The sequence below is a fragment of the Rutilus rutilus genome (assembly GCF_951802725.1).
Source record: "Rutilus rutilus genome assembly, contig: SCAFFOLD_59, whole genome shotgun sequence".
In the NCBI taxonomy this organism is placed as follows: domain Eukaryota; kingdom Metazoa; phylum Chordata; class Actinopteri; order Cypriniformes; family Leuciscidae; genus Rutilus; species Rutilus rutilus.
The window spans coordinates 2,191-74,279 of NW_028175471.1; the positions used below are offsets into that span (position 1 = coordinate 2,191).

A 72,089-nucleotide genomic window follows, 5' to 3' on the forward strand; every position below is an offset into this window, starting at 1 on the left:
ATAATTTATTTAAACAAGATAAAGTAAATATATTTACTTTGTATACAAATCGTGTATTTCATAAAGATAATTCCTGTTTTTTTTCTGTCTTACTTGACTAGACCTGTAAAAGACGTCAGTGGAAGTCTATTCACAGCCTTGACTAGACGTGTAAAGGACGTCAGTGGACATCTTCACAACCTCTTAAAAACTACTTGGGCAATTAAATTAATTATTGCAGTATTAACCATGCAAGGATTAAATTTCACAAGGATTTCATAGAGGGTCATGATGGACTATAAATGCACGTGTAAAAAACGTCGCCAGGTGACGTCCTCTCACCCGATACACTATATATTGAACTACACTAGCTAAAAGTCAAAATAACAATTATACATGCAACCCCAGAGAACTGTAGACATGTACAGATGTATCTGAATGCATCTTTAGGAAATGTTCTGTGTTACATATTTTTACCGATTTATGCCATCCTACCGCGACTATTTTTGGCCAGGGACATGACGATGCCGTCGGAACAATGTTTGCTGGGTAGTCACGACTGTTTCCCGAAACTGTATTGTGCAAAGTGGTCGTTCAACCACATTGGTTTATGACGTCACGCACGTGGTGGAGTAATAACTACTTTTAATGAATCTGTTTGAGATTGAATTAACGCTAGATGTTTTGCTATAAATTACAGACATGACATCTGAGGACTATTTCTCATTTTTCTCAGTTATTTTGCTTTATTTCCAGATTCAATCATAGACTCGTTCTTACATAGTAGAACACGTTCGCACCTGCACACTCAAAAACGGTGCTTTACATCTCTTGACAAACTAGACGTAAATGACATTTGTATGCATTCTAAATAAAAGACAAAGGTTGTACTGAATGTCAGCTTGCTTATTTTGCTCAAGATAAGCATTTATTAAGTCCACATGTCATGCAAACTAGACACTACCCTTACGAAAAAAAAGTATACTTCAAGTTCATTTTATGAAGTATACTTGAGTAATGTTCAAGTATATTTTTTAGTATACTTATGTAGTAAGTATACTAATGTCAATATGTACTAGTAGTAAACTTGTAACTGTACTATTTTAATACCGCTTGGGACTAAATTGGCCCACTTGAAGTATATAAAAGTATATGTTTAAGTGTACTATAAGTGTAACAGTAGTAAACTTTAAGTGCACAACTAGTTCATAATTATGTTTCTCATTTGTACTGCAAGTGAACTTATGAGTATACTAGTAGTTTACTATTTTAATACTTGTAGCAACTTTGAAGTATACTCTCAGTAAACTACTAGTTTAGTGGTTTTATACTACAAGTTTTCTTTTAATGTACTCTCAGTAAACTACTAGTTTAGTAGGTTTATACTACAAGCTTTCTTTTAATGTACTCTCAGTAAACTACTAGTTTAGTAGTTTTATACTACAAGTTTTCTTTAAGTGAACTTAACATCATGCTTATAGTTTACCATTTATATATTATTTTTACTCTTTTACACTATGTAACTTTTGGCCTTCTTGAAGTTAAAAAACAAAACTGCATACATTTTGCGGAAGAACATTATTTTGGTTGTTCTTCAGCTCTGCGTAAATGTGCAGATGAATACAGTATGGTTATCATACTGTTCATAAAATATTCACTACAAGTTTTACGGAATATAACCAAATTAGATGGAAAGAATCTCAAGCTGACTAGCTAAAGACGTTACTGTAGTTATACCCATTAATAGACACGTTACTTCCTTGAAAATAAATTCCAGCACAGCGCTACAACAATCATAATGAAATGACCCTTCACAATAGATAATGCTTTACAATTAACTCTGTTAAAGAGCTACATATTGCAACTTATCTGTTCAATAAAAATGTCGTTTTGTTACGAGATCTGTTGCAACCTCTTTTTGCAAGCAGAAATTCTCTGTTTAGTGTTTTTTTAAAACAGGCGATTCCCCGCAGGTTCAAGATTTAGTGTGCTCCATGTCAACCTTTCTCGCTCATTGTGATAACTAACCTATGGCAGTCCCACATGCGTCAAAGTAGCCAGAGCAACTTTTCTCTATTTACGGATGTGACGAGACACGCACGTACGAGGGACATGTTCGCAATTTCATGCAAAAATCATCCCGCTCAGTCTAAAATATAAACACTTATAATGGGCTTACCATAGTGAATCAGGGTAAGGCAAAAACACGTTTTGGAAGAAGAATTGGTGTATTGATACATTTTGAACAAAAAAGTTACATAGTGCACCTTTAAATAATATTCCTTCTAAAACTGTGGGTTTCCACATCGTATTTCCCGCATGAGAAGACTTTCTTTATCAGTGGAAATGGTGTAGTCTCAAAACTAAAGGTGATTGGTGCAGGGATGGGCTGTTTTTGTCGGTCAACCTGGAAGTTAGCATCACCTTGGTTTCCTCAACAAAAACCCAATAGGATTTTTCCTGAAAGTTTGAGTTATATAGTTTGCAAGAGCGTCATAATAAACACAACAAGGCTGTGTAAGCAGACTATAGTGAATAGAAGAGTTTACCGGTTCAGCTGATGATGTTTAATGTCCCAGACAACCTCTGTAGTCACATTTAACAACTTGTTAGTAACCACCTTTTACAAGGCAAGTAAACAGTTTTAAAAAAAATCGTAAGAGGGTATTACTGATGTATTTTATATTGTAGAAGAAAGTGTGAAAATATTTTGAGCCTGTGCTTTGAGCTTCACCACAGACCTTATTTCAGGCATTTAACCAAAACCCATTAAAAAAAAAAAAGATTGACTTCAGGACGATGCTAAAATACAAACTCGTTTCATTGTTTGTGTACACAGAGTTTACTAAAAATAAAGGTTTTGAACAACTGTTGTTGTTTCCAGCCGCCGACATTTTGACAGTCGAAAATAGTGGATCTCCGAATGTGAATGAACTGACTCTGAATTTTAGTATTGCTTCTTATATGAGCATCCTTTTTCAAATACAAGGTCAATATTGATTTTCACTAACAACAAAACAACAAATTATCCGTGAATTTATATGGAACCAAGCTTTAGGAGCTTTCCATCTTTACTCTCCTCCCTGTTACTTTGCATTCAGAGATTGACTATTTTTGACTGTCAAAATGCCGGCGGACACAGCTACAGTGAGTTGTTCAAAATCTTTCTTTTTAGTAAACTCTGTGTACACAAACAATGTTCTCAATGCTCGAGTTCATGTGTAGAGCCCCTGGTGATACTTAGAGCAAAGTTTCATGTTGTGTCGAGCCTTCTTAGTGTTTTAAAAATAACGATTTTTGATGCTATCATAGAAGTGCCCCAAGCACTCCCATTTCAAAAGGCAATCTGACCCAAAACGAAAATACGGTCAAACTTAAAAGTGGCGTTTCATTTCTGATTATTCTTTTAAACGAAAGTTTGCCTCGGGTAGATTAACAAAAAGACCCTAAGTTGCATTTTGGCGAGAATTACCCTTTAAAGGAACCGTATGTAAGAAATGTATTTCAATTAATCATAAAATGGCCCTGATATGTCACTAGACATTAAGAAATCATGTTCATTTCAAATACTTATATCACTGACAACAGTAGTCCGGCCAGGATATTGTCATTTAAAAGTGAAGTTGCAGCCCTCAACTGATGTTGATGTTGTCATGTTGTGTTTTGGCCTGAAGCGCCACCCTCCACCTATCTACTAATCACAAAGTCAATAGTGTTTCGTCATCCGGGTTGCCAGCTCTGCTCTAGTTACCACAGCTGCAGCTACAAACTTTTAACAAAACATTTTTTTTGCGATACATAATTACTTTGCAAAACATCTCTCATGAAGCATAAACATAATTAACAGAAAAAAAACTTACTGTGTAGGACTCGTCACTTGCCATTGGAAAGCTCCTTGTAGTAGCCTACGTTCCTGCTGGATCCTGCACCCTAACTGGCAACCTCGAGTCAGGGGGGAGGGGGAGGGGATACACCGCTCTACAGTAATTTGAAAGTGATTGCAGTACCAGTTTTGGCCACAATCTTACATACGGTTCCTTTAAAACAGGCAGAATGCTAGATCTAAAGAGTCATATAGCTGACAAAAATTTCACACTTTTATTTCACAAATTTCGAAAGCGCTGGCAAGTAACCATGGTATAACAGGGATAATCCACGGCTAGTATGCATTACATGATTTTAATGCACTTTGCATCGGGTGGGGTTTTGCTTCCAAGTCATTTACTAAAATTGTGTAATGAACACCTAGCTGTGAATTATCCCTTAAAGGTGCAGTATGTAATATTGACAGCTAGTGGTTGAAATGGGTACTGCAGTCCAAATAAAAAAAAATGGAGATAGTTGTTTCCCCGCCCCCTCCTCCTCAGACTCAACGCAGGTTGATTGATTGAGGACACACAACAGGAGCGAGCGCAACTGACAATGGAAGACATGGAGACTTACACACTTGTAAGTGGATGAGTTAAAGGTAGGGTAGGTAGGAATTGTCTAAAAAACTTCTTTTCCAAATTTGTTTAAACTTTATTTATATATCAATACATAATTAAAATGTAAGTACTCTGAAAAAGAAAGTATAAAAATCGAGTGTCTGTAGACCTCTCACGACTGTTTTAAAGACAGCTCATTATTTCCATTCACTCCACCCCCTCCCTTCTGGGCTCCTTCCAAAGCCACGCCCCCAAAACACATGAACGTGCGACTCCGACCGCTGAGCTGGAAGACGCATTATTTACCTGAGACGAGCGGAGAGGAATGAGCACAGTGCATGTAGTGACATCATGTCCGAATCACATGTAATAAAAAAATCTAACTTTATCATTATGAATATAAACAAATAAGATGTATTTTAGTACTCACTATCAAGCTAGCATATTGATATTGGTAAAGTTTAAAATATATATTTTTTGATTCGCTAACGAGGTAGTTATATCTATAAGGCAAAGCTAAAAACAGGTTGCATTGATACACGTTTTTCCATTACCATCAGTTACATTGTGATGAAGATGAATTTCGTGTAAGATTCATAACATATATGGTGTTCTGCATGTAGGGGTGGGAGATATTGACAAAAATGAATATCTCGATATTTTTTCCCAATATCTCGATATCGATATTCAGGCGATATTTTTGCCATCCTTCAAAGAAATGTGTGCAAACTGGCAAAGAAGGTCCAGTTGGTCTTTTGACTTGCTGCATTTGACCTATTATTGTAGGCTTTAGAAAAATAAAAAACAATAAAGGATCCGAGCTAACTAAACAGAATCTGAGGTAGCCCCTACTTTTTCCACTCACTAAAAAAGAAAAGAAAAACGGAACTAGGTATCTCTTGCAACAGTGATTATTAAATCAAACAACAATATTGTTGATGATCAAAAAGTAAAAAAATATATATATATTTTAAAAACGCTATAAATCCATCCATTTTTTCCCCAAAACGCTATAAATCCATCTTTTTTATTTTTTCAAAAATGTATGGTTTGTCTTTTTAAAAAAGTCTTGCATTTATGAGGAAAAACAATATTACGTGACAGTTCTCCATTATGGACGCGAGCGCTCTGAAAGCGCACTAAAAGACTTTCAAACTTTCACAGAGACCTCAAAACAGAAAGCACAAAGCCTTTCTTTAAAACGAATTTAGTTTTGTTTTAATTGTATCTTAATTTTAATATTTTTTTCATTAACCAATTTCCTGGATTTATTACATAAAAGTAAATATATCAATCACAACATAAGGTGCTTGAACTGGAGATTATATCATCACCTCGCCTCACAGGCCTAAAAAATGTGAAATATATTTACAGAAATCTGGTTCTAAACAAAACCATCCAAAAATAAAATAAAACTATGTAATAAATGTGCATTTCTCCGGTGCGTTCACTACTGCGAAGATCGCGAGTCAATAGCCTATTGTCAATTTCATCTTTGCAGCCGACACAGAAATTAATAAACAATTAAAATGTCTTATTGCAATATTTTACATATTCATAATCATTACTTTTGCTGGTTCTTTGAGGCAGCTTTTTAGGTTTATGGCGTTTTGGAAAAGAGCTCTTCAGGTAGGCTACAAACACCGTTTCACCAAGGCACAGCAGCCCTTCAGCACATAAGAAAAAAAAGAGAAAAAGCACAGACTTACTAATTACGAAACTTTGATGTGGTTGAACATGTGAAACAGTCACAAATTCCTCTGCAACTCAAACCTTCTCAGTACGAGTTATGAAGGAAGAGAACAGCATTACAGTTTTCAGCGCGTCCTCCTCTGATTGCGGTGTTGTGACTGGAAAAGTGCGTGCAGAAGCACATGCAAAATGTAGGTTTGTAAAATGTCCTTTTGTCTTCCTTTTTTAGCCTTGTTTGCTGGTAATGTGAATTTTGATTGCTCTTTCTCTGCCATTGTTTTGCTCCTAGGTTCCGTGCCTTTTGAATTCCTCAAATCAAACGTGCGCGCGCAAGTGGGCAGATCCCGTGGCAAAAGGGTGGTTGATATGGTTGCGAGAGAGAGTGACAGTTGCCTAAGCCAATCCTTTGTTTCGTCCCGAATGGAAATAATGAGCTGTGTTTAACACAGATTAAACGGTCTAGAGTCACGCGATTTTTATACTCTTTTTTTTCAGAGTACTTACATTTTAATTATGTATTGATATATATAGAAAGTTTAAACAAATTTGGAAAAAAGTATTTTATAAAATTCCTACCTACCCTGCCTTTAATTTATCCGTGTTTTTATATGCTCCCGGACAGTCTAAATTAGGAAATGCCGGACAGTCTGTTTGAAGAGCGACCAGACCCTGAGAGGACAAAGGACCTCTCTGGAAATTAACATTTGAACTAGCCCTCGTGCATTATCGAGATGAAAGTCTCACCTCAGAGTCATCCTAATCTACATTTCATTCCCTCTTCCCTCACCCCCTCTCTTTCAGGCTCAGATCACCTGAATTCGCCCAAGAAAATGTATAGTTTAATGTGAATGATTATCACAGAGTATTTTTCATGTTTGGTATCATTTAAAATGTCACAGTGCAACTGGTACAAATGTCTCATTTCCAAATAAGTAAAACAAAAGGTAATAAGGTTTTTAAGAGTTTAAAGCTACACTGTGTAACTTTTTTAGTTGATTCTTAGCAAAAAACACTTAGTTCTTTCAAAAATATATGTGCTCATTAATGTATATTTACTTCTTTCAAGTAATAAAGTATTCTTGTAAGTTTATAATCTACCATTAAAAGTACATACGGGTGAGGGGTTTGAATGCCGGTCGCCATGTTGTCCCTCCATCTTGAAACTACATTAGCCAAAGAGGGACATACAAGCTTCGCCTTTCGCGTTTCTACACGCAGTGGCACAGTGACGAATGTGAGAGGGAGATTACTCGCGACTGCCGGCAGATTTGAAATAATACGGCTGCCGTAGGAGTTAAAACGCCTTTGGAATGGGAGGAGCTAGAAAGTAATATTCAGTTGGTAGTCATATACAATTTCACCGCTAGATGGGAGTAAATCCCACACAGTGTAGCTTTAAAGATAACTGACATACAAAGAAAGGTGATCTCCTGGCAAATGGTCACACACCCCCAAAAGGTGCAACCTCTGAATGCAAATTTCTTTTGTTAGTACATGTTTCCATGTGAAAGAGATTTGTCTATATAATGAAATGCAGCCGGTGATTCGGGGCCTTTTCTGTACTTCAGATTATCCCGTGAGGCTGAGAGCGGCCAAAACTCTCAGCCTCATGTATTTCTTATTGTTGGGTTTGCATCTCTTCTCATTTTCCAGAGTATTTGATGTTTTGTATCGATTATCTTTGAATTGATTATGAAATTGGCATAATACACTTACCTGACATAATAAATTGTTACATTTGATTATTCTAACTGACTTTGGCATTATTTGCATTAAAGAGTTAAAAAGAATAGTCAAACATTGGCTCACATTTAATGATGCACAGATATCATTAAACCTTTTCATTTATGGAGTCAGATGAAATAACGAGAGAATACATATTCATATTTCATTTAATCAAAAAATACTTTGTCTCGAGAAAAGGACAGTAACACGTAAAGACCTTCCACGCTGGTCGGATGCCGGTTTTTGGCCGATCGAGCGTGAGTTTACAATACGATTGGGTAAATTGGCAGTAGGCAGGTTCACACAGACCAAAACAAAAACCTACAAGAAAAGCACATTTCAAAGTAATATAACTGGCTGTAGCATTGTTTTTCAGAGAAACAAGTATGTGAACTTATCACGTTTCCTAAATAATTGCAAACACATGATGTTATTTTTATACTATAGTACAGTCAAAAAATAACATACAGCAGCTTTAATGGGGTGGTATAATGCCCCTTTTCACAAGATGTAAAATACATCTCTGATGTCCCCAGGCTGTATGTGAAGTTTTAGCTCAAAATACCAGAGGTGGGACCAAGTCATTGTTTTGCAAGTCACAAGTCAGTTTCGAGTCTTTGCATTCAAGTCTCGAGTCAAGTCCCGAGTCAAGACAGACAAGTCTTGCGTGTGACAAAATAAGGAAAAGGCAGTGAAAAAAAAAAACTATTTTATTGGTTACAGAGAAATAGAAATAACTGCTACACATTTTGTATGTGTGTGAGAAAGAATGTGTCTATGAGTGTATCTAAGCCATTATTTGGAACCTAAAATTAACCGAATAAGAAAAAACTAACTTTAGTTTTAAAACTTAACAAAATTTAAATTAATCGTGATTTGCTATACATTAAGTTTAAAATATTGAGTCCCTGGTTAAATTATTTTGTTAACGTGACAGTAATTGTAGAACATTCCTATTTCCATGGCAAAGTGTGTGTCACGTGACACTTTTTGGGGCCTGTCATTTTTACAAAACGTAAATCCATCCATTTCTCCCGAAAGACATGTAAGTGAGTGGCTGGTGAACAGGGAGAAGACTTTATAGTTCCCTATAGGCTAAAATGTGTGTTTGTTGTAAAAAACAAACAAACAAAAAAAAACATTATTTGATTGAAAACTGTCTGAACGCGTGATAAATGACAACTGACAAGCGCTGCTGAACAGTGTAAACACTCTGGCTCAGTGCCAAAAGTGCGAAAGCAGTAATCAGCACTGTGATCATGCGGCAATGATAGTGTTATACTGCAGTGATTACAACTCTGATCTGTGGTTTTAGAAGGTAGGTCAAGTCTCTCCAAGTCACAGGGCTCAAGTCCGAGTTGAGTCGCAAGCCATCTTTGATTATGTCAAGTCGACTCGCATGACACACCCCTGCAAAATACCTCACAGATTATTTTTACAGCATGTTAAAATTGTTCCTTTTTGAGGGTGAGCAAAAACGTGTCGTTTTGTGTGTGTCCCTTTAAATGCAAATGAGCTGTTGCTCCTGGCACAGAGGGCGGAGCTTCAAGAGCTTGTGAGTGTTAGCAGCTCTGATTACCTCATGCAGACAAGCACTAAAATGTCAGAAACTGTTCGGACAATAATGGAGAGACTCAAGAAGAAGAAGTGACAACATGTAGAATGCAACAGGACATTAGTTGATGTTGCTGATGTGGAGTTAACTATCTTCAAGTATTTGAGTAGCATATTCTGTCATGATAATCTATAAATCGCTTGTGTGGGAACTGTTGTAAGATGCCTACAGAGCGACACTGCATGTGAAAAGACGAATGCGACAGCTTGAGCAGACTCTCAAATGTGCTCTACTGCAAAAACTCTTTCAAAACTCTTCTCAACATGGACTACATGTTCCCGGGGATTTATGTAAATTTTAGGGTTAGTGATGTCACTATCCCGGGAGGAATCTCGTGCAGTCCCTATCAGCCGTTTGTTGTAGTCGGTAGTCCTTAAAAAAACCGTTTTCTTTAAAAGCAAATATCTTCCTTTGTTTTGAACTTTGAGCATTGTAACTTTGCAGACGTTGTTTATGCTCAAACAGCAACATTACACACTAACTAAAGTTAGAAAAGTGAAATCATAATCAACCACCGCTTAAGGCGTAAAGGCTCTGTGTGTCTTCTTGTATTACAGGGGGTGGTCAGAGGTATATGACATCACATCACTAAAACTATTTACAGTTTTTTACAATCACTATGACAGTTTTTTCAATACATTTAACAAGTTTCCTAAACTCTTAACGCACCAACACACCTAAAACACACAATTGGCAAAACGGTTAATTTCATGCTCAAAATCACACATTGTAAACTAAACTCCAAAACTAATTTTCAAAATACAATAATACACTAACACAATACACTATGTCTAACAAAACACTGCAAACATGTTTCAAAATCAAATAATTATTCAAAACACGAACACATGTTCTCTTCCAACAGGAACATTTAGTCAATCATAACACAATGACAAAAAAAAAAACACTATCATCAGCTGAAATTACAGAAACTGCATTATTTTATGTGTCAGGTATGCCCTTATACAACAGACAGTATATCATAGATTGTGTTTTGCACTGCAGTTTTTTTGTTGTTTTTTGATGTTGCTCTACATTTTTGTTTTGTTTGTAATGCATGCATTTTGTTTGTTTTTTTGTTTTTTTTTGCAGAAGAAATTCAATACAACAAAATAAATGACCCTTCTTAGAGTAGCTTTATAGAATGTATGGTTTATGAAAAAAAGAAGACAGAGACAGAATTGCTGCAGTAACGGCTTTATTTGCAACAGGACATTTCTGCAAGATAACAAAAATATGCAATATAGCTGCCATTTACAGTATTACTGTATGTGAAAATACAAAATATACAAACAGAAAAAGCCATCTTCTAATCTGCGCGGCCTTCTGCGTTTGTCCACGTTCTCATCCACATCACACCTGATATCTTCCCTGGCAAGGCATCTTGGGAAGAATCTTTTGGCTTGCCATATCCACCCCTGGCAGTGTTCAGCTGTGATGTCTTGGTATGCAGCATCTTTTGCATACAGGAGGGACATTTGGTCCTGTGGACTATGGTCAAAAACCTTTCATCTCCAGGCTGAGAAAACTCCTCATGGGGTTGAGGAAAGGGAAGTAAGGGGCAAGGAAAATGGACATCATCCTCTGATGCGTCAAACCAAGCTGTGACTGCACGGGAATGGTGGAATGCCACATTGTCCCATATTTGCATAACTTCAATCAGCTGTTTCTCAGTAGCAATGGAATAAATTACAGGGGATATATTTGTGTTTCAATTCACAATATAAACAGCTGTTTACCTTGACTTTAGCCTGTAACGGTGGTGACCGCCCTAGCACAAAAAGTCTTTCAAAGAAATAATATATTCTTTCTGTTCGGGCGCCAGCCAGGAATTTCCTGACAAAGATGGTATTTTTCCCCGGATAGCAAAAAACCACCGGTTACAATATTTACAAAAAAATATATTTGTCAGCGACAACTGTTAGCAAAAAAAAAAATATTTTCCAATGTCCCAAAAACAACACACAAAACAACCTTCAAGAGCAAAAAAATAAATAATAAAAACACAAAAAAAACAACAACAAAAAAAACTGTTCAACAATGTAATTCAAGGGTGAAAAGAAAAAGAAAAAAGAAAAAATCCCTGTAGCAATCGCCACGTCACCTGTGTCACGTTTCCAATAGGCAGATTCGCGTCCAGGACCATTCATAAATTGTACAAAAAAGAAAAAAAACATAGAATAAACATTCTGTTAATTAGTTCAAAGTTACTAACATCAACAAACTTAAAAGGTACAATAATCAATAAACAATCACAGTAATATAAGCATATCAAAAGTGCGTGCGTGAATGTTTTGCGAGTGCGTGCGTGAATGAATGAGTGTGTAATGGCGGCGCACAGGTACTGACCAAGTTTGTTGTTTATGAAGGGATCTAGGGGGTGTTGTTGTCAGGCACCGTTTCGGCGGATTAAGCAGCCCATACTTGTCTTCAGCTTTATTAAAACCAGATGATCAGGATGTGCAACGCAGTGAAGTTGAGTGAACTCCACGACGCACCAGACATCACTCGCAGGAAACCTCAGCTCACAAGCGGCCGTCTCTCCCCTTCATACGGTAATACTAATCCAAACAATCACTCCCTCAGCTTCAAACCTTCGGATGACGCGCCCTCTCTCAGGTACGAACCCACATTTATATCCTCCTTGCCTCCGCCGTTAATTGAAAAGCGCCTCCCCATACACGCAAAGTGAAAGTAAAAAATAAAAGTAAACAAAACGAAGATGTGGCGTAAAGCTCCTTTTTTTTTCTTAATCGCCACACTCTCCCTCCCTGGAAGAAAACAACCCACGGTTGTTAAAAAAAACATGTATTAGAAACCTAAGAATTCTTCATCATCCGAGGGTTCTTGAAATAGCTCATACAGTTGTTTTTTTTCCAGAGACTCCAATTCTTCCGCTGTTGGAAAACACATTTTTAAGTTACAGACATGTGCTGTACGTACATCTTCTCCTGTATCTTCCAGAGCTATTTGATAGTTCAGTGGACCCAACTGTTTCAGGATACGGTACGGTCCTTTCCATTTTGGTGCCAACTTTGCACTAAAGTGGTGTTTTGCACTTGATTGTGGAAAGTTTCGCAGCCAAACTCTGTCTTTATGTTTGAAAGTTGACTCTCTTCTCTTTTTATTTTATAGTTCCTCAGTTGTCTCATTTTGGCTTTTTCACTATTTTCTTTAGCTTGCATTTGCAGCTGATGGAGGTGATGGACCACCTCGTAAGAAGCAGTGTCTGGAGATAAGTTAGGGCCACGAAGTATTTTATCCATTGGTCCTTGGAGCTTTCTGCCAAGCTGGAGTTCTGCAGGAGATAGTCCAGTGGTCTCTTGGATGGCGGAATTCAGGGCGAATCGAAACTCGGGCAAGAACTGATCCCACTTCTTGTGATTGTCGTCTACGTAGGCTGCCATCATAGTTTTGAGGGTACGATTCACTCTTTCTGTCATGTTGGTTTGTGGATGGTAGGTTGTAGTTAGTTTGGATGTAACGCTCCAATTCTCACACTGCTCTCTGAACACAACTGAGACAAACTGAACACCCCTGTCTGAGAGAATGAAATCCGGAACGCCCCATCGAGTCAGGATCTCTTTTCTGAAGATGGAAGCAACACTTTGTGCAGTGGCCTGACGGATGGGGAATAACTCAACCCAGCGCGAATAATAATCAACAAACACTAGCAGGTATTCATTTTGATTTGAACTCCGTGGTAAGGGACCCATGATGTCAACTCCTAGCATTTGGTTTGGGTGTGTGGTGGTAATTTGCTGCAATTTTCCAGCAGGTTTTTGATTATCATTTTTCAAAGTTTGACATTTTATACAGGTTTTGACATGACGTTTCACATCAGACCACATGCCAGGCCAAAATGCTACTTCCTGGAGTCGCTTGTACGTTTTGTAGATTCCTCCATGGCCACTAAAAGGACTGGAGTGATAGTGCTGCAGCAGAGAGGGCCGAAGACTACTGGGAACATACACACGGTAGTGCAACTGGTTATTTGGGAGGTATGTTTTATGATATAATTTGTCCTCAACAACTTCGTATTGTTCTACCAGACTTAAACTGTTTTCTGCAACTGCTTGTAATAACTTCGTAACTTCAGTGTCTTTGTGTTGTTCCTCCCACAAGACAACATCTGACAATGGAAGCTCCGGGTCCTTGTGGCTGGTGTACAGACTGCAACTTGAGGTTTGAGAAGTCCTGGATAGAGCATCTGGTGCTACATTGAGTTTCCTTTTTCTGTACTCTATGATAAAATCAAATTTCTGCAGTCGCAGTACCCAACGGATGAGACGACTGGTGGTTTTGGTGGAACCCATGACCCAGTGTAGGGCGGAATGGTCTGTGACAACGGTGAAAAGTTTGTGTTCCAGGTAATGTTGCCATTTTTCTAAAGCCCACACTACTGCCAGACATTCCTTTTCAGTTGCTGTATAATTTAATTCAGCTCCTGTAAAGGATCTGCTTGCATATGCAATCACTTCCTCCCTGCTAGTATCTTTCCGTTGGGCCAGAATTGCACCCAGACCCGTGTCACTGGCGTCAGTGTAAACGGTGAAGGGGAGTGCAAGATCTGGATGGCCAAGGATGGGTGATGAGGTGAGGCAAGACTTTAATTGTTCGAATGCTTGTTGGCACTGTACTGTCCACTGAAATCGTTGTCCTTTCTTTTTCAGTGAGTTGAGGGGTTCGGCTATTCTTGAAAAGTTCGGGACAAACCGATGGTACCAGCCCGCTAATCCAAGGAACCTTTGAACCTCCTTCAGGTTTTTTGGCACAGGGTAGACGTGAATGGCCTCTGTCTTACCTGGGTCTGCTGAAATGCCTTGAATGCTGACAACATGTCCCAGAAAGGTGATTTCTTGCAGACAGAACTTGCTCTTCTTCAAATTAATAGTTAGCCCAGCCGTTTCCAACCTGTGAAGAACCGTCTGAAGGTCATGGAAGTGCTGGTTGATCGAAGGTGAGTAAATGATTATATCGTCTATATAGACAAGGCATATTTTTCTTCTTAACTCCCCCAGGACTGTTTCCATAAGTCTCTGAAAAGTGGCGGGAGCATTTTTGAGACCAAAAGGCATAACATTAAACTGATACAGCCCTGCAGGTGTGATAAAGGCAGTCTTGGCTTTGCTATCGGGGCTCATTATCACCTGCCAATAGCCACTGTTGAGATCAATAGTGGTGAAAATGGCAGCTCCAGAGAGTGACTCCAGGATTTCTGTAATGTTGGGGAAAGGGTAAGCATCACTTTCTGTGACCGAATTAACTTTTCTGTAATCCACACAGAATCTAAGTTTTCCATCCTTTTTAGGAACCAAAACCACTGGTGAGGCCCAACCAGAGTGAGATGGTTCAACAATTCCTTCCATCAGCATTTCTTCAAGTTGCTCATCCATGGCAAGTTGTTTTAGAGGAGACATGCGATATGGTTTTTGTTTAATGGGTACTTGGCAAGTAGTATAAATGTGGTGTTGCAGAACATCAGTACGTCCCGTCCGGGGAGTACACACCTGAGGGTTGCTTTGCAGGATGTGGAGCAACTGTTGTTTACCATCTGGGGGTAAATGAGCTTCATCCACTGCCTTTTGAATTAACATTTCTTTATCCATACTGTCAAGGTGTTGAATTAGCAGTTGAGTAGATGGAGGTGGAATAGAACTTAGTAAAGACAGATTCTGTGTGATTTTCTTCTGTGGCAGGTTTCCTTGTGGTGGACTTACAATTGGTACACTGGCATTGCCTGGTTGAAAGGGATACTCTTTTTCAAGAGAAAACTTGAAAGAATATTTTTGGTCTATGACATTAAGCTGCATCCCACTGAAGAAGATAAAATCCAAACCTAGGACTACAGCATAGGCGAGAGCTTGTGACATCAGAACAGCAGCAGGTATAGTGAAAGCTTGGTCATGGAGTTGTAGGGTGGTATTCATCCATCCTAATGGAATCTCTGCTTTTCCATTTGCCAAGTAGAGAGGTCCACGGGACCATGGGTGGAGCTGAGTGGATGATGGAAACAGCTTCATGAGACTTTCATGAATAAGAGTGAAACTTGCACCAGTATCCACGATGGCTTTTCCAGTCCAGGCAGCAATACTGATGGGAACAACCAATTGCTGAGGTACTGACATTGGTGCATTAGGGCCTGTGGGTATTGTGGTTGTCTTGATGGTCGATGGAGGCTTCTGCATTCTCGTGGCAGTAACAGAGTTGTTCGAAGTCTGACCCCTTGTCTGAGGAGAGGAATATGGATGCTGCGGGGACTGTGGAGGTATATAGTGTGGACACTTCCCTGGCGGATGCTGTCCTCTGCATCTCCAACATTGAACGGGGGCATTCTCAACAGGTCGGTTCGGTGAGGGTTTTTGTGATGTGGGGGGATGCTTTGGACCCAGTCGAACTTCATATCGAAGCTGTTGTTCATGATCTTTTTCCAGTTGGTGTCCTAACTTAACCAACTCCTCCACAGTACTCACTCGACTACGCAATTGGCTGGCCAGGTAAGGCTTGATGTTATTCAGTATCATCTTTACAATTTCACCTTCCGTTAGATCAGCCTTCCATCTTCTACAAAGTGCTCTGTAGGAAAAAGCAAAGTCTCTTATAGATTCTTTCTCACCCTGGATCTTTGTTCTAACCCGTTCAGCCAGTTCATCCTCATAATCTTCAGATAAGAATGCAGAAAGAAAAGCTGCCTCAAACTCACTCCATGTGGTTATGCTGGAACGTCTGACCTCCCACCAGTCACGTGCAGTCCCATGTAGGACAGTACGGAAGGTGACCAAGATATCCACATCAATGAGGGGATGAAGAGCCAAGAAATCCTGACACTTAGTTAGGTACAGTAGGGGGTCTGCATCATCTGATGGCCTTCCAAAAGTGGGAAAAGTTAACCTGATATGGTCACTTTTTATTACAGATGACGGTTGAAGAGTTGCAGAAGTTGAAGACTCAGATGGCAGAGTTGAAGTAATGGGGGTGCTGGAAACTGGTGGTGCCACGTTTTGTTCCTCAATCTGTTTTTTGAGTCCTTGAAACTCTTTCTCCATCTCATCTTTCAATTCCTTTACACATGTGGAGAACTTGTTAATTTGAGTGACACATTGCTGAAGTTCTGTGGTAAGGTGATCGTGATTCGTTTGAAATGCGTTGAACAGCTTTGAGGTCCTGCTGAACTTCTGACTGAAGTTGGTCCACCATAAAACGCATTTCCGACACCATATTAGATTCCACCTTTTTCAGTTCATCTGTAATCATTTGCTTCACAGCTTTAGTCAACTTGTCTGTTTCAGATTCCTCCTGTTGTTTGGTGGTGGTCAACAGAGTGAAGACTTGACTCTTGTTATCCTCCATTTTTGCAGTAAGGTCAGCAAATTGACTTGTGTGGTGAGAAGAAGTGACTTTCATTTCTTGGGTAAGATCATTCACATTTTTTTCTTGTCTTTTCATGAAGTCAAATGTAATATCCCAGTTCCCTTGTACCTGAGCAGTAACCTGTTGAATTTCCCTTCCAGGAGTTGGTAGAACGTTTGGCAGGTCGTGTTGTGCAACTGAAGACGGAGTTTCTCCTTCGGATGATGTGCAAAGCTGCATGTTATCCATTAGGGGTGCCCAGGTGAGAGTTTGCACGGGAGTGCTGCCAGCTAGAACAGGAGGAAACCTTGGAAAAAGGGTTACAGGATGCATGGGACTGAATGGAATAGGGGTGTTATACACTGCAGAGACACCAGGTGGAGGTACTTGAGGTATCAGAGGTCGCACTGCTGGTGGCCATACTGGAGTTGCAATGTCTGGAGGTGACTCCATTTCTACAAAAGTAGATGGGGAAAGAGGGGTTGCCGCCATATTTGTTGTGTTCACGAGTGTGATTGAAGTGTTGCAGTGTTGGCAGAAAATCAGTAAATGTAAAATGTAAATCAGGAATAGTGTTTGTGTCAATTTTTCTCACACCATAGTTCACAGTTTTCACAAAACCACACAAAGTAATGTTTCACAAAATACTTTTCCCCAGTACAAGTAATTATCCCCTAGTTAGACCACTTAAACACAGTTTTCTGTCAAAACACGTCACAGGATTTGAGGGATTGAGTTTTCAATCTTTTTAACTTTTAAAATGTTAAAGATTTTGTAGCAGGTTCACACAAAGAAAACAAGAGGTTCTCCTTTTAAGGTACACACAACCTCAATCCGGAAATGTCTTTTAGGTTGCAATAATCCCCAGCAAAAAAAATAAATAAAAATTTTTCACAAAAATACAATGTTCATGTTCATGTCCCTGTTCGGGCGCCACTCTGTAACGGTGGTGACCGCCCTAGCACAAAAAGTCTTTCAAAGAAATAATATATTCTTTCTGTTCGGGCGCCAGCCAGGAATTTCCTGACAAAGATGGTATTTTTCCCCGGATGGCAAAAAACCACCGGTTACAATATTTACAAAAAAATATATTTGTCAGCGACAACTGTTAGCAAGAATTTTTTTATTTTCCAATGTCCCAAAAACAACACACAAAACAACCTTCAAGAGCAAAAAATTATAATAAAAACACAAAAAACAACAACAACAAAAAACTGTTCAACAATGTAATTCAAGGGTGAAACGAAAAAAAAAATCCCTGTAGCAATCGCCGCGTCACCTGTGTCACGTTTCCAATAGGCAGATTCGCGTCCAGGACCATTCATAAATTGTACAAAAAAGAAAAAAAACATAGAATAAACATTCTGTTAATTAGTTCAAAGTTACTAAAATCAACAAACTTAAAAGGTACAATAATCAATAAACAATCACAGTAATATAAGCATATCAAAAGTGCGTGCGTGAATGTTTTGCGAGTGCGTGCGTGAATGAATGAGTGTGTAATGGCGGCGCACAGGTACTGACCAAGTTTGTTGTTTATGAAGGGATCTAGGGGGTGTTGTTGTCAGGCACCGTTTCGGCGGATTAAGCAGCCCATACTTGTCTTCAGCTTTATTAAAACCAGATGATCAGGATGTGCAACGCAGTGAAGTTGAGTGAACTCCACGACGCACCAGACATCACTCGCAGGAAACCTCAGCTCACAAGCGGCCGTCTCTCCCCTTCATACGGTAATACTAATCCTTCGGATGACGCGCCCTCTCTCAGGTACGAACCCACATTTATATCCTCCTTGCCTCCGCCGTTAATTGAAAAGCGCCTCCCCATACACGCAAAGTGAAAGTAAAAAATAAAAGTAAACAAAACGAAGATGTGGCGTAAAGCTCCTTTTTTTTTCTTAATCGCCACAAGCCTGTAAGGTTAGGTTTAGAACATGGTGTTATCTGTTCTGACATACATTGTTAAAGCATTGGTAAATTTGGCAGTAAAAATCCATTGTTTTGGTCTTGTTTGAGCTTAAATGTGTTAATAGTATAGCTTACACAGACGGATGTAGTGCTAACTGTGTTAAGAGTTTTGGAAAATTGTTAAAAGTATTGAAAAATCTGTCATAGCAATCGTAAAAAACTGTAAACCAACTAGCAGAATAAGACACCTTTAGAAACTTTGGGTTTCAGTTCCTTTTTTAAATTATTTTTACACAACATCCATGTCTCATAAGCCAGCATTCAGTTAAAAAAAGTTGCAGACTTTTGCACCAGTCACATTGAGCACAGAAGCTCCCCTGGCTGCATTCAATAGATGTGTCATGGTTAGTTGGTTAGTATAGTTATCGTTTTTTTGATGAGCATTGAAAAAAAGTTATCAAAAAGTACACAAGAATACACAATAAGCAATGAATGAGTGTGCAAATGTTAACATTTATCAATACAATCAAACAAACATTCATACATTGCCTTTCCTTGTTTGATATGACCCTATAAACATTATTATTGAATTTGAGTTTATCTGCATATTTTTGTTTAATGGTTTCCATCCTCTTTGAACGACTGACAACAAACATAAGCACAGAATGAACAAAGATTGGTAATATCTCGTCCTGTAGTGCTGCTGGGAGATCGTCAAGAGTACGTCACGTCACTAAGTGTTTAAGAGATCTCTGTCACATGTCTGTCTTGTCTTGTTCTGCACTTGGGTGTTTGTTATGTTGTGCCATGTGCTTGTGTCTTTGTTAGCCCCGCCCTACTTGTTATCTGATTATTGTTTGAGTTCTCCCACCTGTTCCCCCTGATTAGTTTCCCTTTATTAGTTCCCTCTTGTTTGCAGTCTGTGTGGATCGTTGTCTTTGTTTCCCCCCGTGTTATGTCTTGAGGTTTTGTCTGCCTTGTTTTTCCCCCACGAGGGAGTTTTGGTTTTCAGTCTGTTTTGTTTGTAATTCATTAAAATTTCCTTTTGCACTTGATTCCTCGCTTCACCTTTTTGACTTCCCATGACAGAACGATCCACCCAGTATGAGGAGTCAGCAAGAGGATTCATGCCCTCACCTGGAGAGTATCATGAAACTCAGCGGGTTGGTTTCCCTCCGACAGCAGGGGACCAGGGTGAAGGATTTCGCCCGGAAATTCAGCGCGGCTGCAGAGGGACTCGGGCTTGGGGATATAGTCCTCAAAGACATATTTAATCTTTGTTTGGATGTTCCCTTGCCTCAGTGGGAGATGAAGGGGCTGGAGATTTTAGATTTCCCGGGTTTCGCTAAGTATCTCCACCATCGTGCTCGGTGGGATACATGGGACCCGCCTGCATCCCCGCTGCCCAGCCCAGAGAATGCATCGCCGCTGCCCAGCCCAGAGAATGCATCGCCGCTGCCCAGCCCAGAGAATGCATCGCCGCTGCCCAGCCCAGAGAATGCATCGCCGCTGCCCAGCCCAGAGAATGCATCGCCGCTGCCCAGCCCAGAGAATGCATCGCCGCTGCCCAGCCCAGAGAATGCATCGCCGCTGCCCAGCCCAGAGAACGCATCGCCGCTGCCCAGCCCAGAGAACGCATCGCTGCTGCCCAGCCCAGAGAACGCATCGCCGCTGCCCAGCCCAGAGAACGCATCGCTGCTGCCCAGCCCAGAGCTCCAGCCACCATTAACTCCGTCCAGACCTGAACCTGCACCTCACCATCGAAGACGGCGAAGGAGGAGGAAGACCTCCGGCCTCTCCAATGTCCCGGAGGATTCCGTTGCGGAGGAGCCAGAGACTGTTCACGTCACGTCTGCCCAGCCAGAGACTGTTCACGTCACGTCTGCCCAGCCAGAGACTGTTCAAGTCACGTCTGCCCAGCCCGAGACTGTTCACCTCACGTCTGCCCAGCCCGAGACTGTTCACGTCACGTCTGCCCAGCCCGAGACTGTTCACGTCACGTCTGCCCAGCCCGAGACTGTTCACGTCACGTCTGCCCAGCCAGAGACTGTTCATGTCACGTCTGCCCAGCCAGAGACTGTTCACGTCACGTCTGCCCAGCCAGAGACTGTTCACGTCACGTCTGCCCAGCCCGAGACTGTTCACGTCACGTCTGCCCAGTCAGAGACTGTTCACGTCACGTCTGCCCAGTCAGAGACTGTTCACGTCACGTCTGCCCAGTCAGAGACTGTTCCAGTCACGTCTGCCCAGTCAGAGACTGTTCATGTCAAGTCTGCCGAGCCGGTGTCTTCGGACAGGATGGCCGCCGCCGAGGGTGTTCCCGTCACATCTGCTGAGCCTGTGTCTTCGGACAAGATGGCCATTGCTGAACCTGTTTACGTTACGCCTGTCGAGCCTGTGTCTTCGGACAGGATGGCCGCCGCCGAGAGTGTTCCCGTCACGTCTGCCAAGCCTATGTCTTCGGACAAGAAGGTCACCACTGAACCTGTTCACGTTACGCCTGTCGAGCCTGTGTCTTCGGACAAGAAGGTCACTACCAAGACTGGGTCTTCGGACAAGATGGCCGCCGTCGAGCCTGTGTCTGAGCCGGTGGTGTCTGTTCCTGAGCCGGTGATGTCTGTTCCTGTTCCTGAGTCGGAGCCAGTGTCTGTTCCTGAGCCAGAGCCAGTGTATGTCCCGGAGCCCGTGTCTGTCCCTGAGTCGGAGCCCGTGTCTGTTCCTGAGCCTGAGCCCTCAGTGACCGCGACACTGGCCATTATGGCCACAGCCATGTGGTGTGTGTGGGCTACACACACACTTGAGCCGATGGTGTCTGTTCCTGAGCCGGTGGTGTCCGTTCCTGAGCCGGTGATATCTGTTCCTGTTCCTGAGCCGGAGCCCGTGTCTGTTCCTGAGCCAGAGCCAGTGTCAGTCCCTGAGTCGGAGCCCGTGTCTGTCCCTGAGCCGGAGCCCGTGTCTGTCCCTGAGCCAGAGCCAGTGTCTGTTCCTGAGCCAGAGCCAGTGTCAGTCCCTGAGTCGGAGCCCGTGTCTGTCCCTGAGCCGGAGCCCGTGTCTGTCCCTGAGCCAGAGCCAGTGTCTGTTCCTGAGCCGGAGCCCGTGTCTGTCCCTGAGCCGGAGCCCGTGTCTGTCCCTGAGCCAGAGCCAGTGTCTGTTCCTGAGCCGGAGCCCGTGTCTGTTCCTGAGCCGGAGCCCGTGTCTGTCCCTGAGCCGGAGCCCGTGTCTGTCCCTGAGCCGGAGCCCGTGTCTGTCCCTGAGCCAGAGCCCGTGTCTGTCCCTGAGCCGGAGCCCGTGTCTGTCCCTGAGCCGGAGCCCGTGTCTGTCCTTGAGCCGGAGCCCGTGTCTGTTCCTGAACAGGAGCCAGTGTCTGTTCCAGTGTCTGTTCCAGTGTCTGTTCCAGTGTCTGTTCCAGTGTCTGTTCCAGTGCCTATTCCAGTGCCTGAGCCGGTGGTGCCTATTCCAGTGCCTGAGCCGGTGGTGCCAGTTCCAGGGCCTGAGCCGGTGGTGCCAGTCCCAGTGCCTGAGCCGGTGGTGTTTGTTCCAGTGCCTGAGCCGGTGGTGTTGGTTCCAGTTCCTGCGCCCTGGCCGCCCGAGGGGTCTTCACCGCCCTGGCCGCCCGAGGGGTCTTCACCGCCCTGGCCGCCCGAGGGGTCTTCACCGCCGTGGCCGCCCGAGGGGTCTTCACCGCCGTGGCCACCCGAGGGGTCTTCACCGCCCTGGCCGCCCGAGGGGTCTTCACCGCCCTGGCCGCCCGAGGGGTCTTCACCGCCGTGGCCGCCCGAGGGCTCTTCACCACCGTGGCCGCCCGAGGGGTCTTCTCCACCCTGGCCGCCCGAGGGAAAGTCTCCGTACTGGCCACCCGAGGGGAAGTCTCCGCCCTGGCCGCCTGATGGACTGTTTGTGTCTTCCGTCCCGCCCTGTTCTGTCCCTCCCGTCCCGCCCTGGTCTGTTCCTCCCGTCCCGCCCTGGTCAGTTTCTCCAGTCCCGCCCTGTTCTGTCCCTCCCGTCCCGCCCTGGTCTGTCCCTCCCGTCCCGCCCTGGCCTGTCCCTCCGTCCCGCCCTGGTCTGTCCCCCCCGTTCTAGTGGAGTGTCTGGAAGCCACTCCTTTAGGAGGGGGTTATGTCACATGTCTGTCTTGTCTTGTTCTGCACTTGGGTGTTTGTTATGTTGTGCCATGTGCTTGTGTCTTTGTTAGCCCCGCCCTACTTGTTATCTGATTATTGTTTGAGTTCTCCCACCTGTTCCCCCTGATTAGTTTCCCTTTATTAGTTCCCTCTTGTTTGCAGTCTGTGTGGATCGTTGTCTTTGTTTCCCCCCGTGTTATGTCTTGAGGTTTTGTCTGCCTTGTTTTTCCCCCACGAGGGAGTTTTGGTTTTCAGTCTGTTTTGTTTGTAATTCATTAAAATTTCCTTTTGCACTTGATTCCTCGCTTCACCTTTTTGACTTCCCATGACAATCTCGCATAAAGGAAGACATTTTCAAGAACTTCTGCTTTTCTTTGACTGCACTGCTCTGAGGTAAGCCTTGTCTCTTGTGAATTTATAAATATAGCTGCAAGCACCCATTATCGGGGCAAAGTGCAAGAAGACGATAAGACATGCCAACATGGCTGGGAGTGTCAGACCAAATGCAACTATGAGCAATTAAAGACATTTTTAAGATGATCTTAGTCAAAATGGGTGAAAAAATCATATGTACAGTCACTAATAATGTGATTTCATGGTTTGTCACTTTTGACCAATAAGTGGCGCAGTTACGAAATTGATGTGGTGTGGTCAGAGTGAGGAGACATGGCGCTTTTCCACTACATAGTACCAGCTCGCCTCGACTCGACTCGCCTCGACTCGACTCGCCTTTGTTTGGTTTTCCACTGTGTAAAAGTTGTACCTGTACCTGCTTCCAGGTACTTTTTTTCGTATCACCTCCGGCGAGGTTCTAAGCGAGCTAAGGCGAGCTGAGGCGATACTAAAATGTGACATGAAAACACGGCAGACTGCTGATTGGTCAGAGAGATAGCGCCAACGATTTCAATAGGAGCCTACACACATTCTGTGCTTGGCCCCTAAGAACGTTCAGTTATAAGTCACTTATAAGTTATTGGTTAATGATTAACTTATAAATTACAAAACATGATTATACATTCATAACTGATTAATAAGTGATATGCTAACATTTTATGAATGTTTTGTTAATTCAGTCTTGTCATTTATAAATAATAAGTTAATGAACTAATCACTTACAAAACATGAATATGCATTCATAATTGATTAATAAGTGGTAACATTTTATGAATGTTTTGTCAATTCAGTTATAAGTCATTTATAAATGATTAGTTAATGATGAGCGAATTATTTACAAAACATGGCTATAACACGTTTTCGTGTGATGAATAGTTTACACTTTAGATTAGGGGATGCAGAAAGTGTTGTAAATGACTTGTATAGATATACAGATCATTTGAAACAGATCAGAAAGATCTCCAAATGATCTGTAACACATTTACAAGTGATGAATAATTTACACTTTAGATTAGGGTATGCAGAAAGCTTTGTAAATGATTTATTAATACGTTCACACATCATCTATAACAGGTGTTGAACACTTTGTAGTGTGTACTGCAGTGTACATGTTGACTGGTTGACTGTGCACATGATGTGAGCATCAGTTGAAGGTAAAGCCGGTTCTGAGTAAATCGATAACATAACACTTATAAATAATTTATGAACGTAGTTATTTTGTAAATGATTAGTTCATCATTAACTAATAATTTATAAATGACTGATAAATGAATTAATAAACAATCAAAACATTTTAGCATATCACTTCATCTCTAATAACTACAAGTGACTTATAACTGAACGTTATTAACATAAAATGTTAGCTCGCCGCTTATTACCCATGTTAGGGGTTAACAGTTTAGGACCCAAGGACCAGATGTTTGAAAGAAGAGTCAGAATTATAAAAAAAATTAAGAAAAGTTTTACTGAAGATAGTTTGCAGTTTCATCAGCAGAAGTCAGCTTCAAGACTCACACAGGAGTTTGTACAGTTACAGTTACAAAGATCACAGCAGTTATATCATTTCTAAGGTCTAAGCTACGTCATTGCTTACAGGTTGAATGATTCTCATTGGCTAAGAAATAGATAAACATAGTAATTTTCCACACATATACAGATAGATGGAAGCATATCTCCATCTGATTATGCAGCTGACACTCGGACCCTGAAGTCAGGCACGTCGTGACCTTCCTGGTCTCAGATTTGAGTTGCTGGGTGCCAGCATGTCTCGAACAACAACTCAGTCAATCTCCAACAATGCCAGTGGTTCCTTAACCTGTAACCAAGAAGACTAACACACACACCGACACACAGCTTTTCCCAGGTTAGATTTGGCCAGGCTCTAACTATACACAGGAGAGTCCTCTCAAAACATCAAGATAATGCGTTCTTTCTCAACGAGAGCTACACTTTAGTCTAAGTAAGGCTTTAACAAAGAAATGGTCCCTTAAACTATTGGCTTCAATGACCCCTATGTGTTTTAACATGTTGAAGACCTTTCTCAAACACAAAACATTTCCCTATTTAATTTCTTGAAGCCGGGCTAAATAAGCAAGCACTGCTACTGCATTCAGATATCAAATCCTGACATTAAAGAATACATGAAAAGAACATTTCAGTAATCACACTGGTAACTTCTATAATAAAGTAAAATCTCAAGAGAAGTCATTCAACTCATTTGATATGTAGAAGGAAAAATATTGATTAATACCTTGATTATAACCACTCATTACATATACATTGAAGCAGCAGGATTCAAATCCACCCCCTTCACTCAATTATGAACGAATAGTCATGTTTTGTAAATAAGTTCATCATTAACTCATAATTTACAAATGACTTATAACTGAATTAACAAAACAATCAATACATTTTAGCATATCACTTATTAATCATTTATGAACGTTTATTCATGTTTTGTAAATGATTAGTTCATCATTAACTAATAACTACAAGTGACTTATAACTGAACGTTATTAAGATCATGGGAGAGTCTGCAGTGACTGTTAACTTTCTTTAAATCTCTTTAGTTAAACACAGTAATAACACTCAAGCTGAAGGTACAATTCATTGCTCACAGTTGTGGACAGAGAAAAAAAAAATTGTTGTGTTTTTTTTTTTTTTTTTTGCACACAAGTATATTTAGGTTATTTCCTGTTTGTGTCAGAGCTCCAGTGATGTCTGTGTTCCAGAACATGTCCTTCTTCATCATCATCATCATCATCAGCAGCTCTGTGTTTCTACACACTCACTCAGGTTGGTCCATATTACACTCGTATTTATTTTTTATTTTAAACAATCACATTCAGCAGAACCACAACTGATATGATACACAAGAGATAAAATGCAGGCATGTGATTGGCAAAGGACAAAAAAATGTATCGAGCAAAGACCGTTAAAGCATATGAGAAGACTTTACAGTTTTTCTCAGTCGCTTTGGTGCATTTCTTAGATCAAAAGTGCAATTCTTGATACTACTTGTACAAATTCCAAATCATCTAGTCACTTGTGCACATCAATAAAGCAATTTCTTATTCCTTTGAACAAATTGCAATTGCTTTTGTACATATTGCAATTGATAATGTACAAGTGTCAGCTTTTTTCCACATTTTCAATTGCTCATGTCATGTTGATCAAAATATAGTAGATGGTTTGTTGAATAGTCTTACCCCTCAAAATATCTAGGCATTAGTTTCTTGCATAAGCCATTACATGCAAAATTGTTTAACTATTTGTCATAAACTGTCAAGCATAGTTTTACACATTTCTATTAGACCTTTTGTACAAAAACGATGATTTGATGACTCGTGCAGGTGAAATTGACCCTCACTCAAGGAATGTAAAGTGTTAGTTCAACCAACAATCAACCAGTTGTCAAAATTGCTCAAAGGTGCATCTTGTGCAGAGACAGCACTAGAACAGTGCTGCGGGCAAAGTTATGCCTTAGGGGGGTTTCCTGTGTTTCTTTCTAATTTAGTTTTTATTTTCCTTTGTGCCCCTTGTCTTTTTCTTACTGTAAATCATTTTGTTGTTTTCTTTCATAAAGTAGAACTAGTAAAAGCTGTGAAAAACTAAATCTCTTTTGTCTCTTTCAATCAATAACCCACATACAGTAATATGTAAATAGTACTTTTGAAATTGATATATCCCATAGAAGTGCAGCCTTGTGCATTTTCAATACAGTAACTGTCATCCAAACTGTAGCCTAAGTTTACATCTGGTAATAGTGTCAAAGTACACAGTTACATTGACAACATGCCTAAACATTTTGACGAGCTTGTTCCAAGAACAATGACTAAATGACTTATCATTCTGATGACACTGACATGATCATTGGCATGAATATTTACTTCTTAGAGATGTACTAAGGATTTTTAGTGACTGACTAGCTTTAGAAACATATCTATTGTATATTGCAGTTTGTACAAATTGTTCTGAGAAATGCACTTATTATTTTGCACATGTTAGGGATGATACGATATTGGAACGCACCAAAGCGACTGAGAAAAACTGTAAATACAGGGCACAAGTCATATGTCATAATTACTTTTATGGTGCTGTGTTGTCCTTTTTGGAGCTTGACTTTACTATATCAGTGTACTCTTTTGTTGTAAGCAAGAGCAGAGTGAAAATAATCTTTAAAATCTATATTTTATAGTATTTCACAATTGCTGAGACACATTTCTTGAAACCTTCACCCATATTCTCAAAACTTTAAACACAAAACCCCTGACTCTTCTGGCCAAATCAAACACTTGCCTCAAAACCATTTGATCTGTGCTCAAAATCAAACAATGCTTTCAAAACATAAACACAGCCAGTCAATATATAAACACTCATCAGCATTCATTAGACACTACATCAAAAAATTGAGAACACAGCATCCAGGGCATGTAGTTACAGAGAATTTTTTTTGTATTGCATATAGAAAATAATTTTGCAATAAATAAAAGTAAATAATTCACAACTCAGAACAGCAAATATATTGCATACTGTAAGTACTGCACGTAATACAGTATTGAATGTCTGTATTTTCAGTATAAAAATAAAGTAAGCCCAAAGAACAAAGACAACTCTAAATGAAAAGCGTATTACACAAAATATTGTGTCAATGAGAGACTCATTCTGCCTCAGCATCCCGTCTTTGTGCTGGGTCCGGCCAGAGGACTTTGTCCACATCACATGCAATGTTGTCCCTTTCTAGGCAACGGGGGAAGAACCCTCTCGCGTGCCGGATCCAGCCTTGACAACACTCCACACCTATGTCACCACAGGCCAATTCCATTGCCTAAAAAAAATTTACCCTTGTATATGAGTTACGGTCATAGACCTTCCATCGCCACGCAGAGAAAAACTCTTCTATTGGGTTGAGGAAAGGGTTGTATGGTGGAAGGCAAACATTCATGAATCGCTGGTTGATGTTGAACCACTCACGTATTCGGACACCACGGTGAAAGCTGACATTGTCCCAAACCACAACATAGACAGGATGCACTGCCTGCTGATGATCCTGCTGCTCACGTTCAAACAAAACATCCCGAAGACCACCCAGAAATGTAAGAAGATGGTCAGTGTTATATGGCCCCAGGGTTGCATGACGGTGGAGAACCCCCCCATTGCTTATGGTTGCACATAGGGTGACATTGCCACCACGCTGGCCAGGGACTTCCACAATGGCACGTTGGCCAATTATGTTCCAGCTTCTCCTTCTCCTCTTCGCCAGATTGAACCCTGCTTCATCTACAAAAATGTATTCATGGGGCCTTTCCATGGAATCCATTTCAAACACCCTCTATATATAAAAGAGATAAATAAATAGTTTAGTAAGTGTTACAGAAAGACATACTTCTGCAAAAGTGTATTTATATGCACTCCTGATTTACATACACTACAATATAGAGCAGTTACAGTAACAGTATAGAACAATAACTGTTGGCTAGAAACTTGTACTGTAAGCATCAGTGCTGAAAGTGTACACTTACTTGCACATACTGATATCGTAGATCTTTTACGCTTTCTGAATTGCGCTCAAAGGGTACTCTGTACACTTGCTTCATGCGTACCCTGTTGCGATGGAGGACACGGGAAATGGTAGAAAGGCTGACACTGTTGATTCCTTCAAAGTTTACATGGTCTTCTACAACTCTTTGCTGTATTTCACGCAGTCGGATGGCATTGTTTTGACGGACCATATCAACAATGAGAGCTTCTTGCTGTTCGGAGAAGGAGTCCTTCCACCCTCATTTGGTAATCTTGCAATTCTACAAAAGGGAAAATGCTCTTAATGTATACATACAGTAACAATAGTAATGGACATCACATTCATATGTAAAATGTATTGTAAAACTTTTTTTCTTTTTTCCCCAGTCCCCTGACAAACTGATGTACTGTATCAAATGTATACAGTAAACTTTCAGTCGCACAAATTAGAAAACCAATACATTTACCTGTTCTCTTCTCTGAATGTCCTGATTATGGTGGCCACAGAGAATCTGCTCAAATTGGGTTGTACTCTTTGTCCTGCTTCCCTCATTGTCATTCCATGAACAAGAACATGGTCTATCACAGTTGCCCGAATTTGATCTGAAATTACTATTCTTGGTCTTGCTCTTCGTTGTCCTTGTACTCTTCCTCCTCGTCCACCACCTCTTACACGAACTCTTCCTCCTCTGCCTCTCACATTGTTTCCATCCATTGTTGGAATCAACATTCAACGTACCTGGGTCCCCTGTGTACTCTGAACTGGTTTATATTCTAGACAACTGATTTGATCACATCATTAGAAACAAGTGTGAACAATTTTGAGTTGTTGTGTGTAAACGATGACAGCTGTGTTGTAGTTGTGTTTAACTTTTGCCACATGTATTTACCATTTTGCAACACAGTGAAAAATGTGTTTTAGTGAGTGAGAATGTGTTTAGAGTTTTGCAAAAAGAGTGGATGAGATTTGCAAACAGTGTCTTAACTACCTGAACTTGTTTAAGGTTTTGCCTACAGAGTGACTGATTCGACAAATGGGTTTAGGCCACTGAGCATTGGTTTCAGAGAATGGGGTTTAGTGTTTTAGCAATTGTGAAATACTGTAAGAAAATATAAATATTTGACCTCTCTAAGGTTTAAATTATAATGCTCTAATGTGTTTTTATGTTTCAGCTGATGGTGATATCTACTTTGCAGTGATGCCTGAGACAGTAACAGCTCTGACAGGCTCTTGTGTGCAGATTCCTTGTGCATTCACCATCTCCAATTTTGAGGACAAACGTAACAAGACAAAATATATTAATGGGATCTGGCTAAAAAATACATCACATTTTGCTGATGACGACAGTTGTATAGCTTTTAATAGCAGCAAAAACATCATAAGAGGATTTAGTGACATACAGATGACTGGAAAACTCAGTGAGAGGAACTGCACAACTGTCTTCTATAACATCATGATGAATCATTCAGATCTTTACTACTTCAGACTGGAAATGAAGCCAAATGTGTTCAGAGCAACGTTTAACCACGATGATTCAAAAAAGAATGTGAGGATCACTGTCAAAGGTAAACGTCATCTCTATTGTCTTTAACATACAGGTTCTTTCCTTCACTTGTAAGTCACTTGATAAATTTAATAAATGAATACATTTAAATGTAAATATTATTTGCATAATTAACTTACATCACTAAGAACAGCTTCTTAATGACGAGCTACAATCATTTATTTCTGTAGATTCACCACAACCTCCTGAACTTAAACCCACTGATCTGAAAGCAGTGATGGAGAACACAACAGTCAGTCTGAGCTGCTCTGCTGAAGCCCCCTGTCCCAAACAACCTCCTACAATATCCTGGTCCAACATCTCTGAATCTGCCCACATTACAACACAGTTACAGGAGAAACCTGATAAAACCCAGTCAGTGTTTTCACACATGACCTTCAAAGCTTCATACATGGATCACAGCAAGAACATCTCCTGCACTGCTACATATCCAAGAGAAACATCTAAAGACTCAACTGTGGAGACCACCGTGACGCTACAAGTCCTGTGTAAGTGATTAGACTGCTTACTTCCTTTAACATAGCCCTGTGTGTACTTAAACGCACAAAGTGCTGCTTAAACAGTATTTGGTGTTTAGCTTCCTAGAAATGTCTAATGCACAGGTGTTTTAATGCTTTTCCTATTTATGTGCTTGTGTTTCTGTCAAAGTTTCTCCAAAAGAAACTCGCATCACCGTCGATCCATCTGCTTCAGTCTCTGTTAACACTAATGTGACTTTGACCTGCAAAAGCAAAGCCAATCCATCAAGAGAAATGAACTTCACCTGGTACAAACGTGGACAGGAGATGCCAATAGCTCAGGGAAAGCAGATTACCTTCACTGGAACTCAAAATAATGCAGGATGGTATTCCTGCACTGCTCAGAATAAACTTGGAAAACAGTCATCATCAGAGATCCAGCTCACAGTTGAAGGTGAGTTAACACAGTCTACATGTAAAGAACAAGGTCATTTACAGATTTAAGGCAATGAAGATTATACTGAAATACAACATTCTGGTGGAATTACAAGTGTTTCACGTCCTATAGGACAAGATGGACACTTTATGCCTCTGATTGCTGGTTGTGTGGGAGGAATCGTGGCAGTTCTCACGCTCTCTGCTCTTGGGTTTTGTGCAAGGTAAAAATATTCACTTTCATTCTGAATTAAACAGTAGTTGTATTCCTGTTATGCCTTTTTTGAAACATCCTGTTTTAAGATGTACTCTGCATTTTTCTTGTTTAAGCATCAGTCAGTTAAAAACTGATTCACTTTTGACTTCTGACTTCCCTGGGGATATTTAATTTAATTAATCCAGCAACAATACAATTGATCAGCATTACCAAACGTGGACGTTTTCCACTAGAAATTAACATTGATGTATTATTTTAATTTAATACTGTGAAGCTGCTTTGATACAATCTGTATTGTGAAAAGCGTTATATAAATAAACTTGACTTGACTTGACCTGACTTGACTTCATATAGTGATCAAACAAACTATTAGAAAGCGCTTCAGTCATGCACATGCAATATATTAATATTACATTATTCTTAATTTCTTCTCATCTACCAAGACATAGAAAATTGAAATTATTTTGTTTATTGTCAAGTGTATAATATTCAATGTCAATATTGACGCAAATGTTTAGATATTATTTATAACCATCAAACATAATGGTATTTTTCATAACATGTTTTTTTTCTGCTCTTCAGAAACGAGAGGTGATCCTTTTTTACACGTATTAAGAATCCCACATTGTTTTACAGCATATTTCTGTTGTCATTGCCAATTTGCACTTGATCCGTTTGAATATAATTTTTGCCACTGCAAAAATAAACATTTCGAAAACATTTCGACCTTCCTTCTTTATTAGGAGAAAGATTTTCAATGAACCCAGTGCCAATGAAAAGAATCGTTCTGGTCAGGTAAGTTTAGTTTATTTTTGTATAGAAATCTGGTTCATAAAAGTTCAGTTTTCTAGACATTTCTTATTTATTGATTCATCAGCTTGTTGATATTTATGACCATTAATTTATTACAAATTTGTTTATTTATTTCTTCCAGCTAATTATGTGAAAGTATTTTGCACATAAAACATGATTGTAATCTGTTTTCATTGTGCACAGGTTAAAATCACAGATGTGGATTATGTCAACACTGCCAATGACATCACGACCAATGAAATTTCTGATGATGAAACACTGATCATCTACTATGAAAAGACTGACATCTCAGAGCAGCATAACTACTGCATCACAGAGACACTCTTCAAGCATGATGAATACACAGAAGTAGAGTACAGAGTATCTTAGGGTTTGTAGGTTCACTTAAAGCCAATTCACACTTCACCGACAGACGCAGTTTCCCCTGTTGAAATCCGTTACTGTTCACCGCTTGTTTTCAGTCATTCAATCAGTGTTTTTGAGTCGTGGAATGTCTTGAGAAGTGATGTACTGTAATCTGGTGATTGTCCGCGATGGGCGCTGTCTGTCAGTGAAGTGTGAGTTGACCTATAGGGTATAAAAGTTTACACCCCTGATAAAATAGCTGATTTTTTTTTTTTTTTTTTTTTTTTTTTTTTTCAGGAAGCTCTTAAGAAAAATGTTTAGCCCTCATACGGTCCTCATTTCCACTTTACATAAGCTACTGTATGAAAAAAAAATATTTTTAAAAATGTAATACAAATGATATGTCTTTTTTTTATTTTTTATGTTTACTTCTAAACTATACATTTATGCTGTGTTTTGGCGGATTCATTTGGGGTCAGAACGGAACCCTAAGAGGGTTAAAGAAAAAGCAAACCTAAAATTACCTGGCTGGTTGCATAAATGTGCACACTGTTTGCGATTAACTGAATACATAACTTCAAACTCTTACTAAAAAATCATATTTTAATGATGGTGATTAACCCTGAATAAAATCATTGCTTTCTGGGTTCTGTAAAATCTTTTTGGCCTTATTGCTGAAGCCATGGCCCACAATGAGCTTACAAAGGATGTGCGGGATCTCATTGTGAAGAGGTACCAATCTGGGGTGCGTTTCCCGAACAACGACGTAACTCGCTGCTTAACTATAGTACAATGCATCGTTGAAGAAATCAACTAGCTACCCAGCAAACATTTGGACGTTTAATGACCGTTGAAAAGACGTCCGTCCGACACGTCCCGTCATGGTTGAAAAATAGTTCCAAAATGAAAGTTGAACGGACATCTTCGACGTCATCTGACCGTGAATTCCACATCTCTTCTGCGCGTCCCTGGACGTCTAAATGCGTCGTCATCTGTGTGTTTAAATGTGTTGCTGCATAATTTAAGTGTATATATAAGCCTGCATATAAAATAATCACACACCTATTGTGTAACATTGTGAAAGGCAATCAAGTCTTGAGGTTTACACATATTGACAAAGGTTCTAAAGGTCAAAAATTGGTCCAGTCAGACCTGAACGTCAATAAAACGTTTTAATCACGTGTACATCACAAAAAAGAACACATTATTTGTGGACATAAGCAAAAAAGAAGCATGTTCTGATTTAGCACAACATTTTATTGATCTTGAACAGCCAAAATTTCTCTGTATTTTTTTCAATGTTTAACATTTGTTAACCAAACTAAAATACCAATTACAAAATACTGAATTATTATATAAAGGGATAGTTCACCCAAAAATGAAAATTCTGTCATTTACTCACCCTCATGTTCCAAACCTGTATGAGTTTCTTTCTTCTGCTGAACACAAAAGAAGATATTTTGAAGAATGTTTGTAACCAAGCAAATAGAGCAACCATTGACTACCATTATTGGAGAAAAAATTATTATGGTAGTTAATGGGAAGCGACATCTGCTTGGTTACAAACATTCTTCCAAACATCTTTGTGTTTAGCATAACATAGAAAGGTATACAGGTTTGAAACATGAGGTTGATGACAATTTTCATTTTTGGGTGAGCTATCCCTTAAACACATTGTTTGGCTCATTTTTTGTATCCACCACCCCCAGCTCTTCCTGGAGCGTGTTTCAGGTGATCTGCCATTGCTGCATCAATTTCAGAGTCTGTAGCATTTGGGCTCCACCTCTTCACAGCATCAAAGGGAAGAGAATATATTTATTTTTAAAATAAATAAAATTCAAAATTTGAGGTACAATGACATGCACTTATTTTCAAAATATGTTTATGGTCTACAGCTAAATAAAACAAAAACATGGAACAAGATGAATGAATCATGAATGAAACATTAGAAAAAGGTAATCAACATGCATTACATTTTATTTTATTATATAAAAGATGTTCTGCTTTAAATTGGTGTTAGATCAGTTGGGGGGCGGGGGGAACAGCATTTGTCCCCTGGTGCCCTTGAGAAAGACCCTTAAATAGGTCTGTAACTGTGAGAAAGTGAACAGGACATATCTGATAAAGACAGGTGGGCTGTGATGTCCCCTGAATAGATAAAGGGTAATTCTAATATTACAAAATATTTTTAAAGCAATTGCTGAAAACATACATGTTCAAATCCAGCTAAACATTTCATTCCATTTCAGATAATTTACTTTCTGAAAGAAACTCTCAAAAGGCTACATTAATAAGTTACAGTAATAACTTATACTATGGTATACCATTGTATAAGTTCAAAGTAACTTTTAGCCTACTAGCTAATTTTAGCCAAACTCAGTAAATTTCAGTTGACAATGTGGGCATCATTTCTTTCGGTTCATTCATGTCAACAAGTAAAACTCAAGCACGTTAATCTAATAATACAAAATGTACTTACCCAACAGTAGATTTTTAATAATATCGATACAACTCTCTCCTCAATTCCTCCTCTCCTCGTGGTTGTTCATTGTTCCGGAGTCTATGGGGAGAACGCGTTAACATCTCGCGAGATAATCTGAAGTATACTTGAGTAATGTTCAAGTATATTTTTAAGTATACTTATGTAGTAAGTATACTAATGTCAATGTACTAGTAGTAAACTTGTAAGTGTACTATTTTAATACCGCTTGGGACTAAATTGGCCCACTTGAAGTATATAAAAGTATATGTTTAAGTGTACTATAAGTGTAACAGTAGTAAACTTTAAGTGCACAACTAGTTCATAATTATGTTTCTCATTTGTACTGCAAGTGAACTTATGAGTATACTAGTAGTTTACTATTTTAATACTTGTAGCAACTTTGAAGTATACTCTCAGTAAACTACTAGTTTAGTGGTTTTATACTACAAGTTTTCTTTTAATGTACTCTCAGTAAACTACTAGTTTAGTAGGTTTATACTACAAGCTTTCTTTTAATGTACTCTCAGTAAACTACTAGTTTAGTAGTTTTATACTACAAGTTTTCTTTAAGTGAACTTAACATCATGCTTATAGTTTACCATTTATATATTATTTTTACTCTTTTAGTGTACTCTAAGTAAACTACCAGTTTAGTAGTTTTCTTTAAGTGAACTTAACATCATACTTATAGTTTACCATTTATATATTATTTTTTACTCTTTTAGTGTACTCTTAAGTAAACTCCTAGTTTAGTAGTTTTATTCTACAAGTTTTCTTTAAGTGAACTTAACATTATACTTATAGTTTACTATTTATATACAATTTTTGCAGTTGCAGTAGGCCTACAGTATAATACTATGTTCAAATGTTATTTTTTATACTTGAAAAATACCTTTAACTCTACTTTAATTTTAAAAACATTTTATTAGCTTCATGCATCTTTTTTATCAACACTCGAATGTCAGTAAGTTTCATAAAGAAAGGCAACATTTTGTTAAAATGTTGAGAAAATCACATTTTTGTCAAAGACTATGCCTTGATCAGATCCAGAACGATGATCAAAACACAGGTGAAGTAGATCGAGTCCAACACCCCCAAAGCTTCACAGTCGGTTTCTCTTCATGGGTTAGGCCTACGCTTAATTTCATTTGGAAACATTAAGCAGTTTTGATTTACCAGCTGTTTAATATTTGATGATCACATTATTTTACATTTGAGTGAGCAATCTTCTATCACATGGTTCAGCTTCTTCTTCTCCTGTGTTTTGATCCAGAGATTCTGTACTAGAACTGTCATCATAGCGCCCCCTACCGTATACCAGTGAAAACATGGATAGCTGGAAAATTCAGTCAATGGTGGGGAAAAGTTTATATAAAGTAAATATGTACACTACCAGTGAACTAGCCTACACAAAAATTCAGATACGCAGAATTAGAAACATATCTGTTTTATATCAACATTTTAATCAATATTTTCAAACAAAGTTTCATAAGACTGTATATGAAAAACAATGTAAAAAAAAGTATATTTAATAGGCTACTCGATCAAAAGAGTTAACACAACTACAAGCCAAGTATACTTTGAATAATTAAAATTTTAAGTATATCTCGATCAAAAGATTGAGTACAAGTACAGGCCAAATATACTTATGGCGCTTTTCCATTACCAGTACCAGCTCGACTCGACTCGCCTCGCCTCGACTCAGCTCGGCTCGGCTCGCTTTTCGCTCCGTTTTCCATTGCAGATAGTACCTCCACAATAGTACCTGATCGTCATAGCGACGCCGCAGAAAACTGCCGTGACTTAATCTTTTACGCGAGACGCGCGAGACACACCCGCTACCTACACACACAGGACAATGGAGGAAATCGAGTGTATGCTGTTTTTGGATGTTTTTGTTTTTGCTGTTTTTTATTCAGGATACTGCGTCTGGCGCGTGCAATGATGACGCAGTGAATAGTGACGATTCTCTCTGACCAATCAGCAGTCTGCCATGATTTCACGTCACATTTTAGTATCGCCTCAGCTCGCCTCAGCCCGCTTAGAACCTCGCCGGAGGTGGTACGAAAAAAAGTACCTGGAAGCAGGTACAGGTACAACTTTTACACAGTGGAAAACCAAACAGAGCCGAGTCGAGTCGAGCCGAGCCGAGCTGGTACTACTGTGTAGTGGAAAAGCGCCATTAGAACCTCGCCGGAGGTGGTACGAAAAAAAGTACCTGGAAGCAGGTACAGGTACAACTTTTACACAGTGGAAAACCAAACAGAGCCGAGTCGAGTCGAGTCGAGCCGAGCCGAGCCGAGCCGAGCTGGTACTGTGTAGTGGAAAAGCGGCATAATAATAGAACACTTGAATAAACGTATTTTTCGTAAGGGTATGCTTGTAACCACCGGTCGAGAGATGTCGTTCCAACCACACAACTCTGCGATGCTGTTTACGAATGTTCGTTAAACGATGGTTTCGGGAAACACAGACTCGTTGAACTACGCTAATAATGACGGAACTTGCGAACATAGTTGGCTAACGATGCTTTTGGGAAACGCACCCCAGGAGAAGGGTCACAATTTCACAATGACATTCCAAAGAACAGGGAATCTGCCAAAAACTGATGTGAAAACAAGATGAAAACTTATCAAGGAGGCTGGCAAGAGACTTACAGTAACATTAAAGGACCTTCAGGAATATCTAACAAAAAATATCAAACATATAAAAAAAAAATAATAAAAAAAACAACAACATCTGAGCCCATCTAATGTTGTCAAACCCATGAGGTAAAATTTTGTATGAACAGATGATTGAAAATTTAACTTTTAGGCCACTAAACATTTAAAAAGCTTGGACAGAGGAAATAGTTCAGATAAAATTAACTATGGATAGTGCCAAATACCAGACCATTTTGGCACAAAACCTGCAGGCCTCCATTCAAAATCTTAAGATGAAAAGGAATGTAATCATAATAACCTCATACACAAATCTTATCACAAAGCATTTTGGGGTTCTGAAAAAGCTACCTTTTGAAACCAGGATTTAAAGTGCACGTTTTTAAAACCGATACTGTTATCATCTCTGTGCAAAAAGTCTCAGAACAATACTTTTTTGGAACAGTTATATATTTCCATCGAGGCAGCCGTAAACAGCCAAAAGAGTGATGTTTTTTAAAAAAAAGTAAATATTTCTCCCAAATGGATATGAATATAGGCTACTAAATGATGCCAGGGTGTAGAGTTACATTCAAGCTATTTTAAGGTATGAAGACATTTTTTTCAGAGGAAAACCGTTTAGATATGTAATTTTGGTGATCAAAGGTGAGTTCTAAGGGATACAATTATTGACACAATAATACAGTTAATATTGAACTGTTAATATTTTAACACAATATGTGATATTTCCACACATACATATGCTTATCTCTCAGCACAAGAAAACATTCATTTTCTATTCTTTAGTTTAAACCATACCTGTTCTCACAGTGCAAGTTCGCCTATGAAGCATCAATAAACCATAGAACTTGATGAACATACAGTACCATACCTGAAACAGAAAACTTTTAAAGGCACACTATGTAACTTTTGGCCTTCTTGAAGTTAAAAAACAAAACTGCATACATTTTGCGGAAGAACATTATTTTGGTTGTTCTTCAGCTCTGCGTAAATGTGCGGATGAATACAGTATGGTTATCATACTGTTCATAAAATATTCACTACAAGTTTTACGGAATATAACCAAATTAGATGGAAAGAATCTCAAGCTGACTAGCTGAAGACGTTACTGTAGCTATACCCATTAATAGACACGTTACTTCCTTGAAAATAAATTCCAGCACAGCGCTACAACAATCATAATGAAATGACCCTTCACAATAGATAATGCTTTACAATTAACTCTGTTAAAGAGCTACATATTGCAACTTATCTGTTCAATAAAAATGTTGTTTTGTTACGAGATCTGTTGCAACCTCTTTTTGCAATCAGAAATTCTCTGTTTAGTGTTTAAAAAAAAAAAGGCGATTCCCCGCAGGTTCAAGATTTAGTGTGCTCCATGTCAACCTTTCTCGCTCATTGTGATAACTAACCTATGGCAGTCCCACATGCATCAAAGTAGCCAGAGCAACTTTTCTCTATTTACGGATGTGACGAGACACGCACGTACGAGGGATATGTTCGCAATTTCATGCAAAAATCATCCCGCTCAGTCTAAAATATAAACACTTATAATGGGCTTACCATAGTGAATCAGGGTAAGACAAAAACACGTTTTGGAAGAAGAATTGGTGGTGTATTGATACATTTTGAACAAAAAAGTTACATAGTGCACCTTTAAATAATATTCCCTCTAAAACTGTGGGTTTCCACATCGTATCTCCTGCATGAGAAGACTTTCTTTATCAGTGGAAAGGGTGTAGTCTCAAAACTAAAGGTGATTGGTGCAGGGATGGCCTGTTTTTGTCGGCCAACCTGGACGTTAGCATCACCTTGGTTACCTCAACAAAAACCCAATAGGATTTTTCCTGAAAGTTTGAGTTATATAGTTTGCAAGAGCGTCATAATAAACACAACAAGGCTGTGAAAGCGGACTATAGTGAATAGAAGAGTTTACCGGTTCAGCTGATGATGTTTAATGTCCCAGACAACCTCTGTAGTCACATTTAACAACTTGTTAGTAACCACCTAACAAGGCAAGTAAACAGTTTTAAAAAAAAATCATAAGAGGGTATTACTGATGTATTTTATATTGTAGAAGAAAGTGTGAAAATATTTTGAGCCTGTGCTTTGAGCTTCACCACAGACCTTATTTCAGGCATTTAACCAAAACCCATTAAAAAAAACGATTGACTTCAGGACGATGCTAAAATACAAACTCGTTTCATTGTTTGTGTACACAGAGTTTACTAAAAATAAAGGTTTTGAACAACTGTTGTTGTTTCCAGCCGCCGGCATTTTGACAGTCGAAAATAGTCGATCTCCGAATGTGAATGAACTGACTCTGAATTTTAGTATTGCTTCTTATATGAGCATCCTTTTTCAAATACAAGGTCAATAATGATTTTCACTAACAACAAAACAACAAATTATCCGTGAATTTATATGGAACCAAGCTTTAGGAGCTTTCCATCTTTACTCTCCTCCCTGGTACTTTGCATTCGGAGATTGACTATTTTTGACTGTCAAAATGCCGGCGGACACAGCTACAGTGAGTTGTTCAAAATCTTTCTTTTTAGTAAACTCTGTGTACACAAACAATGTTCTCAATGCTCGAGTTCATGTGTAGAGCCCCTGGTGATACTTCGAGCAAAGTTTCATGTTGTGTCGAGCCTTCTTAGTGTTTTAAAAATAACGATTTTTGATGCTATCATAGAAGTGTCACGATCCACACACGGGAAGCAGGGAAGATCCAATTTGCAGTAAGTATATTTTATTAAGGGAAAATCCAAAAACAGTGGTCAAGTCCAGGCATGGGTCAAATACCAATATAGCAATCCAAAACACAAGCCAAGCGCAGACAAGAAACAGACACTGAAGTAGCGTGATAAATACAAGGACTCCGTGACACATACTAAAACAGACAGGGTTATATACACAGGGAAATGACAATGCTAATGGGGAATAGGCTGAGTGCAATGATTAGTGATAAGGGACAGCTGAGTGCAATGAAGAAAGGGAATGTAGTTCAGAATGTGACAGACACCGTGGGGAAGGAGGACATCTAGTGGTGACCCAGGGAACACAAACCAGACACTGTGACAAGAAGTGCCCCAAGCACTCCCATTTCAAAAGGCAATCTGACCCAAAACAAAAATACGCTCAAACTTAAAAGTGGCGTTTCATTTCTAATTATTCTTTTAAACGAAAGTTTGCCTCGGGTAGATTAACAAAAAGACCCTAGGTTGCATTTTGGCGAGAGTTACCCTTTAAAGGAACCGTATGTAAGAAATGTATTTCGGTAACACTTTATATTACGACCCGCAAACAACTGCGTAAGTAAACCGAAATTACGGTGTACGTTTCTGTAATTATAGTGTACTTCCGTGTAGGTATAAGGGAACAATATGTTAAGTTTTGGGTAATAAAGGGGTAACAAGCAAATATACAACCTGCAAAGAACTTCGTAAGTAAACCAAAATTACGGTGTATGTTTCTGTAATTATAGTGTACCTCCCTGTAGGTATAAGGGAACAATATGTTAAGTTTTGGGTAATAAAGGGGTACAACCAGATATACAAGCAAATTATTTATAATGTAATTATTTTTAAACTAACAGGTACCTATTCTGTTAATATATTCCAGGCAAAAATTGTACGTCTGTTGTATATAAAAGTTTTTATCACATTTCTGGCAAAATATGTTCTTATGCAATGTAGTTACAGGGTAATTTTGACATCTGTGGGTTGTAAATTAAACTTATATATATATATATATATATATATATATATATATATATATATATATATATATATATATACTGTATATATATGGCTGTATGTAAGCACAGTATGATAAAAATTTAATCTGAAACAATTTTTATAAACAGCTGATTTCGAAGAACATTGGCAATGCTATTTATTGGCTTTTTTTTTACTAAACTACTTAACGTTAAGCCAAGTAAATATTGCAATGACACTTACATGTCAGGGCAAATATACTGTGTAATTAAAGGTTTTTTTTTTTTTTTTATAAGAGTACCTTTCTCTGTAATTACTGTGCAAATAGTGTTGTTTCGTATTGTTACATAGTAAGTAGTGTTTGTTACCCATTTCAACTGTGTAGTTACAGGGTAAGTGTAACTCCTGCGGGCTGTAAATTAAAGTGGCGCTTGTTACCCCCTTGTTCTGTGTAGTTACAGGGTAAGTGCAGTAAATATACAATAAAGGATCCCATTTAATTTCTGACTTTTATTTTACAAAAAAAATTCAAAACACTTTTTCATCTTAATAAAGCATTGTCTTTTCTACAGTATACTCAAACAACAAAGTTTAATTTACAACCCACAGATGTCAAAATGACCCTGTAACTACATTGCACAAGAAATTTTTTTGCCAGAAATGTGATAAAAAACTTTTATATACAACAGACGTACAATTTTTGCCTGGACTATATTAACAAAATAGGTACCATTTTTAAAATAATTACATTATAAATAATTTTCTTGTATATCTGGTTGTACCCCTTTATCACCCAAAACTTAACATATTATTCCCTTATACCTACACGGAGGTACACTATAATTACAGAAACATACACCGTAATTTCGGTTTACTTACGAAGTTCTTTGCAGGTTGTATATCTGCTTGTTACCCCTTTATTACTCAAAACTTAACATATTGTTCCCTTGTACCTACACGGAAGTACACTATAATTACAGAAACGTACACCGTAATTTCGGTTTACTTACGCAGTTGTTTGCGGGTCGTAATATAAAGTGTTACCTGTATTTCAATTAATCATAAAATGGCCCTGATATGTCACTAGATATTAAGAAATCATGTTCATTTCAAATACTTATATCACTGACAACAGTAGTCCGGCCAGGATATTGTCATTTAAAAGTGAAGTTGCAGCCCTCAACTGATGTTGTCATGTTGTGTTTTGGCCTGAAGCGCCACCCTCCACCTATCTACTAATCACAAAGTCAGTAGTGTTTCGGCATCCGGGTTGCCAGCTCTGCTCTAGTTACTACAGCTGCAGCTACAAACTTTTGACAATTTTTTTTTTTTTTTTGATACAAAAAAAAAAAGGAAAGCTCCTTGTTGCAGCCTACGTTCCTGCTGGATCCTGCAGCCTAACTGGCAACCTCGAGTCAGGGGGAGGGGGAGGGGGAGGGGATACACCGCTCTACAGTAATTTGAAAGTGATTGCAGTACCAGTTTTGGCCACAATCTTACATACGGTTCCTTTAAAACAGGCAGAATGCTAGATCTAAAGAGTCATATAGCTGACAAAAATTTCACACTTTTATTTCACAAATTTCGAAAGCGCTGGCAAGTAACCATGGTATAACAGGGATAATCCACGGCTAGTATGCATTACATGATTTTAATACACTTCGCTTCGGGGTGGGGTTTTGCTTCCAAGTCATTTACTAAAATTGTTTAATGAACACCTAGCTGTGAATTATCCCTTAAAGGTGCAGTATGTAATATTGACAGCTAGCGGTTGAAATGGGTACTGCAGTCCAAATAAAAAATAAAATGGAGAGAGTTGTTTCCCCGCCCCCTCCTCCTCAGACTCAACGCAGGTTGATTGATTGAGGACACACAACAGGAGCGAGCGCAACTGACAATGGAAGACATGGATACTTACACACTTGTAAGTGGATGAGTTAATTTATCCGTGTTTGTATGCTCCCGGACAGTCTAAATTAGGAAATGCCGGACAGTCTGTTTTGAAGAGCGACCAGACCCTGAGAGGACAAAGGACCTCTCTGGAAATTAACATTTGAACTAGCCCTCGTGCACTATCGAGACGAAAGTCTCACCTCAGAGCAGTGTTGTAATGTAACGGAGTACAAATACTTCGTTACTGTACTTAAGTAGAAATTTCACGTATCTGTACTTTACTTCGTTATTTAAATTTATGTCAACTTTTACTTTTACTCCACTACATTTCCTAGATAAAACTGAAACCGACATGGAAGCACGAGCACCTAGAGCACGTTTAACCAGAGCTGCCAACTCTCACGCATTCTCCGTGAGACACACGCAATTGACATTTTTCACACGCTCTCATGCCACACATGCATTTTCTCACGCACAGAAAAATCGCGAAGCAAAGAGGACACGGAGACCGACAGACTAGACAAAGCAAGTTACTTTATGACAACTTACCGAAATGTATATTCCTCATACATAATATCTGTCATGAATGCTCAGAGACAAGAAGATCGATCCAAATGCAGCTTTATTAAATAAGGGTAATCCAAATTCGTAAACCAGTAAACGGGCAGTGGTCAAGGCAGGCGGCAATAAACAGAGTCCAATAAACAGTCCAGGGTCAAAACAGAAAACAAACACGGAATAAACGCTCGGAAATGCAGACTGACAGTACAACAAGACTTCGCAGTGAGTGAATGAATGAACATGGTATAAATAGACAGACTAACAGGATGAGACAGGTGAATACAATCAGTGAATGAGGTACAGGTGAATGTGATCAGTGATGAGTGATGATGAGTCCAGGCAGTGAGTTATGGGAATTGTAGTTTGTGAGTGAATAGGAGAGTCTTATGTGGAGTGCCCTCTGGTGGCTCTCAAGGGCACTCCAGCTGGTGATCGTTACATAGCCCCCCCTTTAAGGAGCGGATTCCAGACGCTCCTAAACTGTCCAGGAGGGAGGTGGAGCGGAGGCGGACCCGGGGGCGGGATGGAGGGCCAGGCCCGTGGAGCGGCAGAGGACCTGGATACTGCAGCAGGATGGGAGGCCAGGGCGGATCAGGCTGTGCAGGTGACCAGGGTGGAGCAGGGTGTGCAGGTGACCAGGGTGGAGCAGGGTGTGCAGGCGACCAGGGCGGAGCAGGCTGTGCAGGCGACCAGGGGGGAGACAACCCTTCAGGCGGCCAGGGAGGAGACGAACCTTCAGGCGGCCAGGGCGGAGACGACCATTCAGGCGGCCAAGGAGGAGACGACCCTTCAGGCGGCCAGGGCGGAGACGAACCTTCAGGCGGCCAGGGCGGAGACGAACCTTCAGGCGGCCTGGGCGGAGACTTTCCCTCGGGCGGCCACGGCGGTGAAGACCCCTCGGGCGGCCACGGCGGTGAAGACCCCTCGGGCGGCCACGGCGGTGAAGACCCCTCGGGCGGCCACGGCGGTGAAGACCCCTCGGGCGGCCACGGCGGTGAAGACCCCTCGGGCGGCCACGGCGGTGAAGACCCCTCGGGCGGCCACGGCGGAGGAACTGGAACAGACACCAACGGCTCGGGAACTGGAACTGGCACCACCGGAACTGGCACTGGAACTGGTACCACCGGAACTGGCACTGGAACTGGCACCACTGGCTCTGGCTCAGGAACAGACACAGACACTGGCTCCGACTCAGGAACTGGAACAGACACTGGCTCCGGCTCTGGATCTGGAACAGACACCGGCTCAGGGAAAGGCATGTCGGCAGCCATCTCTGCTGAGGGTAACTCTGCTGAGGACACTGGCTCGACGGAGACCATCTTGTCCCGAGACACTGGTTCGGCGGAGACCATCTTGTCCTGAGACACTGGCTCGGCGGTGGCCATCTTGTCCGAAGACACAGGTGTGGAGTCGGCCATCTTGTCCGAAGACACAGGCGTGGAGTCGGCCATCTTGTCCGAAGACACAGGCGTGGAGTCGGCCATCTTGTCCGAAGACACAGGCGTGGATTCGGCCATCTTGTCCGAAGACACAGGCGTGGATTCGGCCATCTTGTCCGAAGACACAGGTGTAGAAAAAGGAACAGATTCAGGCTCAGGAACAGATTCAGTCTCGGCGGGACGAGACTCTTGACGGGCGGACGTGACGTGAAGCTCAGTCTCTGGATCGGCAGAAGCGACGTGAAGCTCAGTCTCTGGATCGGCAGAAGCGACGTGAAGCTCAGTCTCTGGATCAGGATCAGCGCGCTCTGAGCTTGACGCGACCAGCGTCAGCGAGGGCTTTGAACTGGACAGGACCAGCGGTGAAGAGGGCTCTGAGCTGGACAGGACCAACGGCGAAAAGGGCTCTGGGCTGGACGAGACCAGCGGCGAAGAGGGCTCTGTGCTGGACGGGACCAGCGGTGAAGAGGGCTCTGTGCTGGACGGGACCAGCGGTGAAGAGGGCTCTGTGCTGGACGGGACCAGCGGTGAAGAGGGCTCTGTGCTGGACGGGACCAGCGGTGAAGAGGGCTCTGTGCTGGACGGGACCAGCGGTGAAGAGAGCTCTGTGCTGGACGGGACCAGCGGTGAAGGCTCTAGCTTGGCGGGCATGTCGCTTGCTGTCTCAGGCGCGGCGGACATGACGCTCTCAGTCTCAGGGGCGGCGGGCATGACGCATACTGCCTTGGCTTCGGCAGATTTGGCGTGAGTTGCGGGCTCGGCTGGACTGGCGTGAAGTGCAGACGGTGACATGGCGTGCCACGGAAGGAAGCTCTCCAGACATCTGGAGAGTGCCTCTCTCCAATCCAGACCGGAGAGATCGGGGAGCTCCCTCGGGTCAACCTCCTTAGCCCCCAGCCGGTAACACAACTTAATTGCTTCATCACCCAGAGAGCAAGAGGCAGCGAGAGGAACAAACCCCCAGGTGTACTGGAACAGATCGAGGCTATCCAGGGCCAAGGCCGCGATCTGTCCAGCGAACTCCCGGCTCATGCTGGGGAGATCAGGCGAGATCCGTACTGCTGGATTTCTGGAGCTCATAGCTGCTGGATCTGGGTGTGGCGAAGTCTTCTGTCATGAATGCTCAGAGACAAGAAGATCGATCCAAATGCAGCTTTATTAAATAAGGGTAATCCAAATTCGTAAACCAGTAAACGGGCAGTGGTCAAGGCAGGCGGCAATAAACAGAGTCCAATAAACAGTCCAGGGTCAAAACAGAAAACAAACACGGAATAAACGCTCGGAAATGCAGACTGACAGTACAACAAGACTTCGCAGTGAGTGAATGAATGAACATGGTATAAATAGACAGACTAACAGGATGAGACAGGTGAATACAATCAGTGAATGAGGTACAGGTGAATGTGATCAGTGATGAGTGATGATGAGTCCAGGCAGTGAGTTATGGGAATTGTAGTTTGTGAGTGAATAGGAGAGTCTTATGTGGAGTGCCCTCTGGTGGCTCTCAAGGGCACTCCAGCTGGTGATCGTTACAATATCGATCAATAAGTGTTTTTCATCAGCGTGAAGAGGTCAATAACATAGCTGAAGGACAATTATGTCACATTTACCTCAGGAAAGCCATTTAATAAACATAGGCTAGCCTATAGCACAGTTGGCAAGAAAAAAAAAATAGCTATAGAGAGTATTTTGCTAAATATGTGTTCTATATTACATATTTACTATATTTTTTACTTATATCATTAAAGTTTTTATTATAATAATAAAAAACGCATTATATTTAAGTATTTTTAACCTTAAATAATAGCCTACTACCAGCTGATAGGGCTCTCTGTATGTTTACAGCATTAGGTGAGTTGTTTTTATTGTTTTTTTTGGGAAAAATTAAGGCCTATCTTGTGTAGCCTACCTAATATTTATACAAATGAGTCAATATTAAATCAAATCACAATTGAATTGAAATAATAAAAAAGCATAGCTTACCAGAAATTGTTCCATCTAAACATTGTAACATGTCACTAAACCTAATAAAATTCAGTTTAATTACAAAAATGTTTTGTTAGTGACAATCACAATACAATTATTGTGATGCAAATTTTTTTTACAGCTAAAGGTACATGCAGTGGGAAATAAACGATAACACAAGTAGCCTACAGTATAGGCTACACAGTCCCTCCAGTTTTTCGCATTTCCGTGATCGCTGAATTCAACGCATAATCCAAAAAAAATAAAAATAATTGTTTTTACTTTTACTTCAATTACTTAAGTACATTAAATATCAGAAAATTACTTTTGATACTTAAGTACAGTATATATCAGATACTTTAAGACTTTTACTTAAGTAATATTCTAAAAGATAACTTTTACTTCTACCAAAGTCTTTTTCTAGTACGATACTTGTACTTTTACTCAAGTATTGCTTTCTAGTACTTTATACAACACTGCCTCAGAGTCATCCTAATCTACATTTCATTCCCTCTTCCCTCACTTTCAGGCTCAGATCACCTGAATTCGCCCAAGAAAATGTATAGTTTAATGTGAATGATTATCACAGAGTATTTTTCATGTTTGGTATCATTTAAAATGTCACAGTGTGACTGGTACAAATGTCTCATTTCCAAATAAGTAAAACAAAAGGTAATAAGGTTTTTAAGAGTTTAAAGATAACTGACATACAAAGAAAGGTGATCTCTTGGCAAATGGTCACACACCCCCAAAAGGTGCAACCTCTGAATGCAAATTTCTTTTGTTAGTACATGTTTCCATGTGAAAGAGGTTTGTCTATATAATGAAATGCAGCCGGTGATTCAGGGCCTTTTCTGTACTTCAGATTAGCCCGTGAGGCTGAGAGCGGCCAAAACTCTCAGCCTCATGTATTTCTTATTGTTGGGTTTGCATCTCTTCTCATTTTCCAGAGTATTTTATGTTTTGTATCGATTATCTTTGAATTGATTATGAAATTGGCATAATACACTTACCTGACATAATAAATTGTTACATTTGATTATTCTAACTGACTTTGGCATTATTTGCATTAAAGAGTTAAAAAGAATAGTCAAACATTGGCTCACATTTAATGATGCACAGATATCATTAAACCTTTTCATTTATGGAGTCAGATGAAATAACGAGAGAAATACAGGTAACACTTTATAATAACGTTCAGTTGTAAGTCATTTATAAGTGGTTAGTTAATGATGAACTAATCATTTACAGAACATTTATAAATGAGTAGCAAGTGATATACTAACATTTTATGTATGTTTTGTAAATTCCGTTACAAGTCATTTACTAGTGATTAGTAAATGATTAACTAATTATTTACGAAACACGACTATGCGTTCATAAATGATTAATAAGTGATATGTTAATTATTGTATGTATGTTTTGTAGATTCAGTTATAAGTCATTTATAATTAATTAGTAAATGATTATCTAATCATATACAAAACACGAATATGCGTTTCATAAATATTTAATAAATGTTTTTTTTATGTATGTAGCAATTAGAGGGTGCAGAAAGTGTTGTAAATGCCTTGAATACACATACAGATCATTTGTAGCAGGTTAGTGTAACATATTTACAAGCGATGAATAGTTTACACTTTAGATTAGGGGATGCAGAAAGTGTTGTAAATGATTTATTCATGCGTTTACACATCTATAACAGGTATTGAACACTGTAGTGTGTGCTGCAGTGTAAGTGCTGACTGGTGAGGGTATAGACAGCTGTCTTCTCTGAAACACATGGAGTCTTAAACCACTGTCCACCTGATGTGAGCAAAACATATAAAAAACTGTAACATCATTTATTAAACATTTATGAAACGCATAGTCATGTTTTGTAAATGATTAGTTAATCATTTACTAATCACTAGTAAATGACTTGTAACGGAATCTACAAAACATACATAAAATAATGAACATATCACTAATTAATCATTTATGAATAATTAGTCATGTTTTGTAAATGATTAGTTAATAATTAACAAATCAATTGTAAATGACTTCAAACACAATTTACAAAACATACATAAAATGTTAGTATATCACTTGCTAATCATTTATGAATGTGTAGTAAATGATTAGTTCATCATTAACTAATCACTTATAAATGACTTACAACTGAACGTTATTATAAAGTGTTACCGAAATACATATTCAAATGTATTTCATTTAATCAAAAAATACTTTGTCTCGAGAAAAGGAAAGTAACACGTAAAGACCTTCCACGCTGGTCGGATGCCGTTTTTTGGCCGATCGAGCGTGAGTTTACAATACGATTGGGTAAATTGGCAGTAGGCAGGATCACACAGACCAAAACAAAAACCTACAAGAAAAACACATTTCAAAGTAATATAACTGGCTAGCATTGTTTTTCAGAGAAACAAGTATGTGAACTTATCACGTTTCCTAAATAATTGCAAACACATGATGTTATTTTTATACTTTAGTACAGTCAAAAAATAACATACAGCAGCTTTAATGGGGTGGTATAATGCCCCTTTTCACAAGATGTAAAATACATCTCTGATGTCCCCAGGCTGTATGTGAAGTTTTAGCTCAAAATACCAGAGGTGGGACCAAGTCATTGTTTTGCAAGTCACAAGTCAGTTTCGAGTCTTTGCATTCAAGTCTCGAGTCAAGTCCCGAGTCAAGACAGACAAGTCTTGCGTGTGACAAAATAAGGAAAAGGCAGTGAAAAAAAAAACTATTTTATTGGTTACAGAGAAATAGAAATAACTGCTACACATTTTGTATGTGTGTGAGAAAGAATGTGTCTATGAGTGTATCTAAGCCATTATTTGGAACCTAAAATTAACCGAATAAGAAAAAACTAACTTTAGTTTTAAAACTTAACAAAATTTAAATTAATCGTGATTTGCTATACATTAAGTTTAAAATATTGAGTCCCTGGTTAAATTATTTTGTTAACGCGACAGTAATTGTAGAACATTCCTATTTCCATGGCAAAGTGTGTGTCACGTGACACTTTTTGGGGCTACGTGCCTGTCATTTTTACAAAACGTAAATCCATCCATTTCTCCCGAAAGACATGTAAGTGAGTGGCTGGTGAACAGGGAGAAGACTTTATAGTTCCCTATAGGCTAAAATGTGTGTTTGTTGTAAAAAACAAAACAAAAAAAACAACATTATTTGGTTGAAAACTGTCTGAACGCGTGATAAATGACAACTGACAAGCGCTGCTGAACAGTGTAAACACTCTGGCTCAGTGCCAAAAGTGCGCAAGCAGTAATCAGCACTGTGATCATGCGGCAATGATAGTGATTACAACTCTGATCTGTGGTTTTAGAAGGTAGGTCAAGTCTCTCCAAGTCACAGGGCTCAAGTCCGAGTTGAGTCACAAGCCATCTTTGATTGTGTCAAGTCGAGTCGCATGACACACCCCTGCAAAATACCTCACAGATTATTTTTACAGCATGTTAAAATTGTTCCTTTTTGAGGGTGAGCAAAAACGTGTCGTTTTGTGTGTGTCCCTTAAATGCAAATGAGCTGTTGCTCCTGGCACAGAGGGCGGAGCTTCAAGAGCTTGTGAGTGTTAGCAGCTCCGATTACCTCATGCAGACAAGCACTAAAATGTCAGAAACTGTTCGGACAATGATGGAGAGACTCAAGAAGAAGATGTGACAACATGTAGAATGCAACAGGACATTAGTTGATGTTGCTGATGTGGAGTTAACTATCTTCAAGTATTTGAGTAGCATATTCTGCCATGCTAATCTATAAATCGCTTGTGTGGGAACTGTTGTAAGATGCCTACAGAGCGACACTGCATGTGAAAAGACGGATGTGACAGCTTGAGCAGACTCTCAAATGTGCTCTACTGCAAAAACTCTTCCTCTTCTCAACATGGACTGCATGTTCCCGGGGGCAGGGTTTATGTAAATTTTAGGGTTAGTGATGTCACTATCCCGGGAGGAATCTCGTGCAGTCCCTACCAGCCGTTTGTTGTAGTCGGTAGTCCTTAAAAAAAAACGTTTTCTTTAAAAGCAAATATCTTCCTTTGTTTTGAACTTTGAGCACTGTAACTTTGCAGATGTTGTTTATGCTCAAACAGCAACATTACACACTAACTAAAGTTAGAAAAGTGAAATCATAATCAACCACCGCTTAAGGCGTAAAGGCTCTGTGTGTCTTCCTGTATTAGAGGGGGTGGTCAGAGGTATGACATCACATCACTAAAACTATTTAAACCAACTAGCAGAATGAGACACCTCTAGAAACTTTGGGTTTCAGTTCCTTTTTTAAATTATTTTTACACAACATCCATGTCTCATGAGCCAGCATTCAGTCACAAAATATGTGTGAATTTGTGGGTTTAAGTGTTGCAGACTTTTGCACCAGTCACATTGAGCACAGAAGCTCCCTTGCATTCAATAGATGTGTCATGGTTAGTTAGTTAGTATAGTTATCGTTTTTTTGATGAGCATTGAAAAAAAGTGATCAAAAAGTACACAAGAATACATAATAAGCAATGAATGAGTGTGAAAATGCTAACATTTATCAATACAATCAAACAAACATTCATACATTACCTTTCCTTGTTTGATATGACCCTATAAACATTATTATTGAATTTGAGTTTATCAGCATATTTTTGTTTAATGGTTTCCATCCTCTTTGAACGAATGACAAACATAAGCACACATTGAACAAAGGCTGATTGGTAATATCTTGTCCTGTAGTGCTGCTGGGAGATCGTCAAGAGTACGTCACGTCACTAAGTGTTTAAGAGATCTCGCATAAAGGAAGACTTTTTCAAGAACTTCTGCTTTTCTTTGACTGCACTGCTCTGAGGTAAGCCTTGTCTCTTGTGATTTTTTAAAAGTATAAATCATAAGAAACATGTTGTAAACATTAAGTTAATGACAACACTTATTTATTTGATAAAGGGCAACACTTTATAAATATAGCTGCAAGCAGCCATTATCGGGGCAAAGTGCAAGAAGACGATAAGACATGCCAACATGGCTGGGAGTGTCAGACCAAATGCAACTATGAGCAATTAAAGACATTTTTAAGATGATCTTAGTCAAAATGGGTGAAAAAATCATATGTACAGTCACTAATAATGTGATTTCACGCTTTTCCACTACACAGTACCAGCTCGCCTCGCCTCGACTCGACTCGCCTTTGTTTGGTTTTCCACTGTGTAAAAGTTGTACCTGTACCTGCTTCCAGGTACTTTTTTTCGTATCACCTCCGGCGAGGTTCTAAGCGACCTAAGGCGAGCTGAGGCGATACTAAAATGTGACATGAAAACATGGCAGACTGCTGATTGGTCAGAGAGACAGCGCCAACGATTTCAATAGGAGCCTACACACATTCTGTGCTTGGCCCCTAAGAACGTTCAGTTATAAGTCACTTATAAGTTATTGGTTAATGATTAAAGGAGAAGTTCACTTTTAAAATGAAAATTCTGTCATCATATACTCACCCTCATGTTGTTTCAAACCTGTATGAATTTCTTTCTTCTGCTGAACAGAAAGGAAGATATTTAGAAGATTATCAGTAACCAGACAGTTTTTGGGTCCCAATGACTTCCATAGTATATTTTTTTCCTACTATGGAAGTCATTGGGACCCAAAACTGTCTGGTTACTGATAATTATAAATTAACTTATAAATTACAAAACATGATTATACATTCATAACTGATTAATAAGTGATATGCTAACATTTTATGAATGTTTTGTTAATTCAGTCTTGTCATTTATAAATAATAAGTTAATGAACTAATCACTTACAAAACATGAATATGCATTCATAATTGATTAATAAGTGGTAACATTTTATGAATTTTTTGTCAATTCAGTTATAAGTCATTTATAAATGATTAGTTAATGATGAGCGAATTATTTACAAAACATGACTATAACACGTTTCCGTGTGATGAATAGTTTACACTTTAGATTAGGGGATGCAGAAAGTGTTGTAAATGACTTGTATAGATATACAGATCATTTGAAACAGATCAGAAAGATCTACAAATGATCTGTAACACATTTACAAGTGATGAATAATTTACACTTTAGATTAGGGTAGGCAGAAAGCTTTGTAAATGATTTATTAATATGTTCACACATCATCTATAACAGGGGTTGAACACTTTGTAGTGTGTACTGCAGTGTACATGTTGACTGTGCACATGATGTGAGAATCGGTTCTGAGGTTCACGTTATCACTAGATCCACACACTCCACACAGAACACAAGTGTGTGCTGATGAGTGAAAGGATTTAACATAACTCGCGTCATTTATAAATGTTTATCCACTTCAAAAAAAATAAATGACTCTTCTTCAAAATACTGCTTTGGCATACCTGCATGTTTGTGCTTTTGAACACAGACCAGCTTACAACTTCACGATACATCAATAAATGATATACTAATCAATTACTAATGGTTTGTTTATCATTTGTTAATGATTAACCATTGTTTATTGAGATAATGATACTAAAACAATGTTGACATTTATAAGTGATTAATAATGTATCAACTAATAACTTAATAACCATCTACTAATGATCTGTCTGATTTACTTAATCATTTAAAATCTTTTAAGATGACTTACAACACATTTGTAAATCGATAACATATACATAATTTATGAACGTAGTCATTTTGTAAATGATTAGTTCATCATTAACTAATAATTTATAAATGACTGATAAATGAATTAATAAACAATCAAAACATTTTAGCATATCACTTATTAATCATTTATGAATGTTTATTCATGTTTTGTAAATGATTAGTTCATCTCTAATAACTACAAGTCACTTATAACTGAACGTTATTAACATAAAATGTTAGCTCACCGCTTATTACCCATGTTAGGGGTTAACAGTTTAGGACCCAAGGACCAGATGTTTGAAAGAAGACCCGGAGTCAGAATTATAAAAAAATTAAGAAAAGTTTTACTGAAGATAGTTTGCAGTTTCATCAGCAGAAGTCAGCTTCAAGACTCACACAGGAGTTTGTACAGTTACATTTACAAAGATCACAGCAGTTATATCATTTCCAAGGTCTAAGCTATACGTCATTGCTTACAGGTTGAATGATTCTCATTGGCTAAGAAATAGATAAACATAGTAATTTTCCACACATATACAGATAGATGGAAGCATATCTCCATCTGATTATGCAGCTGACACTCGGACCCTGAAGTCAGGCACGTCGTGACCTTCCAGGTCTCAGATTTGGGTTGCTGGGTGCCAGCATGTCTCGAACAACAACTCAGTCAATCTCCAACAATGCCAGTGGTTCCTTAGCCTGTAACCAAGAAGACTAACACACACACCGACACACAGCTTTTCCCAGGTTAGATTTGACCAGGTTCTAACTATACACAGGAGAGTCCTCTCAAAACATCAAGATAATGCGTTCTTTCTCAACGAGAGCTACACTTTAGTCTAAGTAAGGCTTTAAAGGGATAGTTCACGTTGAAATAAAATTTTGGTATGTTTGAGCTTACCTCAAGGGCATCCAAGATGTAGGTGTCTTTTTTTCAGCAGTAGTTTCAATTTTTATATTTTTAGGTCAGACCGTTCTTGTCTGTCAGTCATATAATGCAGGTCTATGGTCACTGTCTCAAAGAGCATGCACAGAGTCCAAATTAAAACAATTCCCTGTCGTCCAAATTAAACAATTCCCCATCGTAAGTACACATTGATGGCCTAAGACACGAAACGAGCGGTTTGTGTGAGAAAACGAACAGTATTTATATCGTTTTTACCTCTTACACACAGCCACGTCCAAGTGATCTGATCTGACGTGTACGCAGACTGGTGCATAGATATATACACTAGATGTCGCCTTGCCTACGGCAGTTCATTGGAACGAACGTCTTTAAGGTGACATCTAGTGTATATATCTATGCACCAGTCTGCGTACACGTCACACACCAGGATGCGCGCGCACCCTCAGATCACTTGGACGTGGCTGTGTATAAGAGGTAAAAACGATATAAATATGTTCGTTTTCTCACACAAACCGCTCGTTTCGTGTCTTAGGCCATCAATGTGTACTTACGATGGGGAATTTTTAATTTGGACGACGGGGAATTGTTTTAATTTGGACTCTGTGCATGCTCTTTGAGACAGTGACCATAGACCTGCATTAAATGACTGACAGACAAGAATGGTTTGACCTAAAAATATCACAATTGAAACTACTGCTGAAAAAAAGACACCTACATCTTGGATGCCCTTGAGGTAAGCTAAAACATACCAAAATTTAATTTCAAAGTCAACTATCCCTTTAACAAAGAAATGGTCCCTTAAACTATTGGCTTCAATGACCCCTATGTGTTTTAACATGTTGAAGACCTTTCTCAAACACAAAACATTTCCCTATTTAATTTCTTGAAGCCGGGCTAAATAAGCAAGCACTGCTACTGCATTCAGATATCAAATCCTGACATTAAAGAGTACATGAAAAGAACATTTCAGTAATCACACTGGTAACTTCTATAATAAAGTAAAATCTCAAGAGAAGTCATTCAACTCATTTGATATGTAGAAGGAAAAATATTGATTAATACCTTGATTATAATCACTCATTACATATACATTGAAGCTTCACTCAATTATGAACGAATAGTCATGTTTTGTAAATAAGTTCATCATTAACTCATAATTTACAAATGACTTATAACTGAATTAACAAAACAATCAATACATTTTAGCATATCACTTATTAATCATTTATGAACGTTTATTCATGTTTTGAAAAATTATTCATGTTTTGAAATATCATCATTAACTAATAACTACAAGTGACTTACAACTGAACGTTATTAAGATATTAATCATGGGAGAGTCTGCAGTGACTGTTAACTTTCTTTAAATCTCTTTAGTTAAACACAGTAATAACACACAAACTGAAGGTACAATTCATTGCTCACAGTTGTGGACAGAGAAAACTTTGTTGTGTTGTGGTTTTTTTTTTTTTTTTTTGCACACAAGTATATTTAGGTTATTTCCTGTTTGTGTCAGAGCTCCAGTGATGTCTGTGTTCCAGAACATGTCCGTCATCATCATCATCATCATCATCATCAGCTCTGTGTTTCTACACACTCACTCAGGTTGGTCCATATTACACTCAATTTATTTTTTATTTTAAACAATCACATTCAGCAGAACCACAACTGATATGATACACAAGAGATAAAATGCAGGCATGTGATTGGCAAAGGACAAAAAAAATGTATAGAGCAAAGACCGTTAAAGCATATGACGAGAAGACTTTAAATACAAGGCAAGGCAAGGCAAGTTTATTTATATAGCACATTTCATACACAGTGGCAATTCAAAGTGCTTTACATAGAAGAAATTAAAATAATAAAAAGAAATAAGAATAATTAAAACAGTTTAGAAAAATAAAATACAGTACAGTACAGTACAAACAGTCGGACGAACAGTGGCACAGTGCTCATTCAGTAAATGCATAGCTAAACAGAAGTGTTTTGCGTCTGGATTTGAATGTGACTACTGTAGGAGCACATCTGATCTCTTCTGGAAGCTGGTTCCAGCTGCGGCTGGCATAATAGCTAAAAGCAGATTCTCCATGCTTAGAGTGAACCTTTGGTATTTCTAGCTGATATGATCCTAATGATCTGAGTGATCTGTTGGGTTTATATTCAGTGAGCATATCTGCAATGTATTGAGGTCCTAGGCCATTGAATTATTTATATACCAGTAATAATACTTTAAAATCAATCCTAAATCTAACTGGGAGACAGAGTAAAGACCTGAGGACTGGTGTGATATGTTCATATTTTCTGGTTCTGCTCAGAATCCTGGCGGCAGCGTTCTGTACGAGCTGCAACTGTCTTATGGTCTTTTTGGGAAGGCCAGTGAGGAGTCCATTACAATAATCCACCCTGCTGGTGATGAAAGCATGCACAAGTTTCTCTAAGTCTTGTCTGGAAACTAAGCATCTAATTCTTGCAATATTTTTCAGATGATAGTATGCTGATTTAGTTATTGCTTTGACATGACTACTGAAACTAAGGTCTGACTCTAGTGTCACACCAAGATTCCTGACTTGATTTTTAGTTGTTTGACCCAGAGAGAACTTCATCTTTGTTTCCAAACGCAATGACTCCATTTTTTTGTCTTTGTTTAACTGAAGAAAGTTTTGGCACATCCAACTGTTGACTTCATTAATGCATTGGCACAGGGAGTCAATGGGGCTGTAATTGTTAGGCGATAGGGCTAAGTAGATCTGTGTGTCGTCTGCATAGCATGTGGTAAGCAATTTGGTTCTTTCTCATTATGTGGCTCATTGGGAGCATATACAGGTTGAACAGGAGTGGCGCAATAATTGATCCTTGAGGGACTCCGCATGTCATGGATGTCCACTCAGACTTATGGTCTCCTATACTCACATAATAACCTCTCCCATCTAAGTATGACCTAAACCATTTTAGGACTATCCCAGAAAGCCCCACCTAGTTTTCCAGCCTGTCAAGAAGTATGTTGTGATCGACAGTGTCAAATGCAGCACTGAGGTCGAGTAGTACCAGCACTGATAATTTGCTTATATCAGTATTTAAGCGAATATCGTTTATTATCTTTATGAGCGCTGTCCTTGGCAAGGCAAGGAAATACAGGGCACAAGTCATATGTCATAATTACTTTTATGGTGCTGTTTTGTCCTTTTTGGAGCTTGACTTTCCTATATCAGTGTACTCTTTTGTTGTAAGCAAGAGCAGAGTGAAAATAATCTTTAAAATCTATATTTTACAGTATTTCACAATTGCTAAGACACATTTCTTGAAACCTTCACCCATATTCTCAAAACTTTAAACACAAAACCCAGTCTTTAAACTACATTCACAAAACCCCTGACTCTTCTGGCCAAATCAAACACTTGCCTCAAAACCATTTGTTCTGTGCTCAAAATCAAACAATGCTTATAAAACATAAACACAGCCAGTCAATATATAAACACTCATCAGCATTCATTAGACACTACATCAAAAAATTGAGAACACAGCATCAAGGGCATGTAGTTATAGAGAATTTTTTTTTGCATTGCATATAGAAAATAATTTTGCCATAAATAAAAGTAAATAATTCACAACTCAGTACAGCAAATATATTGCATACTGTAAGTACTGCAAGTAATACAGTATTGAATGTCTGTATTTTCAGTATAAAAAAAGTAAGCCCAAAGACAACTCTAAATGAAAAGCGTATTACACAAAATATTGTGCAATTGCAAAATCAAAGTCAATGAGAGACTCATTCTGCCTCAGCATCCCGTCTTTGTGCTGGGTCCGGCCAGAGGACTTTCGTCCACATCACATGCAATGTTGTCCCTTTCTAGGCAACTGGGGAAGAACCCTCTCGTGTGCCGGATCCAGCCTTGACAACACTCCACACCTATGCCACCGCAGGCCAATTCCATTGCCTATAAAAGATTTACCCTTGTATATGGGTAACGGTCATAGACCTTCCATCGCCACGCAGAGAAAAACTCTTCTACTGGGTTGAGGAAAGGGCTGTATGGTGGAAGGCAAACATTCATGAATCGCTGGTTGATGTTGAACCACTCACGTATTCGGACACCACGGTGAAAGCTGACATTGTCCCAAACCACAACATAGACAGGATGCACTGCCTGCTGATGATCCTGCGGCTCACGTTCAAACAAAACATCCCGAAGACCACCCAGAAATGTAAGAAGATGGTCAGTGTTATATGGCCCCAGGGTTGCATGATGGTGGAGAACCCCCCCATTGCTTATGGTTGCACATAGGGTGACATTGCCACCACGCTGGCCAGGGACTTCCACAATGGCACGCTGGCCAATTATGTTCCAGCCTCTCCTTCTCCTCTTCGCCAGATTGAACCCTGCTTAATCTACAAAAATGTATTCATGGGGCCTTTTCATGGCATCCATTTCAAACACCCATATAAAAGAGATAAATAAATAGTTTAGTAAGTGTTACAGAAAGACATACTTCTGCAAAAGTGTATTTATATGCACTCCTGATTTACATACACTACAATATAGAGCAGTTACAGTAACAGTATAGGACAATAACTGTTGGCTAGAAACTTGTACTGTAAGCATCAGTGCTGAAAGTGTACACTTACTTGCACATACTGATATCGTAGATCTTTGACGCTTTCTGAATTGCGCTCAAAGGGTACTCTGTACACTTGCTTCATGCGTACCCTGTTGCAATGGAGGACACGGGAAATGTGTCTGACACTGTTGATTCCTTCAAAGTTTACATGGTCTTCTACAACTCTTTGCTGTATTTCACGCAGTCGGGTGGCATTGTTTTGACGGACCATATCAACAATGAGAGCTTCTTGCTGTTCGGAGAAGGAGTCCTTCCACCCTCATTTGGTAATCTTGCAATTCTACAAAAGGGAAAATGCTCTTAATGTATACATACAGTAACAATAGTAATGGACATCACATTCATATGTAAAATGTATTGTAAAACTTTTTTTCTTTTTTCCCCAGTCCCCTGACAAACTGATGTACTGTATCAAATGTATACAGTAAACTTTCAGCCGCACAAATTAGAAAACCAATACATTTACCTGTTCTCTTCTCTGAATGTCCTGATTATGGTGGCCACAGAGAATCTGCTCAAATTGGGTTGTACTCTTTGTCCTGCTTCCCTCATTGTCATTCCATGAACAAGAACATGGTCTATCACAGTTGCCCTAATTTGATCTGAAATTACTATTCTTGGTCTTGCTCTTTGTTGTCCTTGTACTCTTCCTCCTTGTCCACCACTTCTTACACGAACTCTTCCTCCTCTGCCTCTCACATTGTTTCCATCCATTGTTGGAATCAACATTCAACGTACCTGGGTCCCCTGTGTACTCTGAACTGGCTTATATTCTAGACAACTGATTTGATCACATCATTAGAAACAAGTGTGAACAATTTTGAGTTGTTGTGTGTAAACGATGACAGCTGTGTTGTAGTTGTGTTTAACTTTTGCCACATGTATTTACCATTTTGCAACACAGTGAAAAATGTGTTTTAGTGAGTGAGAATGTGTTTAGAGTTTTGCAAAAAGAGTGGATGAGATTTGCAAACAGTAGGCGTTTCTCAATGTCAAGGAAGGATCCTCGGAAGCCAGAATTTCGAGGATGCTACGTCATCGACATCCGTCGAAGGACTGTTCCAATGTCGAGGATTCTCGGAATTTCCACCAAGGACTGAGTCCTTCGTTCGAAAAATATCCCATATACAGGAAAGGATGCATATGTGTAGCCTTCGCGCTCTTTGCACTCTCAAATCACCCACAATCCTATGCGCGCAGCTTTGCTATCTTGTTCAAAAAATTCAAAATGTTGGACGTTAACGGAGTCGGAGCGTTAACGGATCAATATGCTTTCAAATGTAAATATATTTACGTTACCAAACATTTGTTTTAAAAAATAATTACATCCATTATGTTATGGGTCAAATTGACCCGCACTGTTTAAACACACTTAACAGTCAAATAATCAATATGATTAAAAAGGAGTTTATTGATTTAAAAACGATTATATTGCCTGAGTGAACAGAACTGCGTCCATAGCAACGCTCTGTTTTTCATTTTCACTGACGTAATGACGCACTGACGTGCACTTGCTAGCCTGTTCCATTTACGTGTTCTCCGAATGCTAAAGAGGAGCCTCGCCTAGCCTCTGAAGGAAGTGACTTGGAAGGACCAGTCCTGCCAAGGAAGTATCCTTGACATTGAGAAACACTTAACTACCTGAACTTGTTTAAGGTTTTGCCTACAGAGTGACTGATTCGACAAATGGGTTTAGGCCACTGAGCATTGGGTTCAGAGAATGGGGTTTAGTGTTTTAGCAATTGTGAAATACTGTAAGAAAATATAAATATTTGACCTCTCTAAGGTTTAAATTATAATGCACTAATGTGTTTTTATGTTTCAGCTGATGGTGATATCTACTCTGCAGTGATGCCTCAGACAGTAACAGCTCTGACAGGCTCTTGTGTGCAGATTCCTTGTACATTCACCATCTCCAATTTTGAGGACAAACGTAACAAGACAAAATATATTAATGGGATCTGGCTAAAAAATAAATCACATTTTGCTGATGACGACAGTTGTATAGCTTTTAATAGCAGCAAAAACATCATAAGAGGATTTAGTGACATACAGATGACTGGAAATCTCAGTGAGAGGAACTGCACAACTGTCTTCTATAACATCATGATGAATCATTCAGATTTTTACTACTTCAGACTGGAAATGGAGCCAAATGTGTTCAAAGCAACGTTTAACCACAATGATTCAAGAAAGACTGTGAGCATCACTGTCAAAGGTAAACGTCATCTCTGTTGTCTTTAACATACAGGTTCTTTCCTTCACTTGTAAGTCACTTGATAAATTTAATAAATGAATACATTTAAATGTAAATATTATTTACATAATTAACTTACATCACTAATAACAGCTTCTTAATGATGAGCTACAAACATTTATTTCTGTAGATTCACCACAACCTCCTGAACTTAAACCCACTGATCTGAAAGCAGTGATGGAGAACACAACAGTCAGTCTGAGCTGCTCTGCTGAAGCCCCCTGTCCCAAACAACCTCCTACAATATCCTGGTCCAACATCCCTGAATCTGCCCACATTACAACACAGTTACAGGAGAAACCTAATAAAACCCAGTCAGTGTTTTCAAACATGACCTTCAAAGCTTCATACATGGATCACAGAAAGAACATCTCCTGTAATGTTACATATCCAAGAAAAACATCTAAAGACTCAACTGTGGAGACCACCGTAATGCTACGAGTCCTGTGTAAGAGATTAGACTGCTTACTTCCTTTAACATAGCCCTGTGTGTACTTAAACGCACAAAGTGCTGCTTAAACAGTATTTGGTGATTAGCTTCCTAGAAATGTCTAATGCACAGGTGTTTTAATGCTTTTCCTATTTATGTGCTTGTGTTTCTGTCAAAGTTTCTCCAAAAGAAACTCGCATCACCGTCGATCCATCTGCTTCAGTCTCTGTTAACACTAATGTAACTTTGACCTGCAAAAGCAAAGCCAGTCCATCAAGAGAAATGAACTACACCTGGTACAAACGTGGACAGGAGATGCCAATAGCTCAGGGAAAGCAGATTACCTTCACTGGAACTCAAAATAATGCAGGATGGTATTCCTGCACTGCTCAGAATAAACTTGGAAAACAGTCATCGTCAGAGATCCAGCTCACAGTTGAAGGTGAGTTAACACAGTCTACATGTAAAAAACAAGGTCATTTACAGATTTAAGGCAATGAAGATTATACTGAAATACAACATTCTGGTGGAATTACAAGTGTTTCACATCCTATAGGACAAGATGGACACTTTATGCCTCTGATTGCTGGTTGTGTGGGAGGAATCGTGGCAGTTCTCATGCTCTCTGCTCTTGGGTTTTGTGCAAGGTAAATTAAGTAACACTTTCAGTTACTTAATCATCGCTGATGTCATTTTGAAAGAGCCAGTTTTAAGATGTACTCAGCATTGTGCTTGTGTTAGTTTAAGCCTCATTCACTGTTATGAGAGTTGCTAGTGTTTGACTTCATACAGTGATCAGATCAGCTATTAAAGCACTTCTGTTTAAGCAGCATTTTGTGTATTTAAGTACACACAGGGCTTTGTTAAAGGAAGTAAGCAGTCTAATCTCTTACACAGGACTTGTAGCATCACGGTGGTCTCCACAGTTGAGTCTTTAGATGTTTTTCTTGGATATGTAGCAGTGCAGGAGATGTTCTTTCTGTGATCCATGTATGAAGCTTTGAAGGTCATGTGTGAAAACACTGACTGGGTTTTATCAGGTTTCTCCTGTAACTGTGTTGTAATGTGGGCAGATTCAGGGATGTTGGACCAGGATATTGTAGGAGGTTGTTTGGGACAGGGGGCTTCAGCAGAGCAGCTCAGACTGACTGTTGTGTTCTCCATCACTGCTTTCAGATCAGTGGGTTTAAGTTCAGGAGGTTGTGGTAAATCTACAGAAATAAATGATTGTAGCTCATCATTAAGAAGCTGTTCTTAGTGATGTTTGTTAAATAATATTTACATTTAAATGTATTCATTTATTAAAATGATCAGTTTTCAGTTTAATTATTAATTTCCTCTCACAGGACCAGAATAAAGACACACAGGGGAGACATTGTTGGAGACAAAGATTCCTTGCATCAGGTTTGTGAGCTATAAAGCAGATGCTCAGTGCTGGTCCTGCACATTCTGTATGCCTCTCTTAATAATATCTTTCTAATACATTTACATTTACATTTAGTCATTTAGCAGACGCTTTTGTCCAAAAAGCATCTTACAAATTGGGACCAAATTAAGCGAGTCATCGTGAAGAGGCAAAAACAATGCAATAAGTGCTCAAAATACGAAGTTCAGGCATTGTTCAGAGTAGCATAAGCCCGACAAGCGAGGATTTAAAGGAAAAGGAAATTCATTTTTTTTATGAGGTTAAGTGCTCACGGAAGAGATAGGTTTTCAGTTGTCAGTTGTTAATACAAATCTAATAGAACTAAATTCAATTCATTTTCAAATTAAATCGCATAGTTCAGTCATGAAACTCTAGATGGTGCAGGCTGATAGGTCATTTACATGCAATTTCTAGAAAACACAATTTACTACAGAAGCACAAACTGATTGGCCTTGAGCTTGCTAGCTTGCTCAACATTTAAATTGTCTGGTATACACCTTATTTTGCAAGGTGGAAGTAAGCTATTTCCTGTGAATGTACAAGACTTCTAATTCATAAATAGCAAGAAGAATAACAAAGTGCAGTAAACGGTAACTTTTTTATTCATATATAGCATGTCTATGTATCTATTAGCAGTAGCAAGTTCATACTCTACAGCAGTAGCAGTGTGCTTAGCAGTCAGTTAAAACTAAATACATTAACATAGTCATAACCATTAACTATTCCTAGAGTTGTCATGTTTGAAATGCTGGTATATATACACCAAATGTTTTTGTTTAAATTTTTAGGCACAGGATGAAACTATTGACAGGAATTCCACATATGATGATGTCCACACCGTAACCACCCAGGACAACAAGATCTCTGATGATTATAGTGTGTGTGAGTTCATGACTCAGACTGACCACAATACAAGAAAAGACCAAACCGAAGGAGACAACCATGAAAGAGGTTCAGATGTAGTATATGCTCAGGTCCACATGATACACAAAAAAACAAAAGCCATCAGTGTTGTGCCAGAGGACATTTATGCTCAAGTGAAAAATAAATAAAAAATTCATCTCACAGCAAAAAAAGACAGTTTTATTTATGCTTATATATGCTAAGCTATATGTCTTCTCATGTTAACAAATATATTCCTCTTTTAGCTTTATATTTTCTGATGAATAAAAGTATATCATTAAAGGGATAGTTCACCCAAAAATTAAAATTCTATCATTGTTTACTCACCCTCAAGTTGTTCCAAACCTGTATGAGTTTCTTTGTTCTGCTGAACACAAAGGAAGATATTTGGAAGAATGTTTGTAACCAAACAGATCTCGGTCCCCATTGACTACCATAGTATATTTTTTTCCTACTATGGAAGTCAATGGGGACCGAGATCTGTTGATCACAAACGTTCTTCCAAATATCTTCCTTTGTGTTCAGCAGAACAAAGAAACTCATACAGGTTTGGAACAACTTGAGGGTGAGTAAATGATGACAGAATTTTCATTTTTGGGTGAACTATCCCTTTAAAAACAATGAGTGACTGCATTTCTCTCTATTTTCATAGGGTGGGGGGTGGGGTGTTCTGTTGTTGCATTGCTTTAAAGAAATTATACTTCCTAGTAGAGATGTGCTATATAGGCCTATTTCAGAAAGGCTTTGTTTTTTTAACTGTTAACGTCCTATTAGTTAAATCAGTCAGTTACAGTTTTTTTTACGATTGCTATGACAGATTTTTCAATACTTTTAACAATTTTCCAAAACTCTTAACACAGTTAGCACTACATCCGTCTGTGTAAGCTATACTATTAACACATTTCTTGTTGCTTTAACACAAAATGCATACAATTAACACAAATTTAAAATGCTTGAACTTCTTTTACACACAAGCTAAAACAAGACCAAAACAATGGATTTTTACTGCCAAATTTACCAATGCTTTAACACTGTATGTCAGAACAGATAACACCATGCTCTAAACCTAACCTTACAGGCTAAAGTCAAGGTAAACAGCTTTATTGTGAATTGAAACACATATATATCCCCTGTATTTTATTCTATTGTTACTGAGAAACAGCTGATTGAATAATGCAAATAGATAATTAGAAGATGACTCTTTTTTTTATTCTTCTGGTGCTTTTTCTGTTCGTATATTTTGTATTTTCACATAATAAATGGCAGCTATATTGCATATTTTTGTTATCTTGCAGTAATGTCCTTTTGCAAATAAAGTCTTTATTGCAGCAATTCTGTCTCTGTCTTCGTTTTTTCATTACTGTAACCGTACATTCTATAAAGCACTCTGAGATGGGTCTTTTTTATTGAATTTCTGCAGCAAAAGACCTAAACCCAACAAAACAAAAATGTAGAGAGGCTTCAAAAGAAACTGCAGTGCAAAACACAATCTATGATCAATACAATATGCTGTCTGTTGTATAAGGGCATACCTGACACATATAAAACAATGCAGTTTCTGTAATTCCATCTGATGTTATAGTTTTTTACAATGGCTATGACAGTTTTTTCAATACATTTAACAAGTTTCCTAAACTCTTAACGCACCAACACACACAATTGGCAAAACGGTTAATTTCATGCTCAAAATCACACATTGTAAACTAAACTCCAAAACTAATTTTCAAATTACAATAATACACTAACACAATACACACTGTAAAAAATATCTAACCTCCCTAACTCAAAATTTTCTAGTGACTGATAACATCTAAATTTTTCAATTGGCCCAAGTGAAATTCTATGTCTACCAAAACACTGCAAACATGTCTCAAAATCAAATAATTATTCAAAACACTAACACATGTTCTCTTCCAACAGGAACATTTAATCAATCATAACACAATGACAAATAAAACACTATCATCAGCTGAAATTACAGAAACTGCATTATTTTATGTGTCAGGTATTCCCTTATACAACAGACAGTATATCTATCTATAAATTACAGAAACGTATGTCTGTCTGTCTGTCTGTGTGTGTGTGTGTGTGTGTGTGTGTGTGTGTGTGTGTGTGTCTGTTAACCGCATATCTCTCGAACCGTTAGTCCGATGGATTTCAATCTCGACATGTGTCTCGCTACGGGCACGAGTAAGTGCAGTGCCAAGTTTGACGTTGTTTGGATGAGAAATGCAAAAGATATTGTTAAAGGTGCTGTATGTAACTTTTCTACTAAAATGAATCCTTTTTTTATTGCCTGTGTGAGAAGGGGTTGTAATCTCACATTAAAATGATCCACTTTGCGGGTTTTGCTATTACCTCAGCTCAGAAGTCAGAAAGCAAGTATTCTTATTTTTATGTGAAGGTGCCGGGTGACGTGACCTGCACGCGCGCTCCCGAGCCGCCTCGTCTAGCCTACTGACTTTGAACTCAACAGCGACGACACTGCAACTTATGACATGGACTTATGACTTATGCAACTTATGACATGTCTGATAACACTAAGAAACGACCTGCTCCCAGCACAACACAGACTCCAACACAAACTCCACATATTGATAAAAAACAAAAACAAAGTTTTTTTCTGCTGAAGCTTGTAAGGCCAGACGTGAATCGGATGAACTTCGGGTGAAAAAACACGGCTCAACATCGGCAGGGCATTTGAATCATGGAGAAACCTTATCTACAAACCTAGAATGTATTTCCTGAAGAAAATGTGAAGTGGTGCTTGCAGTGGCAAAATTCGGCACGGTTGATAGGGTTCCATACTTATCATGGTAGGAGCATGGAGCATTAGTTCAACGTCAAGCTGATAAAAGTAGCCTATTATTGTGACGTTGCAGTGGGAGTTTACCTTAGTTTCCAGCATGTTGTGTGATGCTTTCTCCGGTGTGTTGCGTCTCAGTCTGAAAGGTACCCACACAGTGCTCGCTCATAAATTCGAACACGCGCTTGTAAACTTATTGGTTGCAATCTGAAACATCACCGCTAGAGGTCGCTGAAAACGTACTCGGTTCCTAACGTAACCTCGGTTCTCTCTAGAAGAGGGAACGAGTACTGCGTAAGATATCTTACGCTAGGGGAAAATCCTTTTTCCGCAAGATATTGAAGCCAAAAATTATCCTTAATTTTGTAATAATGCAAAACGCGTTGCGGCAGCATGCAGACATAGGCGAGACAGCTCGCGCGCCTATTGGCTGCTCTGCGGCAACTGCAGCAGCCTATCGAGCGAGGCCTGGCGTGACGCCAGACCCAATCAGGGCACTTCGCGCCCGCTGCGTCACGTCCCGCCGAAATGGGCGTGGTCTAGGCCTATAAATACCGCTCGCAGGCAGCTATTATTTGGTTTTTCATCATCGAAGCAACCAGAGCGTGTGCATGCACGGCAAGATACGCAGTACTCGTTCCCTCTTCTAGAGAGAACCGAGGTTACGTTAGTAACCGAGTACGTTCTCTTACGAGAGGTCTCTCGTACTGCGTAAGATATCTTACGCTAGGGGACCCAATGCAAAACGCCGTGCATGCTGAGATCTGACACCAAAGACCCAAGGGCGAAAGCCCGGGGTACATATAGTGCACAATCACTCAGGGAACTCACAGGGAGTCCAGGAAGAGGGAGGGGCGAAGCCGCACTCTTCCACATATGGTAGCGTCGCTGAGACGCGAATTTCATCATACAGACAAGGCGGGGTACGGCCTGAACTGATGGGGGAATGTGGGTCTTACACAGTTTGCCCAGGCACATCTCGTGCTGCTACTGTTTTACTGTCGAACATTGAGCTGTGCTCAGTAGACGCAGCATTCTGAGCTGACGCATCAGGTCAGATAATACTGGTAAACTTAGACCGACAGCAGTCTGGCCTGCAGGGCGGGAACCTCTAGGTTATAAAACCTTATAAATGTAGACGGGGAGGCCCAGCCTGCCGCCATACAAATATCTTGCAAGGCAATCCCACTTGACCAGGCCCACGAAGAGGCCATGCCTCTCGTGGAGTGCGCTCTGACACCCAACGGGCACTGCATGCCCTTGGAGGCGTATGCCAGCGCTATAGCATCAACTATCCATCTGGATAGGCTCTGTTTCGACGCGGCTAGTCCCTTAGAACGTCCGCTAAACGAAACAAAGAGCTGCTCCGTCTGTCTGAAACCAGACGAGCGAGACACATAAGCTCGTAATGCCCTGACTGGGCAGAGGAGGCTCGCGTCTCTATCCTCATCAAGGACCGGTAGGGCTGACAGGGAAATAACCTGCGCCCTAAACAGTGTGTTGAGGGATTTCGGAACATAACCGTGCTTAGGTTTGAGTATAACTTTTGAGTCATTAGGCCCAAACTCCATGCACGCCGCGCTCACAGAGAGCGCGTGCAGATCCCCTATGCGCTTCACCGAAGCGAGAGCCAGCAAAAACACCGTCTTAAAAGACAGGTGTTTCAAATCGATTGACTGTAAAGGCTCAAATGGCGCACCTTTCATGGCTTCCAGAACCGTAGAAAGGTCCCATACGGGGACTGAGGGAGGTCTGGGAGGATTCAGTCTCTTAGCCCCTCTAAGGAAGCGGATGACTAAATCGTTCCTTCCTATTGACTGACCAAGCGTTGTTTCTGAGAACGCTGCTATAGCCGCCACATAAACTTTGAGCGTGGAGGGGGCCCTGCCCCCATCCAACAGCTCTTGTAGGAAGGAAAGCACCTCCGCCACACCACAGTCTGTGGGTGACACACCACGGGCTGTGCACCAGCCCGAAAACACTGACCATTTCGAGGAATAGAGTCGTCTCGTAGACGGAGCTCTAGCCTGCGTGATCGTGTTTAATACTCCTTCAGGGAGTCCAACATTGGACATTCAACATACCCGTTGATGGCCCAGACATGAAGGGACCACAGTTCCGGGTGAGGATGCCAGATCGAACCGTGGGCCTGTGAGAGGAGGTCTCTCCTCACTGGTACTGGCCACGGGGCAGTACTTGCTAACTGCATCACGACTGGGAACCAAGGTTGGTTTTTCCAGAACGGTGCCACCAGCAGTACTGAGCATCCTTCTTCCCTGATCCGTTCTATCACCTGAGGCAGGAGAGAGACGGGGGGAAAAGCATAGAGCGGGCGGCGGGGCCACACATGGGCCAGCGCGCTCCTGCTCTTTGAGAAAAATTCCTGACAGTGAGCGTTTTCTTGAGACGCAAACAGGTCTACTTCCGCTCTGCCGAATTTCTTCCACAGCAGTTGGACTGTCTGTGGGTGTAGGGACCACTCGCCTGCCGGAACATTGTTCCTGGACAGTCTGTCCGGTCCTATGTTCAGGAGCCCTGGCACGTGCGCTGCTCTGAGCGAGCCAGCCTGTACAGGTTCTTGGACCTGAGGCCGCCCTGGCGATTTATGTAGGACACCACAGACATGTTGTCCGAACGGACCAAGACGTGGCGTCCTTTTATCTGGGGACAAAAACGCGTCAGCGCGTTGTCTACTGCCAGCATTTCGAGGCAGTTTATGTGCAGGAGCTTCTCCCGTTCCGACCACTGGCCGAAGAACGGTCTGCCCTCGAGCAGCGCTCCCCATCCCGAGGTGGACGCGTCCGTGGACACCACTTTCACCCTCGAGGAAGTCCCCAGGCTTACACCTAATTGGTACCAGTCGTTCGCTCTCCAAGGTTTCAGAGCTGTGACGCACTTCTGATTGACCCTGAGGCGAAGCGAACCGGATGCCCACGCTCTGCGTGGGACTCGCGCTTTCAGCCAAAACTGCAGCGGGCGCATGCGGAGCAGGCCCAGCTGGAGCACTGACGATGCTGAGGCCATGAGACCTAGCATCTTCTGAAATTTCTTGAGTGGGACAGACGCGCCGCAGCGAAACGCGTTCGCTGTGCGCTGAATGTCTACCGCGCGCTGTGGTGATAGTCGCGCTATCATGGACAGCGAGTCCAATTCTGTGCCCAGGAAAGATATCTTCTGACTGGGTAACAGAGAGCTCTTCGCCCAATTGACACTGAGACCCAAATCCTCGAGGTGATCGAGTAAAATGGTCGTGTGTTCCATGAGCACTGCGCGAGATTGCGCTAGAATCAGCCAGTCGTCCAAATAGTTCAGCACTCGTATGCCTCTCATTCTGAGGGGTGCGAGCGCCGCGTCCATGCACTTCGTAAATGTACGGGGTGCCAGGGACAAACCGAATGGCAGGACTGTGTACTGATATGCCTGGCCCTCGAAGGCGAATCTCAAATATCACCTGTGACGTGACGCTATCTGTATTTGAAAATACGCGTCTTTCAGATCTATTGACACAAACCAATCTCCTTGGCGAATCTGCACAAGGATTTGTCTGGTCGTGAGCATCCTGAACTGTCGCTTCACAAGCACTTTGTTCAGTTGCCTTAGATCTAGTATGGGTCTGAGACCACCGTCTTTTTTCGGTACCAGGAAGTATCTGCTGTATAGCCCTCCTTCGCTCTGAACTTGAGAGAGAGGCTCTATGGCCCCTTTGCTCAATAGTTTCGTCACTTCGGCTCGAAGTAAATGTGCTACTTCTGTTTTTACCGTGGTCTCGACGCGCGCCACATAGCGGCGAGGGCGTCGGCGAAACTGCAGCGAATAGCCTCTTTTTATAATGTTCAGCACCCACTTCGAAACCCCGGGCAGCTTTGCCCATGCGTCTACATGGATAGCTAGGGGTTGAATACGAAGCGCGCTCCGCTCACTCAGCGATGGAGAGGCTTCGGCGTGCTGCAACACAAGCATCGCGCTCGTGACATTTGAGGCATGGGGCGCGCTGATAACAGCGGGCAGATTGCCCGCGCTCGACTCCTCTGCGGTGGTCAGCCGCGAGGGGGAGGGCTGGGCGGTTCCCGTGGGAACTGTCATGTCTGTGTGTAGATGTGGGCGCGGGACAGCGGGCACATTTATCACACCGAAAACATCGTTCGCTTGCGTGAAGCGAGTGCACGTTGGTTTCGTTTTTACAGAAACCGTGAGACATGCACAACGCGGTGTTAGTGGGCACTGGGTAGTGGGCACTTTCACCATGTTTGAAGCGCAACCGATCTGAGTCGGTTTTATGTGCGCGAGCCCTGTGTGACAGGCTGTGCTTGTGTGTAGGGATGGGCACTGGGCAGTGGGCATTCTTACTACACATGAAACACCATCGGCCGTAGCCGGGACACCAGAAAATACACTCTTTTGGGGATTTATCTGGGTAGCCGTGAAAACGGCATTTGTGTGCAGGCAAGCGGGTGACAGAACCGACTTGTTGGCTGCAGAAAACACTGGAACAGTCACATTTGCTGGAACTGGACGAGCGAATAACTTTGGTGTGAGTCTGGCCGCAGCGGGACTCAAACACCGTCGTTTTCCTAGCTGTGCTAGGACGACTTCGGGGCCTTGGGCTTCACCGTAATCCTAGGTCGCGGGCCACGTGCAGCGGGGCGGCGACCGGATGAGCGGGAGCGCGGTCTCGCGCTTCGGGCCTGGCGGCGCTGTGAAGTGGAGGCAGTGGACGGTGGCTGTGGCTGTGAGCTCTGAGCAGACGGTTTCGCACGGCCTGCTGCAGAGCTGGAGCGCTTCGGGAGGAAGTGCTTCATAGCCTGTGACGCTTTCTGTACCTCTGCGA

The 72,089-nt window shown here is 40.1% G+C and overlaps 2 protein-coding genes across 2 annotated transcripts; both read left to right on the forward strand.

Moving 5' to 3' along the window:
- Window positions 1–23,153: 23,153 nt before the first annotated feature.
- LOC311285722 (sialic acid-binding Ig-like lectin 13) lies at window positions 23,154–33,601 on the forward strand. Its single transcript, XM_084435759.1, has 8 exons — window positions 23,154–23,209; window positions 25,917–26,005; window positions 29,903–30,295; window positions 30,465–30,782; window positions 30,943–31,206; window positions 31,321–31,411; window positions 32,148–32,199; window positions 32,401–33,601. Exons 2-8 carry the CDS (start codon window positions 25,927–25,929, stop codon window positions 32,584–32,586), a joined length of 1,383 nt encoding a protein of 460 aa, XP_084291885.1. The 5' UTR covers window positions 23,154–23,209; window positions 25,917–25,926; the 3' UTR covers window positions 32,587–33,601.
- Window positions 33,602–52,022: 18,421 nt separating this feature from the next.
- Window positions 52,023–64,746, forward strand: LOC311285720 (sialic acid-binding Ig-like lectin 13). Its single transcript, XM_084435758.1, has 8 exons — window positions 52,023–52,135; window positions 56,336–56,424; window positions 61,265–61,657; window positions 61,827–62,144; window positions 62,305–62,568; window positions 62,683–62,773; window positions 63,473–63,530; window positions 64,341–64,746. Exons 2-8 carry the CDS (start codon window positions 56,346–56,348, stop codon window positions 64,602–64,604), a joined length of 1,467 nt encoding a protein of 488 aa, XP_084291884.1. The 5' UTR covers window positions 52,023–52,135; window positions 56,336–56,345; the 3' UTR covers window positions 64,605–64,746.
- Window positions 64,747–72,089: the final 7,343 nt, after the last annotated feature.

Excerpts from the sequence above, each read along its gene's own strand:
- LOC311285722 (XM_084435759.1), top strand. The coding sequence starts at position 25,927 with ATGTCTGTGTTCCAGAACATGTCCTTCTTCATCATCATCATCATCATC. Across the intron at positions 30,783-30,942 it reads CGTGACGCTACAAGTCCTGT|TTTCTCCAAAAGAAACTCGC; the intron begins GTAAGTGATTAG and ends TTTCTGTCAAAG. Across the intron at positions 31,207-31,320 it reads GATCCAGCTCACAGTTGAAG|GACAAGATGGACACTTTATG; the intron begins GTGAGTTAACAC and ends CACGTCCTATAG.
- LOC311285720 (XM_084435758.1), top strand. The coding sequence starts at position 56,346 with ATGTCTGTGTTCCAGAACATGTCCGTCATCATCATCATCATCATCATC. Across the intron at positions 61,658-61,826 it reads TGTGAGCATCACTGTCAAAG|ATTCACCACAACCTCCTGAA; the intron begins GTAAACGTCATC and ends TTATTTCTGTAG. Across the intron at positions 62,569-62,682 it reads GATCCAGCTCACAGTTGAAG|GACAAGATGGACACTTTATG; the intron begins GTGAGTTAACAC and ends CACATCCTATAG.